Below are 69,107 nucleotides of genomic sequence, written 5' to 3'. Positions count from 1 at the left end.
CACCCTCATGTCATTCGACACCCGTAAGACCTCTGTTCATCTTCGGAACACAAATGAAGATGTTTTTGTTGAAAGCTGATGGCTGAGAAAGGCTTCAGATAGGCCTCCATTGGCATTCAGTACATTTACACTCACAAGACCCATAAAAGGCACTTAAAACAAAGTCCATCTCAACACAGTGGCTCTACAATAATTTTACGAAGCGACGACAATAGTTTTTGTGTGCAAAAAAAAATCTAAATAATGACTTTATTCAACCTCTTCTTGTCTTCCGTGTATGCCTCCACGACGTATGCGCGAGAATATGACGTAGCGCCGGCGTTCGAGAATCCATGAAATGCACACATGAGCCCCATTTTGAGCACTACGCCGAGACCTAAAGCACGATCAATGTAGAATTCAACAGCTTAGATACGGCGCGTCTTCCTCTGCTTGTAAACAAATCGCTTCTGGGTCATGTGTCCGAACGCCGGATCTGCGTAATGTTCTCGCGCATGCGTCGTGGAGGCCTACACGGAAGACAAGCACAAGTTGGATAAAGGCGTTATTTAGATTTTTTTTGCGCACAAAAACTATTGTTGTCGCATCGTAAAATTATTGTAGAGCCACTGTGGTGAGATGGACTTTGTAACGACGTTTTAAGTGCCTTTTATGAGTCTTGGGAGTGTAAATGTACTGAATGCCAATGGAGGCCTATCTGAAGCCTTTCTCAGCCATCAGCTTTCAACTAAAATATCTTAATTTGTGTTCCGAATATGAGTGGGTGTCGAACGACATGAGGGTGAGTAATTAATGACAGAATTTTCATTTTTGGGTTAACTAAAGGCCAATTTATACTTCTGCGTCGAGTGCACGCAGAAGGTACGGCGTACCATATGCATAGACGCGTTGGATACGCCGTACCCTGACGCGCACCTCTCCAAAAATGTAACAACGCGTCAATTCTATGCGGACCGCAAGCGCTGTGATTGGTCTGCCAGAACCCCTACCTAAGGTCAATAAATAAATAAAAAATCTGCGATAGGAGTGTGCGTGTGTCCACAAATGGGATGATAGTTCCTTACCTCTGCTATAACACAATATTTTGTAGTCCAGCGATTCTTTATGGTAGTAAATAAATACATAGATCCGCTGAGTATCGTTTATTTATTTTCTCATTAAAACCAAAGATGTTAATCAGTAATTGTATATCAAGAACAGGGACACATAAGGGTACATTTCGTGAATTAAGTCTCCGCAACAGCAATCGATTGCTCGAGCCACCGCTAGTGAAAACAGCGGCCACGAGCTCTGCATGATTTCACAAACACATTCCAGCGCCAGATCGCCTTATTTAACTTTACTAATCAACTAGAGATGCTTCATTTGTATTAGATAGTGATGTTACGTATGACACTGAAGCGTCGATGCGCGTATCGCGCATACGACACATTTTGTAGTGAAGCTCCGTATCGGGGTGTGTATTGGTTTCCTAGAGTCACGTGATCGATGACAAATGAAGCCTCACTTTCTGTCCAATCACGTGCGCGTTTCACTTTGCGTGTCAGAAGCTTCGAACCCCCAGATCTTACTTAACAAGTCCTTGTTGCCTCAGTCTGGTTGATGGTTTTGTGAGGAGAGTGCTGTACTTTGAAAGTTAAACAATATATTACATTTAGATAAAATTTATTCGTCACTATTTATAATTTTTTGTTTGTTGGAGTTGTGTCTTTGTATTTTGTTAAAATATTTGCCTTACTGTCATTACTGTTACACAAGCACTATCACTGCCAAGTGTCTTAAGCACATTTAATTACAGATGATCCTATCACACAATGTCCTTATTTTGTGTGTGTGTGTGTGTGTGTGTGTGTGTGTGTGTGTGTGTGTGTGTGTGTGTGTGTGTGTGTGTGTGTGGAGAGAGAGAGAGTAGGCTTACATTACATCTTATTGAATCATATAAGCTCATATTATATTTTATTGACACACTTTAATGGGTAAATTAATTTATTTACTGGACACATTAAACACAAACATATAAAGCTTTTATTTGTACACATAGCATTGAAACGATGGAGTGTGTTGTGGTTGCTTCATCTGACAGAGCTTCTTCCACAGACTTCTGCCTGCTTTATTTTAAATAAGCACCAGATGGCGCTGTTCTTGACACTCTCGAAGCTTTGAATCTTTTCCCGAAACAGTCAGGGTAAAGCCTCACTGCTTCATGAGGCTTCATTTCCACATCCCTAGTATTAGATACAACACCTCAAGCAGCAAGAAAAGCCGCTCTCTCACTGCTGCTGATACTCCGACATGAATGTACACATTCTACACAACAAGCTGCTTCTTCTTCGGCTGTTGTCTTGATTACACCAACATGCCCGAGGACACTGCCTTCTAGCGTCTGCATGTGTAATTGCACATTGACGCAGACAACAGCGCAGAAGTATAAATGCTAACGACGGCGTAGGCTACGGCGTACACTACGGCGTACACTCGACGCAGAAGTATAAATGCTAACGACGGCGTAGGCTACGGCGTACACTACGGCGTACACTCGACGCAGAAGTATAAATTGGCCTTAACCCTTTAAAGGTCACGGGTATACTTTGGCCGTCCGCACACCCCGTCCGCGCGCAGCCCAAATTTCGAGACGCGCGGACAATCCGCGTGCAACAGCGCATGCGCCAGCAGTACAGAAGAGTCCACTAGGTGGCAACACGCACAGTATTGAGCGCAGTGTTCAGCCGTCGAAGAAGAGTGTGCAAAGACCGGTTTAAAAACAACACGCTTGAAAAAAAGAGAGCATTTTTGCTGGAACGCGGGCGGCCGGAGTATGCCCGGGCCTTCATGCGAACGGTGCACGAACGCAGACGGCCGGGCCTAAACAAGGCTTTAAGCTGTTTAATTCTACATTGATCGTGCTTTAGGTTTTAGCATAGTGGTCAAAATGGGGCGGCTAAAGTGTGCATTTCCTGGATGCCCGAACCGTGAGAATCGACCAAGTAAACGTAAAAGTGCTTTATCAAATCCGCGAAATGAAAGGCTCACATTTCACTATTTCCCATGGAAAGATTCTGAACGACTGAATCTATGGCTGCTGGCTGTCCATCGGGATGTTGATTTACCGCTTCGATACGTAAAGCATTTGAAGTTGTGCGGTGCACATTTTTCACCAGATGACTTCAAATCAGGTCACACTCGAAAACGTCTGAAATCAACAGCTGTGCCCAGCCTGTTTTTACAAAACAAAGAGGTGAGTTGAATCGTCATGGGGAGATCGTTAAGGGATAACGTTAAAGCAACGATACAGCAATGTAGTATATGATTTCACTTTTTTTTTTTAATGTTATAATGCTTTGGATGATCATGTAAAGTACATACGAGTTAATATAGTAACATGAGACTACGAATGATTCATCACAGCCCAGTCAGGAGGACTCCCAGTCAGTAGTCCCTACACGGGACCCTCGTTCAGCAGGCCCATTACGGCCCAACCAGAACCCACAGTCAAGATGGCCACCTCTTACCAGTGTCCTACCAGACGTTAGTGATGGAAGTGAAAAAACAGTCACAGAAGAATTAATTTCGCCAGCATATTTAGCTGGTGTACCCCAGTCAACCCCAGTTAAACCACATAGCATCCAAAGTTCACGAGAACATGAGCGTGCAGTTTTACCAATACTTCTGTTGGTGCTATCAAGTCCACATACAGCTGAACAGCATTCATGTCCATCAACAAATGGAACATACTATGCCACCTCTGCCGCAAAGCCCTATCAAAGAGTAAGTGTACTTTATATAACTATCTGTAACTTTGTGTAACTATCCTTATTTTGTATTTGATATAAATCACATCAGATTCAATACAATGTCAAGTCAATACAATGTAAATTGGCAAGTTATATACTATTTTTTTTTTTCATAGTACTAATTCAAACCCTATCATTTTCAATTCATTACTTTCCATCATGTAGGTTGAACAAACACATGATGAAGACTCGTCAGAAGATCTCAATCTAGATGTCAACATGCTGTCCCTGGATCCTCCATCTGACAAGAAGGACCAAAGTTTTGTTCCCCTAAGTTCTACCTCAACATCAACCCCAACTACAGAGGAAGATGAAGACAATGGTAAATACAAAGAAAGGAAATGGATGGTCAATGAGTCCAGTTTGATGGAGCTGTTCAGCCGATGTAATCATTGTGGAGCATCAGTCATCGAGACAAAAAAAAATATTTGTGGTAGCCTTATACAAGTTAACTGGGAATGTTCAAACGGTCATCAAGGAAAATGGAACTCGTGTGATGAAATCAGAGGAATGCCAGTTAACAACCTTCTTGTGGCTGCGTGTACTCTGTTCACCGGGGCAACATACACAGACATTGATGATTGGGCTGCCTTGCTCAACCTCCAAATCCCAAAGAAAACTTCCTTCTACGCTATACAGTCCTCTTATTTAATCCCTGTAGTAGATATTGTGTACAAGGAAAAACAAGAGCAAATGCTGGAAGGCTTGCGGATGCAGAACATTCTGCAAAAAGGAGTGCATTTGTCAGGGGATGCGAGATCTGACAGGTAAGTGTAAATGTGAAATGCATGTATTATTAAAAGATACTGGAAACATTTTGAGCTGTGGTAAGATTATTTAATTTTCATCTGATCATTTTTGCAGCCTGGGATTTTCAGCAAAATACTGTACATACAGTTTAATGGATGATTCCACCAGTCAGGTAGTCGACTTCGAGTTGGTGCAGGTCAGTGTACATGTTGATTTTTTGCAACATTTTATGGACATGGTGGTTTAACTTCTTTTTTTTTTTTTTTACTTAATGCTTGAATTTATATTGTTGTTGTTGTTTTTTTAATATGACCATAAGATATTCAGTCATAAGCAGGAAACACAATTGAAGATGTAATTCTATATATATATATATATATATAATTTATTTATTTTGTACTTTTATAAAAATAAAGGTTACAGAAGCATCAAGTTCTGTTGCAATGGAGCCCATAGGCTTTAGGAGAGGTCTAAACTCTATTTTGGAAAAGGGAATTGACATAAAAGTCGTGACTACGGACCGATCGCCGTCTATACGAAAGTTGATGAGGGTTGATTATCCCCAAATTCACCATGAGTTCGATATCTGGCATGTAGTGAAGGGTATGTACATCTTGCATTACTAAAACTCTTTTACGTGTGTATGCATATATTTATTTAATTTCTATAGCAGCACAAAATTGTTGCTATGTGTAAAGATGTTGATATAAATGTATTATGACTTTCGTTTGCATGCATTATGGTGATTATTATGTCCCAACCTCATAATGTGTAATACATATATTTCATTTTTTTTAAGGGTTCTTCAAAAAATTACTGTCAGTTTCCAAAAAAAAAGAGAACAATGACCTCCAACCTTGGATTAAAAGTATATGCAACCATTTGTGGTATGCATGGGCATCCTGCAGCGGCGACCCCAATGTATGTTATGAAATATCTTAACGTACATCTGATATCGACAACACCTTTTCAAAATTTACATTGTAATTTGTTTTACACAGGTATTGACGGAGAAGTGGAAATCACTTCTCCATCACATTTGTGGAGTACACAGTTGGGAAGAAGATGGACAGCAACATCAGTGTGCCCATGATGACCTCACTCCTGACCAGCAGAGAAGAAAACGTTGGATACGAAAGGACTCTCCAGCGTTTCGGACACTGTCTTCTTTGGTTTTGCATGTAAATCTCCTGAAGGACCTGAGGCAAATGGCGTTATTCAAGCATACAGGCAAGTTACAAGAATGTACTACAAGAATGTATTTGAGTTCATGTGGAAAGCTTAACATTATAAAATGTATCCATTTGTTTTTTCAGGCAGTCTTGAGGGGTACCATTCTGTTCTTTCGAAATATTGTCGGAAGAACCTACACTTTCGTCACTCCTCGATGACAGCTCGTACTCAGCTTGCTGTCCTAGATCACAATGAAAATGTACACCGTCAACCGGCCACAACCACCTCTGGTAAGTAGTCAGCAACATAAGTGCTGATTCCACCACAGAATGCACAGTGCACGCACACATAAATAATTATTGCCCTCTGAATATTTATTATGCTTTTATAGGTGTTCCACGATACAACGTCGTCTATCCCAAGCAAACAAAAGAGTGGCTGGCAAGGAAAATCTATGAACCCACTACACAAAATTTCAGGGATGAACTAGTTCATAAAGTGCTGCAGCGGCGCAGTGACCCCACTGTAGTTTTCAAGGACCCAACCTCTCAAATTTCTTTTCCTGAAATACCTTGCAATATTGCAACAAAACCCAAACCAGACAAGGAAGCAGCTGTTGCAAAACATGTCGAGGTTTAAAAAATAAATGATTGACAATCATACAGTAATAGTTATTGTGAATTTTTTTTTTTGTATTATATTTTTCTTTTTTGTGAAATGCCATCTGCACATGCATGTTTATGTAAAAATTTGAGTAAAAACAATTTGATTTATTATAGTGATGGTAAAGCCATAATCTGACCAAAATTGTCCTAGCAGCTTCGACATAACCTGTTTGGTATACTGTAACAAATGTACAAAAGCCTTTTTCGGTTTATTTTTATTATAACAACTAAAACAAACACATTACTAATAATGATAAATAAAAGCTGTTGAAAAGGTATATCGTTGTGCAGTTCTTTTGTTTAAATTAGTCTGAATGTTGTAGAAATCTGCTGACATATTTACGAATGATGTTTGATGTAAAGCACGATCAATGTAGAATTCAACAGCTTAGATATGGCGCGTCTTCCTCTGTTTGTAAAAAAAAATCTCCTCCTCGCTTCTGAGTCATGTGTCTGAACGCTGGATCTGCGTCATATTCTTGCGCATGCGTCTTGGTGCTTCGTGAGTTCACGTCCGAGGCCTATCCGGAAGACAAGAACTTGTAGAATAAAGTCGTTATTATTATTATTATTTTATTTTTTATTTTTTTCGCACAAAAACTATTCTCGTCGCTTCGTAAAATTATTGTAGAGCCACTGTAGTGAGATGGACTTTGTAACAACGTTTTTAGCGCCTTTTATGGGTCTTGTGAGTGTGAATGTACTGAATGCCAATTGAGGCCTATCTGAGGCCTTTCTCAGCCATCAGCTTTCAACAAAAATATCTTCATAAGGTCTTTCGGGTGAGTAATTAATGACATAATTTTCATTTTTGGGTGAACTAACCCTTTAATAATATTCTAATTTTCTGAGATACTGAATAGTTGTCAGTTATATTCATCAAAATTAAAAGAAATAAACATTTGAAATGTATCAGTCTGTGTGTAATGAATGAATATAATTCTAATTCACTTTTTGAATGCAATTGGTGAAATAACTTTTTGATGATATTCTAATTATATGACCAGCACCTGTATATACCGATCAGGCATAACATGACCTAATATTGTGTTGGTCCCCCTTTTGCTGCCAAAACAGGCCATCAAGACATGGACTCCACTATATCCCTGAAGGTGTGCTGTGGTATCTGGCACCAAGATGTTAGCAGCAGATCCTTTAAGTCCTGTAAGTTGCGAGGTGGGCCTCCATGGATCTGACTTGTTTGTTCAGCACATCCCACAGATGCTCGATTGGATAGGTCTCTTTGGAATTTGGAGGCCAAGTCAACACCTCAAACTCATTGTGCTCCTCAAATCATTCCTGAACCATTTTTGCTTTGTGGCAGGGCACATTATCCTGCTGAAAGAGGCCACAGCCACCAGGGAATAGCGTTTCCATGAAAGGGTGTACATGGTCTGCAACAATTCTTAGGTAGGTGGTACGTGTCAAAGTAACATCCACATGGATGGCAGGACACAAGGTTTCCCAGCAGAACATTGCCCAAAGCATCACACTGCCTCCGCCGGCTTGCCTTCTTCCCATAGTGCGTCCTGGTGCCATGTGTTCTCTAGGTAACGCGATGCACACGCACCCGGCCATCCACGTAATTTAAAAGAAAACGCGATTCATCAGACCAGGCCATTGCTCCAAGGTCAAGTTCTGATACTAACTAGTTCTGTTGACGCTTTTGGGCGGTGGACAGGGGTTAGCATAGGCACCCTGACTAGTCTGTGGTTATGCAACCCCATACGCAACAAACTGAGATGCACTGTGTATTCTGACACCTTTCTATCAGAACCAGCATTAAGTTCTGGAGCAATTTGAGCTACAGTAGCTCGTCTGTTTGATCGGACCACACAGGCCAGCCTTTGCTCCCCATGTGCATCAATGAGCCTTGGCCGCCCATGACCCATGTCACCGGTTCACCACTGTTCCTTCCTTGGACCACTTTTGATAGATACTGACCACTGCAGACCGGGAACACCCCACAAGAGCTGCCGTTTTGGAGATGCTCTGAGCCAGTTGTCTAGCCATCACAATTTGGCCCTTGTCAAACTCAAATCCTTACACTTGCCCTTTTTTTTCCTGCTTCTAACACATTAACTTTGAGGACAAAATGTTCACTTGCTGCCTAATATATCCCATGATGAAGAGATAATCAGTGTTATTCACTTCACCGGTCATAATGTTATGCCTGATCGGTGTATATGAAATTAATGTCATGTAAATATAGAACATACATAAACAAAAAACAGACAGACATTCTGCCAGAAAGGAATGATTTTAATTATGCTGTAAACACGTTTTATTCCATTATTACAAAACCTGCAGTTGTGCTGTACCACAATCTTTAAAAACATTAAACGCAAACAATTTAACATTAAATATTACTACCTAAGCTTAGACCTTTGTATATATCACAATTTCGACATTAAAACCTGCAGAAATAGTGAAAGTGCTCTAAAAATAAAAAACTGAATGCCTCAAAGTTAGCATGCACAATCAAGTGTCTTTTACCATAAATGTACAAAAAAGACCAGAAACTATAGCAAAAAAACAGGTTCAACAAAGATTATATCAAACAATATCAAATCAATGGAGCAAAAAAATCTAGTTTTTTTTTCTGATTGCCCATGGTGATTAAAGAAGGCTATGAAAGATCAGAAGGCATATTATTGAACTTGTGGACAGACGTGCATACAGTGAGTGAGTGACAGTGTGTGTGTATTTGTGTAAAAGGACAAAGAGAGATGGCTAGTGCTAACAATAATTTTGCGTCTCAGAAGATTTGTGTGAGTGACAGAGAGAAAGTGAGAGAATTAATTTAAAGGAATAGGATTGCTACATCAATCCTGTAGCAGTCGAGGTCAGGGCTCTTTTAGCACAATGGAGAAGCTATGACATGTCTTCAAGAGTCTGCTTTGTGAGCCTGTCCATGACTGGCTGGAGGGAAGATTGTAGTGTGTGTGTGTGTGTGTGTGTGTGTGTGTGTGTGTGTGTGTGTGTGTGTAATATAAAAGAGAAATACTGTGCTTTTTGCTCCTACAGCCATCCACAGCTGCAATACAGACACGTTCAATAAAAAAACGACAAGTTTTATTACCCCCAAAAGCAGAGCCAAAGGTTTGTGCGAATCAATCAGAGAGCTCCAGATGCACTGTGCAGTGAGAAAGCAAACAGAATGCTAATTAGTGAAGATGAAGCTGTAAACACGTCATCACTATTAAATTCTCATTTTGTCCCTGTTTTATCACAGCCCCAGCCTTGACCATAAAGCCTAAAGGCCTGTTCACACCAAGTCCAATGTGAATAATGTCATGAAATTATAAAATAATCACAAAAGTACCTACTGACAATCTCTGATAATCCCACAACTACTGTCAACTTCTTTTTCTTAAACCACATACCAACATTTCACTGAATCTCTACCATATTGTTCAATGTCATGGTTTGTTTTGTTAAATGTTTTCATACATTTTTACTGGGGCTTTTTATAAATAAAATGTTCAGAAGCAAAATATTTTCACACTAAAACAAATCATAATCAGTCCAATGCCAAATTTTTGTTAGGGTGTGTTCACACTTGTAGTTCGGTTCGCTTGGTTTGTTTGGTCCTAGAAAAAAAAAAAGTAGTCCAGGTCCGCTTAGCATTCAGAATGGCATCACCAGACCTAAAGGCATAGGGATACATTCACAACCTGATTAGGCTGTTATGCTGTATTACCTGTTTTGAAACGGTTCTTACCGAACATCCAAAACAGTGCTGTGTGCTAGGACAAATGCACTCGTTGTATGCGTGTAGCCTACATATGATGGTATTTTGACCATCTGAGAACTTGTGAAGAGCTTGTAAAATGTGTAAAGGGGTCAAAACAGCTGCAGGAATCCCTCCGTCACACACACAAATGATCTGCTGCGAGGAGATGCGGTTCTGATGCTTGTACCGAGCTGTGATGGGCAAACTCTATGACAAAAAAAAAAAACGATATGTGTGAGTATTCTGTCCTTTATATGGTCTCATCTTCCTGTTTTTGGTTCGTTTAGATGTCTTTGGTCCATGTTGCGTTCATATCATTCGAACCACACCAGAGTTTGTTTGGAAGTGGACCGAGACCCATCTTTTTAGTGGTCCCGGTCCGCTTGTTTGGTGCGCACCAGGGTTTGGATGGCAGCATTCACACATGCTCAGAGGAACCGCACTAACACAGCAATCGCACCAGAGTTCATTTAAATCGAACCAAACATGCCAAGTGTGAACACACCCTTAGTCTCTAGCTTTGAAAATTTCAGATCATCATAGTATGGTATTTTTGTGATTGTGGATTTGATTTTGTCATGCAGAATGCGTAATTTGATTTTTCAGAATGCATTTCTAAATTCTTGTGAATAGACTTGTGAATAGACCGTGACACTTCACCAAAGGACTTTCTAAACCCAGACATTTTTCTAAACACAACTATAACCCCATCTCCGGTCTCAAACATGGCAACATATTTGTTTTGGCTATTCACTTATAACAGCCTCCCTAAAACTACGCCCTCTCTAGGCCGTGCTTCTCCACGGAGGATCTCCAGAAATCCCAACTTTGTCAGAAATTCCATCCGTAATCCATCTGTAGGCTGGACCTCGCAGAATACACCCTGTGAACCTGATGAAGAAATACTCTGTTATCAGGGCTAATATCTTGTATAAAAGGCTTTATATCACAATCAGTGTTAGCGCACCGTTAGCTTTGAGGGCCGTTAGCAAGGCTGTGAGGAGACTACGACTGACGCTACAGTCTACCAATTCAGGAAGAGCCTCAAGCCTGAGCTGAGATGGGAAATGATATAGCAGGGAGTCTGGGTAGTCCTGTTCTTCATGGAAAAACAGCAGTGCCTCCTAGGGTTTTGGAGGAGAGTGCAATTCAAACCATTTTAGGATTAGATGGTTACTACTGCACCATTTGAAAGTACTAGGATTTAATTGTGTCTAAAGTGTACTTTTGTGTTTAGCTGTAGCTCTGACCTTTGTTGCTGTATGTCCACTGGCTCCATGGGGGCGTGAAGGATATTTGTCCCTCATAGCAGGTAGCCAGGTGGCCTGACATCGTTTGGCAAAGGAGCGGACATCCAGAATGCCCACAGCACACCCACATACACCTAGTTCATCCTCCAGAACTAAGCTGTACTCTGGGCATAAGGCCAGAGACGCACCCAGACACCTGAAACACAAAACAGGCTGATATTTCTCATATACCTCAACTGATTTTTTTAGGACTGACAACAAATATAACCTCCTTTTTCAGCTATTTTCTCTGTCTTCCATCCATCCATCCATCCATCCATCTGTTCAAAAGCTTAAGGATAATGCGATTTTTTTTGTTGTTGTTGAAAGAAGTCGCCCACCAAGGCTGCATTTATTTTATCAAACATACAGTAAAAACAGTAATATTGTAAAACATGATTACAATTAAATTAACTGTTTTGCAGTTTAATATTTTTTTCAATGTAATTTATACCTGTGATGGCAAAGCTTCATTTTCAGCAGCCCTTACTCCAGTCTTCAGTGTCACTTGAAATAAGATGTACATTATAAATGTCTTTAATGTCACTTTTGATCAAGCCTTGATTGTTTCCTAGATTGTCTCCTTGGTTACTTATTACATTCAGCTGTCGATCATTAGTTCCCTTGTTAAGTCTGTGTATAAGTAAGTACTCCCTATTTTGTTCAGTTCTTTGTCTGTAATTGTCAGTATTTAATGTGGTAATCATTTGTGTTCTTGTGAGATTCTCCTGCGTAACTCTATTTTGGGGATTAAAGTATTATTGGACTGAATTTCTGTGTTCTCGTTTTGAATGGCATCACCACGCGTGACAGAATTACCGACCTTTAAAAGAAGCAAAAATATGGACTGTCTCATGCAAGATGGACAATTGCTGGAGGAATATGTGGAGAGCTATCTTCAACTTTACAATGAGGTGCGCTGGGACGATGAGACCCTGAAAGAGCTCTTCTAGAGCAGAATAGACGATATCCTCGGGCACATGTTGCTGTTAGGGGAGCATCACTGTCCTTTTGCCGAGTTTGTGGATTACACCTTGTGGATATGCGGTCCGAATCCTCCCTCACCATGGGAGTCGTCGAGAACGACGCCACCATCATCTCCGACTCCCAGGCATATATTCCATCGCCAGAAGTCTTCTCTCTACCCGCTCCATAAAGTAGAAGTCGTCTCAGCTCGGAGTGTCCCAGTAAAGCAGAAAGATCTCCCGCAACGGACCCATGCCCAGAGTTAGAGGCAGCCACAGAGTTTACCCCGGAGCCAGAGCAGGTCGCCGCACCGGTCCCGAGGCTAGAGCCGATCGCCAGATCCAGGGAGGAGTCAAGTCAGGTGAGACAGTTCTACTGATGAACCAGTTGAGCGCCACAGAGCTTGTCCCTCTCCAGCCCACTACACTCTACATCATAGATGACCAGATCCCACCCAATATCCTGCCCACCCCATTCTCACCGTCCTCTCCGCTGACTATGTCTAATTCCCCAGACTTACCTGCCCCGCTGGTGTCTTGTAGCTCCTCGGCTCCGCCCTCGCCGCTGATTACCGCCGGCCTCCTGGCCCATTTCTCCACCTCGACCTATCAGCCCTTCGGCTCCAACTGACACCCAAACTCCGCCCAGGAAGACCATCAGGGCTCCGCCTTGGCTCCTCCCTCTACCAGTTCCGCCGTGGTATTTGTGGGCTCCTCCTGTCTCCTGTCCTTCTCCACCCTCTCCTCGCACTCCTCCTATACTCCCTCCCTTCACCGATGACTTGTGCATACGGCGCAATGACGCACCTTGCAGGAGGGGGGAGTACTATCAGGATTATGTTTTGTTTAGTTGTCTTTTCATTCCTATGTGTTTGTTTCTTGTGCTTCATTTCAGTTTAGCTTAGATTTTTTCCTAGTTTGTCTCCAGCTGACGATCATTAATTCCCTTGTTACCTCTGTATATAAGTATTCCCTGTTTTGTTCAGTTCTTTGTCTGTGATTGTCAGTATTTAATGTGGTAAGCGTTTGTATTCTTGTGAGATTCTCCTGCGTAACTATTTTGTGGATTAAAGTATTATTGGACTGAATTCCTGTGTTCTTGTTTTGGATGGTATCACCACACGTGACATATATAAAGTAATTTTTATTTCCTAATTATATATTGTGTTTTAATCAATGTAGTAAGTCATAATTTTGATCAAATAAATATTAAATGGCTTATGTGTGAATTGTGATTTCTAATTCATTTAAAAATGGAAATTTGAAAAGCTTTTTTTTTAATCTCAGGAAACAATGACCGCAATTAGATGATATAGTTTCTTACTCAAATGGAGGTATCTATTGAACAAAAAAGAAAACAGAACATTTTATATGGGGGCTGTGATATGCTTGAGAGCAATTCTTGCCTGTCCCCAATGAAGTCTGGATGGGAGATGGCAGTGTCCTGGCTCCCTTTACCCCTCTGATGCAACTGATGCACCAATCTGTACAGCTCTACCTAAAGTTTTGTGAAGAAAACATCAACAATAAGCGTCATAAATGTATAATGAGGTGTGCATCAGTGGGTTAACAAGTATGCTTGAGTTACCTTGTCTTTTTGCTGGAATGGCCGTATGTTGTAAAGCCGAGAGGTGGGGAACAGAGGGGGAGGGTGACTGAATAGCTCACTGCTGGTCCCCACAGGCAGAAGCATCTGATTCACACCAACAACAGAGAAAGAAAGAAAAAAAACAAGAATGATACCGTAAAGATCAAGTAGACTGTAAAGAAACTATGCCAAATTAATCTGGCAATTTATCCTAATTTAATGACATTCAGAACTGGTTTTTAAACTGAATCATTAATTATATCATTCCCACCTGCACCTCTCCAGACAGCCCCCCTTTAAACACCCATGGCTCCGCCTCCACCCCATGTAGCTCCGCCCCTGAGGAAGCACCGCACCCTGTGAACAATCCCAAAGTGTCAATCCACTGCAAGAATCACTTTTATGCATCTTATTTAAATACCACTGTTCAGTAATTTGAGGTTAGTCAAATTTTGTTAATGTTTTTAAATGATGTCAGCTTCAGAAAACTAAGCAGAAATGAATATGCTACAGTATATATTAAGTGCATGTTTGACACTCACAGTGGAAGCAGTTCTTCCAAGAGCCTAGTGGATAACCTTCACTCAGTATACGACCCTCTGTGAAAGGAAATATGCTTGTGAAAAGATGGGAGATGAGGGTGGGAAATTGGAGGGAAGTGCGAGCTACAGGACACAATTCAATGGTGATTCACACTCAAAAGTCAAAGAGTTCATTTACTTTTTATTAATTCCATGGCAGAAAAATATCTACATGACAAGACAAGATCCTTTCTTATTAATCATCCATACTACAATCTCTCTCTCACCTAGCCAGCAGATGAAGGCCTTGGCCACCAGCATGGTGTTTCTCAGGTCCCAAATGTAAGGGTAAAGGTCGTAGAGAACAGCCCTATTGATGCTGTTCACAACAGCACTGTGCAGTAATGCCACATCATCACACGCGGACAGAAAACGGCCCGCACGGGCCCGCCAGTCCTCTACCTGAGAGAGCAAGAGAAACATTAACAACAGAAAACAGAATGCACAACTCATACCATATTGAAGGCAATTATTTAAATAAATAATTGGGGTTGTCAAGCACATTAAACACATATTATGAGCAACATCCATGTTGAATCATTACAAAAATTTCAGTAGCATCCAAAAACAGATCGAATGACATATGAATCAATATTTAATAAAAAAATATGTTTTCACCTTCTGTGGCGAGGCCTTCTTGCCATTGCCATTGACACTGACGCAGTGACAATTGACTTTGAGCCACGTGAGATCCTGCAGCAGATTCTGAGCGGGTGGTCCGTGTTCATGTGGCAGGTAGTACAGGCCAACCAGCAGCCGGACCTGGGCCTCGCTGAGAGGAGCCCTCCCAGAACAAAGTCCCCTTCTAGAGCTCTTTTCATGGCTGGAGCTCCTAGAGACCTGGTTTTCCCCAGCTTTCAGATCCTGGCTCATAACCGGGTCTGCTGGGATTTCATCGCTAGCAAGAGCCCCTGTGCTCTGGGAAGAGGTTATGGGACATTTGAGCTGGGCTTCACGTTGATTGTCTGAGCTATCGGAGGACTTTGATTTAACAGAGAGTATTGAGGGCTTGAGGTCTGTTGGCCTCACCTGGCGTCCTAAACGGAAGATTTCAGAAACTGGTGAGAAATCACTGGACTAAAGATCAGGTTCATGTCAGAGATTCTTTGTGACCAGTGGAGGACTAGACATGCCACTTGAAAATAAACTGAAGAAATCAATGATCAGTGTATTGATTCTAATATCAGTGTTGGTATCTAAAAGACAAACTATTAAAAATAGTTTTCGTTAATTGAAATAAAGCTGAAATAAAACAAAATAGAAATACTCTATGAAAAACTATGACAATTCGAAATATTAATTTGGAAACTATCTGAAATACGTTGAAATGTAAAAATTACTAAAACCTATATATAAATTAAAGCTAAATAGAAAAATATTTTTAAGAAATAACAAAAACACATAACAAAATGAAAAATATAAGAATGAAAGCTAATTTAAAATATTAAAAATACAATAATAGTATATAAAAAATACTAAAATAACACTGTCAAAAATCAATATGATATAATATTTTTTATTATTACATTTTCTTAAATAATAAAGAAAAACTAAAAAAATTAAATGTACATAAATGTACATTTTAAAGATGTTTAATTGTTTAAAATGTATTTAAATGTAACAATTAATATTACAGTGATTTATTATTATAAATATTTTATTATTATTACTGGTAACGTGATTTTTGTTTTATTTAGTATTTTATTGTTACAATAACTTCATCTTTAAAAATGAATTGAACAGCTAAACTACTAACAAAAAAAACATTTTATTCCTACTGAATACACATGTGCATTAAACTCAGATGTGATTAATAATTTTAATGGTAAAGTGTCTTTTTTTCAATGTCTATCCCAGTTGAATGTGCAGTGACAACTATCAACCATTTCTAGATCAATTTCCTCAAAGAGTGTAAAAACTGTGCCAAGGTGGATGTTGTACCAGGCTGTAGAGGAAGGCTGAGTTCCTTGATCCAGTCTTGCAGGGCGGCTGACAACGCTCTATCCACACTATAGGCCTCTTCATCACCTACAGAGGTCACACTGTGTCAGCAAGGGGCAGAATGTTCCTTTATACACTTCATTTTAATTTTTTACATTTATGCAATTGGCTGATGCTTTTATCCAAAACAACTTACATTGCATTCAAGATGTACATTTTATCATTTATACATTCTCTGGGAATCAATCTCAAAGCCTTGACATTGCTATACTCATACTATAATATCTGAGCTTCTCTCTGTTCTAACCCCCCTAACTAGCCCCATTCTGCTCTCACCTTTGCCCTCTTCCTTCACTTCTTTATACCAGCTTCCCAAGGTATGCAGCGGAATGAAGTTGGCTTCAAACTCGCAATTTGGATTTAGCAGCAAACCCCTCAGGTGGGCCCTTAGTCCGGGGGGCCGGCCCTTAAAAGGCCCCAGGAAGACACGTCGTGAGTCATAATCATTAGCATGGAGGTTGTCCCAAATGAGTGGTGGCCGTCGAAGCACCATCTGGACCTCTGCTAGTGATTCTGCACTCAGTTCCCTTGATATCACCTTATTTCCTACAGGAGAGTGAAGGCAAAATATGTAAATGTTAAAAATGTGGTTACGTTTACTATGGTTATAGTTACATTAGCTATGTTTCCATCCACCTATTTTTATACTAATTTTGGGACATTGAATAAAAAAATGGATGGAAATGCCAAGATACGCATCAATTAAAAAAAAAAGCATAAAAAAACCCATTTTAAAAATAGTGAAAAATTGTTTAATCCAATAAGAAGACATGCTTATGGGAACACGTTCACTGAATAAATCCCTCAACGCACAACAAAAAAACTCATATGACTTTGCCTCAACAGAGGATGTTATTGGATAACTGGACTAACCAGTGGACCAATGGATCTCATCGCACACCATTTCAAATGTTGGTTTCCAAAGTCAAAGTCTGTCATGAACATGTTTTGGTTTAATTCCCTCGTAGAAGGGTCTCAATTGTGTGACGAAAAAAAGTGACAATTTTGTTCTGTTGAACACATGGGATGGAACACAAATGTCTCTTACCGGTCCAAATGACAGAGATACCAGGGAGAAGATCCTCCCCAATTGTCAGCATGTAGGGAGACTTTGACACGCTAGGAGTGCACAGAGAACTACAGTACTCTAGAGAGAAAAGAAAAAACAGCACAGTACTGTTTTGGGGGAAATGTAAGGAAAGACAGATAATGTTGATGGGGTTTTAAGACAGGAAGAGCTGTATTTCTTTTCTTTTTAAGGTATCATTAAGTAAATTTGTCGCTCCATTAAAATGATTTTGATATATTTATGTATCAGCCTACCAGTGGGACAGAAAAGGAAGACAGGTGGTTCCCCCAGGAAACGGAAGACCTCATTGGCCACGGTGACCTGGGCGTGAGCGAATGAGGAAAAGGCCTCTGTATCTGACTGGCACATGGAGTGATCAATGTCATCAAATAGGAGGGCAAAAGCCTGACAGCCCAGGTCTGACACCTAGTTATGAAATCAAAGAGAACAATACATTCATGATCTTTAAATTGGTCAAACAGCAGTACAATTGTGAAGATGCTAAAGATGGAAAAATATTAACATGAAATAAACTGTAAAAAATAAATATGTCTTTAAAAAAACTGAAATGATACAGAGGCAGAAAACAAGTGCATTTGTTTACCTGTCTGAGTTTGCGTTTGAGCAGTGTGAGGTCACAAGAGCTCGAGAAGACGATGTCCTGACCCGGAGAAAGAGCGTATACAAATGTCAGACCCCTCGACTCTGCCTCACACACCAGAGCTTTCAATTGAGCTGGACAGTGAGAGAAAGATGGAGAGAGAATGAGAAAGTGAATGTGAAAGTTTCCAGGTGTGATACGGCCCTAAAAAACATTGACAGAAATGTACTGTCAGTGTCTTGGATAAAGGCTAGCATGCCAAATATGACATCTTTATGAAAAAGGAATCGCACTATATTATTGCAATACTAATTATTCATTACAATAAACACCAGAACAAATATATCATGTTTTATTATGGTTATTTTTTATACATTGTATTATTTATATATACTGTAAGCCCTGTAAGGTGGTGCCGATCGGTCTGGGCCGAGAGATGCCGTTCAGTCTGAACAGAGAAACCGTGATTTCCCGGAAACAAAGGACTTTCCCAAAGATTACCATTTGAACACTTCCCCAAATACACAACAGCCCCACCCGAGACACATGACACTGAGACACACACACACACCACACATTCACACCCTGCACAGCGCCCTCAGTATAACTCACTCTCACCCACACTGAAAACTCATTCAAAATCTATGCAACGTTAAATGTGTACAATGTGTAACTATGCATGTTTAGTATAATTTGAAACGTATCGGTGCGTCTGGTAAAATGGTCTCATTCTCCTAATCATTATACAAACCTCCAAGAAGTTATGTAAGTTGATAAAAAATTCTATGTCTCACCAGAAGGTGACCCCCCACAGATCATCTACTCAAGTGCTTCCTGTATGTAAATAAGTGCCCTCCTTTACAGATGTCTAGAACCCATTCAAACACAGATCCTGATTGCCCATTTGTGACCCCCTTGAATGAGGGACAAAAATCTAATTATAATCTCAAACACCACCATTTGTGGATTTATTGGATTATCTGGGTATTTAAGGGAAGGTGATACAAGAATCGGGGAGTCTGTATTGAGATTTCCCACACTGCTTGTGTGTAGTTTTTCATGACCAGGTAAAGATTTCTAGAATCCTTGATTCTTGAATTATTGTTTTTGTATATGATTGATTGATGCTTTTTTACTCTTTGAGTTGACTTTTGATTGATGTTTCTTACCTGGTTAATAAATCATTACGTTTAAACTTACTGCAACGCATTTTGTGTTATTAACTCAGTATTTCATGTTGTAGACCATAACAGTATATGCTCAGGTTAGTTTAACACGGACTAAGACACGGTTTTGGTGAAGCTTAAAGAGCACACCGGATTGATGTCCTAGAGCTCCGACATATAGGCTACGTATAGCTACTTGGACTGTACTTGGACTTGATAGGCTAAACAAGTCTTTCCGTTTAGAACAATAATAAATTGTTAGACCAATCTAAATAGGGCAACCTCAATTCCTGATTATTGTAATATTGTTCTAATTAACGTAGGCCTATACGTGGGAAACCACGGCATGATTATAGAAAGTTATCATTAGAATTAGCAAGTTGGTCGCTTGATTCTGTGATAATGGTCATGGCCACTGATTAGACGCAGTTTTGCATTAATTAAATGAATTCAGATCTAAGGGAACTGAATAAAAATATTCTGGAATTATCAACGTATTGCACGGGCGTCCAGAATATCAGTGTGTCGCCTCTGCCTCGATGACCAAGACTGACCAGTCCGTAACAGAGATCGTAAACCCGGCCGGTGCGAAACTCAAAACCGTTACTGGAATCTTGAATACTGAGTATAACATAAGATAAACGATTTAAATTGAAAGACAAAATATAAATCTAAAGTTAATGGTTTACAAAATCATTTAACCCCTTTTCATTTAATGGAGTCAGATGAAACAACAAGGTAAATACATATAAAGGAATGTGTTTAAATTAAAAGGAAAGAAACACCTTCTCCCTGCCATTGGACGCCGAGAATTGGACCAGTGGGCGGGGTTTTACAGCCCCATACTTCAACATACCCTCTTCCTCTGCTGAATAAACTTCCCTCCACAGTAACCTGTGCTTCAGATCATCTTTAGGACCATACAGATATGTGTTCAAACCCCACATCTGCATCCTGAAAGGGAGAAAATGCACAATAAGAAAAATAATTGTCTAAGGAGAGAGCAAGACACCGCAGGGAGATAGAGAGAGAGACAGGCAGAAAATAGAGACATCCATTGATCTTGCATCATTAATAATATAAGGCTCACATTTCCTGCAGTGAATGAGTTTAACAACAGCATAGGGTCGATTCCTTTGCAGAGGGGAAAAAAGTGAATGGTCTGTCCCTTTATGAATTTCATTCTTTATGTAAAGAAGAATAATTTATCTGCAGTGCAATATTTTATTGTTATTTTAATACAGTAATTTCAATACCATACCAATGTCATCTAAACAAATATTGTAGGAAGAGCATGATTACTGCACATGATATTACTTTGAAGGTCACATTAAAACTGGGGAACTTCTTACCATGCCTTCATTGTTTATTTTTGCTATTTTTTATTTAATTAGTTAAACCCAAATCTTAAAAATCTGCAAAAATAATAATACAATAAAATATTTAATTTGAAAAAAACTATGACAATCAATACAATGAATTGAACAATAAATAGTTATTAAAAATATCAAATGATTGTATACTTGGTAACAAGCATGTTAGTTATGAGCATGCTTAAGATGAAATATGACATACTAAATGTGAAGAAAATAAATACAAAATAAGGTTCATAATCTAAATTATCGATGAAAAAAAAAAGTTAAAATATCAATATTTTAATTATGCATCCTTTACAATCAAGCCCTACATTTGCCAAAATTATTATTTTGTTATTATTTAATTCCACTTAGCGAACATAAAATGCCACCTATTACATAAAATGAAACTGCTAACTATTAATGAATCATTACATATTCACCTACCATATAGAATGTGTGTCTGTTTGTTCTCTCATGAGAAAAGCAGACTCCCTAAATAGACTGAGGCTGAGCAAGTGATTGTCTAAAATATTAAAGAACCTCCCCAAATGTTAACCTCAAGCAAACGTGTGTGCACAATCTCACACACGCACACACAAAGCTAATTTTGGGTCTCTCGCTCTCCAACCTATTTAAAATGCTAATGCAGAGATAGAATCTATCATTCTCTCATTTCCCCCTTTTCCACCCCACTTCCTTTTCCTCCTCCTTCTATTCATTCATCTACTGCATCAGCACAATCGCTCTGCTCTCACTCAAGCGTGTTAAAGTTCTCACCCCCCTTCTTTGGCCTGCACTATTAATCTTTTCATCCAGGGCTGAGTTTGGACCAATGCCTCCGCTTGTCTGTGTGTGTGTGTGGATACCCTCTTGCTTCTCTCCTTTCTTCCTGTTCAGATCGACTCCCATGCATTAATTTCTGTCACTGATCAGAACCACAACACAGATATGAACATATATGTACATGAGCCAATTTTGGGACATTTGGTGGAACTGTCGCTTGCCCTTGTAAATCATTAATATTTTACGTAGTAAGCCATTGTTTTAAAAAACGTGTTTCTATGAAGATGTCATGGAATTAAACAGCTGTATTGCCATAAAATGTTCACATTCGGTTTAAGATATTAAGAAGCTCTACTAAGCTACTAAGTTTAGCAAATCAAACACGGATCTGCCAGTCCATGCCAGCTCACTGGATAAAGTGTGAGTTTGTTCATTATGTTGCAGCAGAGAGAGAAAAACTGCTTTATGACTGGAGGGGAGCAGGGACACAGGACAGCAGCATACAGTATGCCTGTTTTAGATGCTGGTGTGTTGGTGTCACCATCAGGCTTCTAGGAAGACTTCCTAGGTTAACTAGCTTGACCAACGGAGTTTTGCTGGCAAACATAATGGTTACCAGCTAGACTAGCACTTAACCAGATCAGAATAGAAAGGTATTTTCCGTAGGGATACCACCTCTCTGTTTACAATCTGTCACTTCTTTCTCTTTCCTTCAACCACTGTATGACATGTATTATCATATTAGCTCCAAGACTCACTGTATAACACATCAACAATAATTATGATACTAAATTATTATTATTATTATCATCATCATCATAAAATAATATATCACATAACAAAGGAGAAAGCATGAATCAAGCACAAGCAATTATTCATATTTTTAAGTTTAAGAATATAATATAATTTCAAATAAATGTAATCGTATTATTATCATTAGCATCTCATTTCTATTTTCTCGCTATAACGAAAAATGGACTTGTTCCTTGCCATTGGTTTCAGCATGGAGTATAAAGATGTGTGAAACTGTGGCTCAGTGGAGTCATACTGGCACCAGCCAATGTCCAGCCATTAGTCATAAAAAGCCATTTGTCTCTCTGCCCACACGCCTTTACACGTCTGCAACACACCAGCTGCTCTGTGCGGCCCCCTGGGCAGCATTACTGTACTGCTCTGATACCACCATGTTACCAACATGATCCGAATCAATATCGCGTATTACATTATATAACTCCAGTCCCGACCTATAAAGTGTAACATTTTATGTTCCTATAATACAAGTGCACCTAAAGAGCAATCATCATCCCATTTAACCACGTGTGTAGTCACTGATTCAGTACTCACCATTGAAATAGTCCCTTCCTTTGTTCCATTGACCAGGGTCTCCCATAGAAACCTAAGGAGTAGAGTATACAGATATATCACATAAAGACACACCTGATTTTTTTCTCTCCATTTACACAAGGCAGTATTCCATAACCTTAATAAAGCTTCAGTTTTTCTCTTCCACCTCCTCTTCACTGCAACCCACTCAAAACAGCCAGATTTTGGGCAGACTCTGTCTGAATTATGGGCTTGGCGCATCCATACCATACTGGAGCCATTATATAATACCGGCTAGTGTCATCACCAAGGGGTGAAGCAGTACAAGATTTTAAACACCAAGTTTTTTGTTTGATCACAAGTTGTCTGATCGCAAAGTCTATACATATACCCGGCTACTTTTACAGTGTTTTCTGTACAACATGTACCATGGCATGCCATGGCACTTCTTGAATTTGTTCTGAACACTGTGTGGCTGGTAGCAGGCACGTGCAGATGGGGGGGCTTTGGGTGCTCGAGCCCCTGCCCTTTTTCAAAATGAATCAAAAGTGCCCCTCTCAGACAAAAATCAATGATAATATCGTGGTCAATAAAACTAAATAAATGTGATTATTATAACATGATAATGTATACAATAGTAACGGACGGCTCAAAAATCGGACAATTTATTGAGGCGTTGCCATAACGCGTTGCTATGGGTTGCGTGCGTTTTGATTGACTGCTGATTTTCCACTGTTCGGAAACGGCTCTCGAGCCAAATATTGTCCTGACGTAAAGGAGAGTGTGTGGCCTCGCGGGAAAAAAAGTAAACCAATATATTTTTTTTCATCCATAATCAGAGCTAATGTGTTGATTTAATTACACATCTCTATATTATATATTTTAAAGTATTACACAATGCCCGTTTGTTAGTGTATATACACCAACCAATCGTGATCTGGCAAAGCAAGTTCAAATTCCATTGGGCGATGTGAAGCGGTAATTTTCTGTTCTTATTCATAAATCGGTTGAAAATTACATGGACAGACGAACTAACGTTTGTGGAACGATTTCCTGCGGTTTGTCTGATTTTATTAATTGCATCACTGACAAAATGGATTTTAACTGACAACAAACAAATCACTGTACAAAACCACATCAGCAAAAGTCGCATTAATGGTAAGTAGTGTTAAATTCACTTGTATTTATGTATATTGATACACCGTTTACTATTTCATGAAACTATCAAAGTTAACAAAACCCAAGTGCCACCGGCACCTACAGGTTACGTGAAAGGACTTTATTATATTAACGTTAACATTTTTTAATATTATGCAGCATTATGAAAGAAGTCTCTTATGTTCTTCAAGCCTGCATTTATTTGATAAAAAACAGCAATATTGTGAAATATATTAAAATAATGGTTTTCTATTTTAAAATGATTTAAAATATAATTTATTCCTGTGATCACAGCTGGATTTTCAGCATCAGCATCATTACTCCACTCTTCAGTGTCACATGATCATTCAGAAATCATTCTAATATGAGGATTTAATGTCAATGATGGAAACTGTGATACTCTTTTCAAGATTGTTGGATTAATAAAAAGTTAAAAAGAATATAATGTAATAATATTTCACAATATTAGGCTACTTTTTTTCTGTATTTTTGATTAAATAAATGCAGGCTTGATGTGCATATATTGCCCCTTTTTTACATTTGAGCCCCTGCCCCTGAAGAACTCTCTGCACGGCCCTGGCTGGTAGTTTCACATGTTGGTGAGGTGATCTCTTTCTGTCTAAGTGGGTAGTTCTTGGCCCGAATAAGCTGCTATGAGAAGCAGATTTTTGAAGGAAGCACAGACTGAAATCAAAGTATTTATAAAACTATGGTACATAGCATTAAAAAACGTTACATTCATATCCACATTTTCAATATGCATCCATCCTCAATACCTTTACTGAGAGCTGAATGCATTTTGAAACATTCCAAACTCTTTTGTAGCTGACAGTAGTTGTGTCCCAAATGACGCACTATGCACTTATGCACTATGTACGACATGGGCTTGTCATATTCCACACGTTGTTTTTTCCGTTAATTTCAGTGTGAACACACTACTTACACTATTTATACTTAAAAACGTTATAGAATAGTGCATAAGTATGCGAATTGGGACGCACCTAGTGTTTTGGACTACACATCATGTCGTTCTAGCATTCGATTTTGCTGCATTAGGAAAGACAGGCTGGTTATAATTTATTATTCATGTTGGCTGCCATGCTGATGGAAAAACATACCCAAAATATTTTCCTGCTTGATTTGCTTCAGTAATTATGAATATGATGTGACTGGCACTACTACATTGTGAACAATACGGTAACTTAACAGAAAATCATGATGTTATTGTTTATAATATATTATGCCTTGTAGTTGCATTTAACCGATTTGAGATGGGCGGTAATATAGTTTAAATTTTGGAACTGTAACTGAGGCCAGCTAGTGAGAGCTGTGCAGGTAAAACCTCACTCCCCTGATCTCAAGAGGCGTGCTAGCGACTGAACGAGAAGGTCGAGTAGGACCGGTTACATTTGGTGCCGTTGACCTGGGTGGCAGTGAGGTTTAGAGGGGTGAGTGTAATAGAGGCCAGCTAGTGAGAGCTGTACAGGTAAAACCTCACTTCCCAGTTCCCTGATCTCAAGAGGCATGCTGGAGGCTGTGGTCTTTAAAACCGTTGTTAGCGTGCCCGCCTCCCACGCCGGAGACTCCGGTTCGAATAAGATAAACAATCACATAGCCAAGATTTGCTATATAATATTCATCACTTTACGTAAGTGCACTGTATTTACTTATTTTAAACTGGATTTACTTATAGTAATTCATGTAAAGTATCACTAGCTTTGATGTTTTAGATCATAAATTCTGACTCCTCTCTTCCCTTCCACATGTTCTAGCAACAGTTCTGATACTGGATAATCATACCACTGTAGTCCTAAAGTTTGCAGCTATAAAACATAAGTGGGTCAGTAAGAAAAAACTACTGGAATCCCGCAGGGTGACATTTCCACTGGAGAGTCAATAATGTGACACTGAGCTACAAATAAAAGTATGGCCAATTAAAAGATGCACAACATGCATGTGTCTGTGTGTGTGCACTGTGGGTGGAGGTGGAGATGGAGAGATGCACAACAAGCGTGTGTGTGTGTGTGTGTGTGTGTGTGTGTGTGTGTGTGTGTGTGTGTGTGTGTGTGTGTGTGTGTGTGTGTGTGTGTGTGTGTGTGTGTGTGTGTGTGTGTGTGTGTGTGTGTGTGTGTGTGTGTGTGTGTGTGTGTGTGTGTGTGTGTGTGTGTGTGTGTGTGTGTGTTATGGTTTCTGGCCAGCTGCTTCCTATCTCACGTATAAATGTGGAAATAAATACCCAGGATGCGGCTTTGGAGGAATTGCATTGTACTAGCCCATTATAGCGTGGTGCTTATTTTTTCTTCCCGTAAACAATTGTAGTAAATAAGTATTTGAAGATATAGCCGCGCCAATTCACGTTAAACATACATTTTAAAGAGTACATCTTTATTTGGTAGTATTTGTGGCTCCCGGACAAGCATGTGTGCGTAAACTTACCCTCAACAACCCCGCATAAAAACTCGTGTCGTCCCTCCATCATCGCTATGATTGTCTATCAGGATGCTCAGGATGCGGATGCTTCAGTCTCTCCTCTCCTCCGTCATCCGGACTGAAGTCTTCAGCCGCGCATCCTCCCCTCCGACACACACAGAGCGCGTGAACTGAAACCGCAAGCCATGAAGAGAGAAAAGATTGCGTTTATGATTGCTGTTGCGTTCTTTTTTCAATATTCAAACATTTGCAAAACGTGGATGATTCTGAAGTAAGCTACATTAGATCGATTCTACCTCTGTCTATTCGCTGTGCATACGCGCATTGTTGCCAGATCTTTCAAGAGAAATAAGCGACCTTGTTTCAACAGTGGTTTGATTAAGAAAGAAAGAAAGAAAGAAAGAAAGAAAGAAAGAAAGAAAGAAAGAAAGAAAGAAAGAAAGAAAGAAAGAAAGAAAGAAAGAAAGAAAGAAAGAAAGAGCTATTAGTTGACCCAAAAATGACAATGTCATAATTTACCTACTTACCTTCAAATTGTTTCAAACCTGTATAACTTTCTTTGTTCTGCTGTAGGCTATACACAAAGCCAAATGAATATATTTGGAAGAATGTTGGCTAGATCTCGCCCCTATTGACCATATTAGGAAAAAAATACTATGGTAGGCCTAGTCATTATGGGGAGAGAGATCTGCTTGGTTACAAACAATCTTCCAAATATCTTCCTTTGCTACAACAGGACAGGTAGCTATTTTTACAGGTTTGGAACAACTAGCAGGTGAGTAAATGACGAAAGAATTGTCATTTTTGGGTGAATTATCCCTTTAAGTCGATTCTGATTGGCTGTGGGTGTTTTTAATTTATTTTTCATCTTCTGAAATCGTTTTGAAAGTGATTTCAACGACAATTATTGGGTGCGTCTCAATAAGGTCTTCAGTGGTCAGGGCACTCACTGATCAGGGACTCAGCCCATTGACTTATGTCCTGATCAGTGCCCTGAGTAGGCTACTAGGGAGCTGATTCAGACACCCATTGTTTCATCGTCCTTGGTGCCAACCAAACGGCCAAACACCGTTTGCAAAAACTAATTTCCGTCCGGGATATGGCACAATACCGCACCACTACCATATTGTAGTATATAATTTGCAGGATGTGAAACCATGTGAACCATTTTGCAGGATGTTGTAGGCTTATATAATTTGCGGGCGTCAGTCGCTATCAGTTTGGAGACTCCCGGGCCTTACGGGAGAGGTGGGACGTCTGTAATATCCCATATTAACGGGGGAAAACAAGTCCAAAGTTGTTTATAATATGCGGACATGGCAACACTGACTACCGGTAAAGCATTTTGCGCCACCAAGCGGTCAGCGTGTATAATACCGACACACAAAAATCAAACACGGCTCCCTGTTCTCAATATATCTCGTTCACAATCCGATTTTCCTAAATAAAATTTCAATGACTCTATAACTGGATATGTTAGTGGTAGAAATAGGGGCTAGGCTATATGTGTGGTGCTAAACCCTTGGATTTAAAGCGAATGTTATGTCTGGTCGTCTTGGTTACAGTGCAACCAACTCTGTGGGAGTGAAAAACGGCGCATGAACTTGATTAAATACGTTAGACTTCCTTTTGTCGTTGTAAGTGTGCTGTATTCGAGTTAACAACTTGTCTAGGATATTTCAGGATGTCGTCAAATAAGAAAAGCGAGTCAACGCACAAACAGGACGCAAATGTCTCGGCTGAGACCGCAGAATCAGAGATGCTGATACACAGGGAGTGAGTTGTCTGGAGATTCAAACAAAGAACAGTTTAAATCCCTTTTGAGGTAACGTTAGACAGTTCATTAATCTCGTATCGCTTTGCAACCCATAGATACGATACTCTTACTGAGAACCTATGGACACTGAAGAGGAGAGTCGAACAACTGTATCCTTTTGCACAAACAGAAACAAAATTCCTTGCTGAAACCATCAGACTAACGTCTAAGGTGGTTGTCTCTTAAACTGGTCAAGCAAGTATGTTTTGTTGGTTTTAGAGGAGTTTATAGTGTTTGTCATCTGGTCAAGCTTGGGGGACCGATGGCCGACCAATTAAACCAACACTTGACAGGGCTGGGAAACCACTTAGACCACTTTAAACCAGCTAAGACCAGAAAACAACTTTGCGCTGGCCTGGGTACATACAAAACACATTTTAACTAGTCTTTCAGACACCAGTATCCACGAATGATATTTCCTCATGCTGTTTAAGTGAAAGCGGTTTGCACACTGTATTTCTGTAAAACAATATAAATGTAAAACACATAGGCCTGGTTTTACAGACAGGGTTTAGATTAAACCAGGATTAGGCCTTAGTTTAATTAGCACATTTAAGTAGCTTTTATAAATGTGCCTTTGAAACAAACATTACTGGTGTGCATCTCGAGACAAAACAATGGCACTGACATATTTTAAGATCTGTCAGTGCAAGTTGCTTTCAGTTAAAACAGCTCAAACATGCATTTTAGTCTGTGACTAGCTTAAGCCTGTTTTTTTTTTTTTAAAGTGTGCATGTGCGTGGAAAAGACAAAGGTTAAGGAAGCCGTACAGTATATACAGCAATATTGTAAATGCCAACACATATTTTTTCCATCAACCATGTGTTTTCATTTATCAATTGGCCAATAATACAATGTCAAAGTCAGTAGCTCAAACTGACAGATATTATGGGTCTGCATTTGTGTTAATGTTTTACATTTTAACACACAATCAACTCCAGACGAAAAGAAAATGAGTTTCTTCAGAAAGAGATAGATCAGACCCGTAAAGAAAATGTAAGTTCTCACATAATTATAAATTATTATTTGAGACAAGTTATAATAATAAATAATAATATCTGTTCTATATATAAAATCATAATCATTCTCATTTTCTATCATGTGCAGGTAGAGTACATCTCATATCTTTCTAAGAAGGCAGAGAAGAGACAGACTACTATAGTCACTCTGAGTGATCAGAGCCATCAGGAAGTTGAGGAGCTGCTGAGACAGAGACAGAACATGCAGGAGAAACATGAGGAGAAGGCCAATGGTTAGAAGACAAGTGTGTATGTGTCTGTACAGGAAATTAAGGCTAATCGTGTATTTAGATTTTACTGTAAATGACTGAATATGTAGTTTGTAATGTCCATACATTATTACAAATAATTTTACCAACAATGGGTACAATGGGAATTGCTCATTACAGTTAGTTAGTCCTAGATAGTAGCTTGGTTAGATGATAACATTTGAAGCATCATCAAGTGTGTTGTATGTGTTTTCAGAGTTGCAGAGAGAGATCCTGCAGACAGAAAATCAGCTGGCCAAGCTAAATATTGAAATTGCAGACCTAAAAGAGGTTAAGGTAGCAGGATCTCCTTTTTTATTATTCCTTTGTGTGTGTGTTTGTACAGTTAAATTAACCAAATTAAATAAGAAAAAATACTAAAAGTCAATTGTACTTGATAGAAAAAAGTTAAGTGAACTCAATAACTGATAATATTAAAAGCAGGGTAGGGGATTTGTTCCAGATTTTTTTTTTGTTATGCTGCTTTTCACATACTGATAGCAATCACTAAGTTAAGTGGTCTAAATGTATTTATATGTATACAAATCGTCGTAGGACCATTAAATGTTCATCCAATCATTGCATACAGTCCCTATCTGCCTGTCAACGTATTTATTTCCATACCTTGCGCACCCTGCTCGCACAGACATCAGACGTCATAAGCGCATTTCAGAGTTAAACAGACGTTAGACACAGAAGACCGCAACCAAAACAGCAGCCACTTTTACAGTTCCTCCTGAACCAAAACATGCTTATACGCCATAACTACTGTCATTAGGAAGAGATGGAATCTCGTGACGTTATACTAATAGACTGTCAAAAAATATGGACGTAGTGTCCGTGACGTCACCCATAGGATTCTGAAGAGCAGTTTTGAAGCATAAAGTAGTGACGAGTTGGCCGTTGCCATCTTGGCAGCACATCATCGCGCGTCACTCCCGGATAGCAGAAAATGGGCAAAGAGGCGGAATGTGGGTGGAGCTGAGGTGACGCGATGACTAACAGACAGCAGACAAATGGCTATCCACCTGTCACTCAAAGTGGCCGCGCCCTTAATTATGCAGAACTTTAAGGCTTATATAATGTAAACTAATGAGTTATAAAAAGAATTCACCCCCCTTACAGTTGTCATGAAGGGCGAAATTAGCCGTATAGACCAAAACCACAATTTGTACCAGGCTGTAAACATGTTTTTTTCTGCTGTAAAGTTGGCCATTTTAACATGGGGGTCAATGAGATTCTGCTCCCTTCTGGAGCCTGTCCCTAGTGGCCAGTCGATGAACTGCAGTTTAAGTTACTTCCGTATTGGCTTCAAGAGAAACTGGAGGAGGTTGCCGCTTGGTTATACTCAGAGCGGTTTGTGACTAAAATGTATGCGTTTCAATGGCAACACTATCAACACCGAAATTAATCTGCAGCAGTCAGGTGGTACAGGTCAGTGCTCTTTGAGTTGTTTATGTTCAATATTTTTGTAATGTTATGTGCTTTGAGACATGAGGTAGTTCAAAGCCATTTCGAGTCTCGTGAGTGGCACTTTTGTTTGTTCCCTGTTGTACGCGTTGACGTGTTTTGAAGGAAGCGTGGCTTTGGAGACGTTCTGAAGGGAGGGTGGGATCTTATGCTTTTAAAGCTAGCTCGCTATTGCTAGCCTCTCCAAAAATTATCTACCCTACCTTTAAGCTGAATGTAAATGGAATGAGTATTAGAAAAACAGCAGACGAAAAGTCAACAGATGACCTACTACCAAATCCACAAATTTTCAAAGCTCAAAGGTTCTGAAATAAATGCAAACTAGTGTCAGCATTTTCATATAGTTGAGGAGTACACAATTGTTATCATAGTGCACTGAGATGGAATGGCTTTTTATATACATATTTATGTACCTGTATTTGTGTTTGACGTAGACTCTTCAACAGCAGCAGTCGTGTCGTATCGCTGAGCTGGAGAGGGAGTTGACTGCTTTGCAATGTCATCATTCAAAGACTCTGGTTGCTCTCAACACTGATTTCAATAAAAAGAAGGAGAGCCAGGAGAAAGAGGCAAAAAACCAAGGGAAAAAATCAGCCAACAAGGTGAGTGAATGCTGTTCAGTCAATCAGCATGGTTGTATGTCACAGCACTATGGGAGATACAGGTCAAGACGTATTCTCTCCCCTCTCCCTAGGAGCCATCTCACTATGTGATGTCCTATACAAATGAGGTGTTTCAGGAGAATCAAATCCAAAGTGAGGAGTTAAAAAACCTTCTCCAGAGAGTTCAGTCTCTTCTCAGTCAACAGGACTTTCTACAGACTCATCGACGACAACTGCTGCTGGAACGAGAGTTTGTGCAGAAGCTTCGCACCCAGCGTATTTCCTTATGCCCGAAATCCACAACACCAGCGGGTGCAAACAAAGAACACCCCCAGAGCACCCACCAATAACTGGAGCCAGTTCAATTACAACAAGGGTTAAAACATTGCACATAATTTTTCCCCAGTTGCTTTCAATAAACATGAATACCATTGTAAGACTTGACTTGAGTAGTATTTGCTGAAAGAAATGAGAAAAATAATGCTTTGTTTTAGTGGTCCAATAGTTTGAGAATTCGAAAACACATAAACAAATTAATATGCATCAGGTCAGGTGGCACTTTTTCCAAATCTGGTTACATTTCTCAAATTCTAATTTCTTGTATATACACAATACCAATTAAGCTTGTGCACAGTTTCTTCTTTTTCACTCATTACATGGTGTAAAGTTGCTGTGCTGCACTTATGTAAACTCTCTCATTTTTTGTCCATACAATGAAAGTCAGTGGGTTCCAATGTTGTTTGTATATGGTTAACAGTTGAAAAAGTTTTCAAAATGTATTTTAGTGTAATACATAAGAAAGTCTTACAGGTTTTGGAGCAACATTATGGTGAATAAATGATGATGACTGAATTTTTTGGGTGTATTATCCTTTTTAATAATTTGAATAAACCTGAACTTAAGATGAATACAAACACTCAGAAACTACCAAAGAAGTTTTGAGCGGCATACAGATTTATCTATCATGAGCAGTACATCAAACCAAAGCAATACTGATCTATTCACATTTACAAAGAGGTAATGCCCAGTTAGTTAAAAATAACAACACTGAAACCGACAATAGGCATCTAGAGTGTGTGTGTGTGTGTGTGTGTGTGCCTTTAAATGTGAGTGTTTGGAGTGTGTGATTTCTGGTTGTTCTGGTTTTTCTCTAAAGGAAGTGATAGCAAGTCTTTCAAAAGCTTGAAGACAGACAAATCAGGTGAGCTTTTTAGACTAAATCGTTATTTGTACTTATTTAATGCATATCATACTATTTGTAATAAATGCTGTGGCTTTTCTCTTAAACAGTGGAGCAATTGCTTCTTTGCAGGGATGAAGTTGGTTGGAGTGGCTCTGATTTGTTGTGCACTTACAAATTTAACATCAGGTAATCATTCTACCTTAAAGAAAAACAGACAGTGTTGGACATTTCAAGATGCAGTGCTACCAGGTCTATTTAATGTGGTTGATAAAACCACAGTTGAGCTGTTCTGTGATCAGCGAGATCATCTTCATAAAAGAAATATGTCTTAACATGCTGAGCCGTATAGTCACTAATCTTTTACGTCCAGTTCAGACATGTTTTTTTTTTGTTTTAGAGCTGCATAATGTTGTTGGACCTGAAGCACCTCTCTTTACTGTCGCTGGTGAAGATGTGATCCTGCCCTGTTATATCAAACCCAACACCAGCGCTGTGGACATGAAAGTGGAATGGTTTAGACTTGACAGAGACGAAACAGTACATCTCTATGTAAATCATGAAAACAAAATCACAGAGCAAAGTCAGTCCTACAGAGGGAGAACAGCACTGTTCCAAGATCAACTACAGAATGGAAATGCATCGCTCAAACTCTCAACAGTCCGGGTCTCCGATAAAGGAGTTTACAAGTGTTTAATTGAGTCCAACTCCTGGTATGATGATATCATTGTTAATATTAATGTCGGAGGTGAGCAGACTACTGAAATTATATTTTGATGGCGTTTTATTTTCATAAAAGTGATCTTTTTGGTGCTTGGATGTTCTGCAACAAATGCACACAAAAACCAACGGAAAAAAAATATCTCAAGCAGAAATATTCTCTCAGACTAACAACGCTTTTTAAATAAACTCAAAAGTACACACAATATACAAATACAATATATGAATGATTGGTTCCTTGATGTCTGCAGCTATAGGAACTCATCCACTGATCATCATAGAGGAGTTTGATCATTCAGGAGGGCTTCGTCTGCTGTGTGCATCAGAAGGCTGGAACCCTGAACCTGAGCTTCTGTGGCTGGACAGTGAAGGAGATGTTGTGATTTCTGATACTAGAGAGTCCCATGAAAATGCAAATGGCTTCAGTGTGAAACACAGGATCACTGTGCGTAACAGTGAGACCAAGTATCACTGCAGAGTCAAACTGAGACATCATATGTTTCAAACGGATATCAGTGTCTCAAGTAAGTATGATTTTGGTAGTAGAAAAAGGCTTCCCCTCTTTGCAAGAAATCTCCCAAGTCAAGGAGTTCCCGATGCCAAAGATTAGACTTTATTGGGCCAGACAACAAAGACGAAGCACCAGCTGATAATTTAACAATCTCACTCTGAACTTTCATTCTTTTACATTTTCTTCCAACCTGTTTAACCAATGAGCATACATTGGGTTATCAATTTCGCCTGCCACAGTTTTAACAAACCTTCTAGCTTATCGCGCCAGGTGGTCTATTTTTAAAAAGATCATCAAGGTGCCATGTTAAGATCATTGACGTAACAGGTAAATCTCTGAGATCAACTTGTACCATTCAGTGACTGGGGGAGGCTTCCCTACTTACAACAGTAACCACAGAAACTTAAAGCTTACTGAGGCCTGCTTTTGTTAATACAGTATCCAGACTATTGTACAAACATGTCTTATAAAAAATATACTACAATCATTCTCATATTTTCAAGGTATTTTGATGCAGTCGTGATGATTCATAATGAATTATATATTTAATCATAGATTTGTAATGTTTTAGTACAGAAAATGTACCGTTCGCCTTTGTTTGTTTGTCTATTTTTAACATAAAATGTCTACTATCTATTGCTCAGTCATATGTCATGCTGCATGGTGGTTTTTGTTACAGGTCAAATGTTTCAAATTTGGAGAACATCAGTCATTTGGATTTCAATTGCAGTTGTGTTCGGCGTCATTACTACAGTTGCAGTTGCTACTTTTGTTTACATAAGAAGAGGTGATGTCTGTTTATCATTGATTTATTTTTAAAGTCTTAATTTTGTATTTACATCTGAACGGAAATAAATTGTTGTGCAATTTTAATGATATAATTGTGATATAATCATTTCTCTTATTTATCATTTTAAATTTCTCCAGTTCGCTATTTGAGGAGGATTAAAAAAGGTGAGATTGATTTTATCATAAAATCAATATGATATAATGTCTTAATGTGTGGTATATTCTTGGAATTTACTGGTGGCTGTTACATTAATTGTGGCAGAAATAGCTAAAATCATTAATTTCTTTATGAATGGAATGCATTGTAATCTTATGTGGTTTGTGGAATTTCTGTGCTGGACTAAATTCCTTTTTAATACATTTAAAATAATTTCTGTTTTTAGAGTTTGCAAAGAGAAGAAAATATGCTGGTGAGTAAGAAACAAATATAATTTATATCCTTTTAATCCATTTTACTTTTATTATTGTGGTGAAATGGCATCAGTATATTAGTGATGCATCAGCTCTCAGTAATGTATGCGACGTTTATATAAATATAATCATTTTATACTTTTCATTAGTGGATGTGACGCTGGATCCAAATACAGCTCATGAATCTCTCATCTTGTCTGATGATGGGAAACAAGTGCGACGTGGAGCAAAAAAACAGAATGTCCCAGACAACCCTGAGAGGTTTGATAAATGTGGTAATGTCCTGGGAAAGCAGGGATTCTCTTCTGGAAGGTTTTATTTTGACGTGCAGGTGAAGGGAAAAACTGATTGGGATATAGGAGTAGCCAAAGAATTCATTAACAGAAAGGGGAAGATCACACTGAGTCCTCAGAATGGATACTGGACAGTGCGGTTGAGAAATGGGAACCAGTATAGTGCCTGTGCTAGAACCCCTGTCACTCTCTCACTGAAAGGGATTCCACAGAAGGTGGGTGTGTTTGTGGATTATGAGGAGGGTCTGGTCTCCTTTTATGATGTGGAATCCAGGTCTCATATCTACTCTTTCACTGATCAGGGGTTCACTGAGGAACTCTATCCATTCTTAAACCCATGTACAAATATCAAAAGCAAATACTCAGCCCCAATGATCATCTCACCTGTCAATTTCAGTGAATGAATGAACACTCTAATAAGTAAATATAAATTAAAAACAGTTGTATTAATTAGATTGTAGATATGCTTCCTAATTAACATATTTTATTATTATTTGCCAACTTTTGTTACATTTACATTTGGCAAACATTTTTATCCATAGCGACTTACATTGCATTCAAGGCATACATGGGAATCAAACCCATGGCCTCGATTTTACAAAGTAGCATTCATAATCTTGTATAATGTCGTGTGTAGATAGGAATATTTGAAATAAATTTGTATTCAATTTTATTTGCAGCAATCGCTAATTGCGAACCCAACATTGAGAGGTCAAATGACATACATACAATTCACTGCACTGTTTAGTCTCTTTAAATGAGCCCTCTTTATAACTTAATGAGCCATGATGATAACTGTGAATATTTCTGTCCAGGTCAGAGTAAAATGTAATTTTGTTCATTTCCAACTAGACTGTACGTTTTTGATTTGTGAAAGACACACAGTGAGTTAGATCAAGGTTAAGTTCCCCGCATTTAACCTGCTAACATCATGCAGTTTGAGAATGACTTTGCTTTACTCTTAAAAATAAAGGTTCTAAATGGGGTTTTCGCAGTGATGCCTTTAAACAACCATTTTTGGCTCCCCATATAACCTCCCATAAAACAGTTCTTAAAAGCATTTTTTTAAGAACTGCAGCTAACAACTTGGTGCCAGATACCACAGCACCTTCAGGGGTCTAGTGGAGTCCATGCCTCGACGGGTCAGGGCTGTTTTGCAAGCGAAAGGGGGACCAACACAATATTAGGTCATAATGTTATGCCTGATCTGTGTATAACCCAAGCCTCTGTTGCTAATTCCAAAACATAATTTTAGAGCTAGTTACGGAGGCTTGGGCCACTGATAGCAGGCAGTTATTAATGCAGTGAGTTATTAGAGAGAGAGAGAGAAAGAGAGAGAGAGAGAGAGAGAGAGAGAGAGAGAGAGAGAGAGAGAGAGAGAGAGAGAGAGAGAGAGAGAGAGAGAGAGAGAGAGAGAGAAAGAAATGTGTACCTCAGTCTGTGCGTCTCTTTCAACAGTGTTCTGCAGCAGCGTCTACTAATACGAAACTGTAAGAACAGCGCTGTTATTATTCCCTCGCTAGTGAGAAATGTCATGTAGTTTTTGAGTTGCTAAACTATTTTATTAATAAAATCGCGAATCGTAAAATTGCTGCGCCGACAACACGTTTCTGTGCGGGTGTGTGTCCTGTGTGTCCGTTTGAGTGGGAGAGCAGAGAGAGCAGGGAAAAGAGAGTATACATGCTTTCCGTGCCTAATAAAACATAATTTTGTGGCAAAAAACATGGAAATAATTTGTTGTTTTTATCCTGTTTAATACATTTATTTGCTTGGTCAGTGTCGTATAGTGGGTTTTGGTTATTTTGCTGTTGCAGGCTGTAAGGACCTTTGAAATAACTGAAATCATTTGGCAAAGTGATATGGAACTGTAATGTGGTCAAGACCTGCCTGGAACTACTTTAGCCGCATTTCCCTGAAAATAATTGCACACCTTAGAACATTCGCCAACTAATCAGATTCAAGCATTCAACAGCCCTGTATTATAAATGCCAATAAAGAACCTTTATTGATGGTGAATTTCGGTTGCTGAGGTACCGTGAACTGCCCTTAGCTTTTCAAGAAATAATGAATTTATTTTAAACATGATAATTGAGTTTAACATTGCTCACACCACTGGCAAGAGTGGATATCTTCATATATTCAGAACGTTTTTTGTTTTTGTTTTGTACAAATGTAATAAGATCTCTCTCTGTCTTCAGTATGAGTCTGTAATGTGAAACCCTCTAAGACTCTCTTTATATACACAGAGACTGACCTTTGATTTCTGTTAACAGTATTTTTTATGATGCATGTTAATATATTACTAATGTAATGATATTAGCTAAGAGATGCTTATGATGGTTCATGTGTGACCTTTATCCTTTTACTACTTTATGGCAACATTACTGATTACTGATATAGCCAACATTTTATTTCATCCTCCCATTTATTTGATCAATGGTGAATCATGACTTATGTTTGACTTTATTATTATAAAAATTGTAATATTTTATCTTCATTCAAATAATTGACTTGACTATAACAGTCTTTATTATCAACTTCAGTTCTTACTTCAAGTTCTCAGTGATAATCATTATTGTTCTATTTTGATGTGCAACAAATACATCAAAAGAAGCAAAAGTGACATGCTGGTGTAAAGCTTGACAAGTAAATCACACACAATTGTTACAATTCTCTTCCACTATGCCTATAAAGAATCGTCAGTTGACTTTACACACCATCCTAGGCTAACACATCTTGTCTAATGCAAGACAGAAATAACTCATAGAATATTTCTGAATATATCATCTTAAAAAAAGAGATTCTTCATTCAGAAGGTGGATGATGAAGAGTCCAGGATGGTATAAAAAAAAGCCTTTATTTCAGTTGGAATATATTTCCTCCCTAATCACTTGGCACTTTATTACTTTATTACCTGGTACTTTATTTTCACATAAAATAGAGAGTAGGATTTAGTATGCATTTACATAAAATTCTACATGATAACTTACTTTACAGATTAAATAAGTGCTTCCTTAGCTTTAAAAAAATTATTATTTTAACAAAAAACAAAACAGGTTACTGCATGAAAACATAACAAATATAAAATGAAGTATTAAAAACTCATAATAACAAACCTATTAACAGAAATAGGAAACAAAAACAATACATTACAATGATGCTTTTGCCATTTTTATCTCATTGTTTGAGTACACAGAGTATTTCTGTATATGAATTGCCAGTTGGAACGTATAGCTCATTTTGTCTTGTCTTTCTTCTGGTTTGTAGAGTAGATGTTATGTTTTCTAAAGTAAAAAAGGGACAACATCTGTGGCTGTTCATATTTGTGTTGAGTTTACACAGTAAAAACCCTTTGGTTGGTTTGTTTCTGCTGTAAAAGTTTAGCAGCTATGAAGTATAGTCCCAGGTCACTTCTATCTTGCATGGACTGCTGGCTTGGAATTCATGTGGCACTTTCTTTATAGAACGGTGCTTTGATTTCAAATGCGAGCTATGGCCGGGAGTTGCGCAATGACTTTTGGAAAACACACTCATGGTCTGCCTGCTGCTGTGATGCTGTAATTCAGATCTAATTATCTTTTCTTCATATGTGTTTTCAAAAATAAAGAGATTATTGTTCAGTTTCTTCAATCCGCATACCTCTGAATAATTCCTCTTGGAGGCTGAGTTATCACAAAGACCAATGGACCAGTCAAAATGTTCAGAGAATTGGAGGAACCAGCGCAGACTGCCTGTGTGAACATTTTGCAGGCAGCGAACAATGTGTTTCTCGGACAGTTCTGTGGCAGAGGAGTTGAAGCACAGTGTTTTAAGATCTTTAGACAGAGTCATCCCAGGCCCTAGAGTCCGAGGGTCAAAGGTCAGCTCAGAGACTACATTTGCTTCGGTCTGTGCAAATGAGTGATATTCAGGGTCCGCAAAAGCAAGAAACTTTTCCTGGAGTTTATCCTCCTGCACCTTAATAATTCGTCCATTCTTATTGATATTTTCAATTAATTTAGTGCGATCAGGTTCTGACTCCAAGCCCTGTTTCAGATCCACAATGCGAGCGTCCATTATAGCTTTCTGTACACTTGCAAATCTCAGCAAGAAGCTGAAATTATCATTTTTTTTAGAGCTGAACTGATAGCTTGCTGGGCTGACTGAAGAGTCCCCAGTCTGGCTGATACGGAGGTCGGTAAACTTGTAAAGACCAGATCCTTCAGGGCTAATCCAGTCTCCATCAGCTGACTAACACACACCTCCAGAGTCTGCATTTGGTCTTTATGCCACATTTGCAGCTCCTTTGCCTGGTTCTGCCTCTGAACAAGTGCCTTTAACTCTTGTTTCAGTTGATTCACCAGCTCAAGATAGGCAGTCTGTAGCGTCTTCATGTTATGCATCCGATGTCCTCCCTCGATGGCACAAGACATGCACACCAATACGTGATCATCCAGGCAGTAGTATTCCATTAGCTTGCCGTGAGCTGAGCATTTGCTGGCCATTTGACTAGAGGAACCTGATTCTACAGGGTTAGTCAGTGGATGGGTTTGCAGCAGCACTGTAGTGGTCAGGTGGGTCTGTAGGTGCTGAGCACACATAGAGATTTCACACTTCAAGCAGGTCTTCAGCGCCGGAGTTTTCACCTCCACACAAATATCACAGCTCACAAATAAGGGTTTCTCTGGAACTTCAAGCGTAGCCGACATACTTGCTGCTGATCTTCTCGTTTTCACGTCAAATATTCAGAACGTTTTGTTACAAATGTAGGCCTACTAAGATCTCTCTCTGTCTTCACTGTGAGTCTGTAAGGTTAAACCCTCTCAGACTTTTTTTATATACACAGAGACTGACCCTTGGTTTCTGTTTACAGTATTTTTTTTTATGGTGCATGTTAATATATTATATGATGATTCATGTGTGACCTTTATTCTTTTACTTCTTTATGGACAACACATATACGGATATAGCCAAATTTGTATTTCAAATTCATCCAATGTTAATATTTATATTAATTAAAACAATTCACTTATAACAGTCTTTATTATCAACTTCAGTTCTTACTTCAAGTTCTCAGCGATAATCATTGTTGTTATTTGATTTAATTGCTAAAACAGTACAAATTAAACAACAAAAGATTTGTTTGAAATCTAGATGTTTTTTCAAGATCAAATTGAGACAATTTACCAATTAAAAGCCTCTCACCTCTTGATTAGAAGCAAACAATAAGACTGAATCAGTATCCTATCATTACTAAATGAGCCTATAATTTCCATTTAACATTAATTGATTATATACAGCTAGGTTCAGACAAACCAGTAAAATTAAATAAAAATAATAATTTCCCCATTAAAATGGAAATGCATGTCAATTCCGTGAGCATGTTAATTTCTGAATAGAAAAGAGAAACAATTGTTCACATTTTTTATCATAATTCATTGACATATCATTTCTACTTCCCAAAAGTATGTAAAATATGTAGGGCCTATATGGTCACATTGACACACACACACACACACACACACACACACACACACACACACACACACACACACACACACACACACACACACACACACACACACCTTTTTGTGTTTGTTTTCATATCAAGCAAATTATAAATGCTAGTCTGACATCTAATCCTAAAGAAACCATTGTTAAAATGTATTTGATTGTAAATGAGGAAATCCCTGAAAGTTTTTTTTGTTTATACTATGATTAGACATAACCTGTTCTTTTTTTATTTTTACTTTTATTATTATTATTTTTTTATTGTGTGTATGTTTGAAAATGTACAGTTACTGATGTTTTGGGAGTGTAAAGCTATTTTACCACCTCAATAAAGTTTCAATTTGAATCAATAAAGAGAACGCGGTTGTCAATGAACTTTTATTTTGAAGCCGCTCTGGCTTCACACTCGGAGGATGCGACAAACCAAACCTGTGACAGCTTTCTGGACAACTGTGCGACCCATAGGCGAGTGCGATTAGCTCGGAATGGCACTTACAGTTGCCTTATTTTTAAGTAACTACATCTAATGAAAAAAAGAAAAACAATAAATAAACCAGTTTGCATCCGAGCGGGCTATTTTTTACTTTTTTCTGCATCTGTGTGTGAAGCTAACACGACAAGCGCTTGTGTTAGCTCGCTGGCTAGCCAGCCTTTGTTCCATACTCAGACCAGTGTGGCCATAAATTCGGATTCAGCATTGAACTCTTGCATGTTGACCCCGTGTACAATTATTTTATTCAAATGAAACTCGTTTCATCCTTTAGGGTATTACGCACCGACTTTGTTGAAGGAGAAATTTAGTTGTCTGGTCGGTGTGTTCGCTTGTATGAATTGCGTCTTGGCTAGGTCGAGCATAGGTTGCCATGGAGCAGTGCGCAGCTCCTCAGCTCGAGAGCGCTAGCACGCGCTCTTCACCACCAGACCCAGCGGCAAAGCCTGGAGGAGATGCAGGGGAGACAGTTAAGGATGCTTACGAGTGTCGAATTTGTGGTTATAAAGCGCAAGATGTTAAATGTCTCAGTCAGCACCTGCACGCCGCTCATCCTGTCACCAGCCTTTCTGACTCGTTGACGGGCGAGCGACGTGAAGCGCGACCGGAGCGGGTGGGTGATGTGGAGACACACTGCTCCGATGGTGACCTGGGAAAGAGATCTGTCAAGGATAAAGTAAGTAAAGTTTTGTGTTGTCAGTATTTATTGATGTCCACTAGAGATGCTGTGAAATAATAAAGTTTTTAAAATTTGTTTTAATGTTAATAATTGATCCTATTACGGCTTAATATGCAGAGAGCTCTTAAGCTATTCCTAGTGTAAAGTGTAAAAAATGTGTGTCAGGCGCCATTGGTGTGCTTTTGGGGCGGGACTATCTCTTTAACCAACCAATGGCAGATGGAGAGTATTCGTGGGGTGGGATGGGGGGGGGGGGGTCATTTTTCTTCTCAATTTGAAAACAAAAAACAAAAACGTAACTTACTTGCTGTGTCAACAAACATAATTGCTATCATTTCTGGAGGTCTGCATGCATCACTGAGGCTACATTCAGACTGCAGGGAAATAAGGCCCAATTCTTTTGCTCACGTGTGACTCAGATCTGGTTTTCTCATGACAGTATGAACAGCACAAACCACATTGAACCTGATTTTTTTAAATTCCGATTTGTGCCACTTCTATATGTGGTCCTGATCTGATACAGGCCAGGGGCTGTATTCAAAAAACATCTTAAAGGTCCCATGATGTGGATTTTTTTATTATTTTATTTTGTTTCCTGAGGTGTACTTATATTTTTAGTATGATTTTATATCATAGAATGTTCTAATTTAGAAATAAAAGGCATTATTCTGTCCTGATTTTAGCCCTCTGACTTAAATGCTCTGTTTGAAGGGGCGTGTCTGCTGTGAGACTTCAGTGTAAACGCCCACTGACTGTTGTGATTGGCTGACATCTTTGCATTTGAAATGCATATTACATGTGGAGCCCCTCTTGAATACTTGTACTACGTTTTTTTACTATTACAGCTGTCGAGATTAACGAACCGTGAAAGTGTTGATTATAGCATTATTTTTAGATCTTTTCCCATCACATGAAAGGCTGCAGTGAAGAGCATTGAGTACAGTCTGTTTATCGCGTGATCTCGTCATTGCGAAGCTATTTCTCTCACAAAATGCTTTCATCACCACAACTAACAGTAAACACAATATCGATAGGAATACAGTAAGAGCTTTGTTGTGCAGCATAAGGCAAGGCAAGTTTATTTGTTTAGCACATTTCATACACAGTGGCAATTCAAAGTGCTTTACACAGAAATTAAATTATTGAATTAAAACAGTTATAATAGGAATGAAAATAAATAAAAAATAAAGATGAAATCCCCTATTGAGTCAGGTTTACTTTAAAACTTTGGGACTTCCCCATATTGGCTGTCTGCTTCTGTGGTTTTTCCCCTCTAGCGTGCGCACGCTAATAATCTGTCGGACGTCTCCGTTCAGATCTGACCAACTTACCCAAGGCCAGCCGGGCGGACGCTCGTAATAGCGCCCTGTAATTACCCTTGATATCCAACCAAAGGCGGACACCTCAAGTGCCCTATTTTTGGACTCCCGGTCCTTAGACTACCAGGTCTAATTAATTCGCTAATGAATCTGTCGGATGTCTCCGTACAGATCTGATCTCTTCACCCAAGACCAGACGGGCGGACACTCCCAATAGTGTCCTCTCTTATTGGCTCTCAATAGCCCAAAACCGGCTCACAGCACGGCCTCCTCGCCCACGTGATATCTCAAAATTCTAAATTTTAATCACGTTGCATTTACCACAGAATCAGTCATCCACTTATGGTTTATCCACCCCACTTATTAATCGCTCCCCGTCTCTCAACCTCTTCCACCCAGACAGCCTTAACAAAATAAAAAATATGAAAGATAAAAATAAAGAGTATAATTAAAAATAAAAACAGGGTTAAATCGAAACATATAAATTAAAATGCAAGCAGTTCGGACAAAGCACGTACAGAAGCACAGTGCTCATTCAGTAAATACATAGCTGAACAGATGTGTTTTGAGTCTGAATTTGAAAGTGGCTACTGTTGGAGCACATCTGATCTGTTCAGGAAGCTGGTTCCAGCTACGTCTGGCATAATAGTTAAAAGCAGACTCTCCTTGCTTTGAGAGAACCCTTGGTATTTCTAACTGACTTGATCCTGATGATCTGAGTGATCTGTTGGGTTTGTATTTAATCAGCATATCTGCAATGTATTTAGGTCCTAGGTCATTGAGTGATTTATATACAAGTAATAGCACTTTAAAATCTATTCTAAATGTAACTGGAAGCCAGTGTAAAGACCTGAGGACTGGTGTGATATGGTCATATTTTCTGGTTCTGGTGCAGAAAACTGTCAAGGTAACTAGATGAATCGGTTGTGTATACTGTATGTCTCCTCTCAAGATTAGATGGTGCTCCTCCCGAACTTTGTTTATAAAACATGATTTATCGCTTCTTCTACAATCTGATAATTAGCTGAAAATATACTTGTTTAATTAGTGACACTAAGCCTATTTTTTTTATCTTCATTTGAATATGCAACATCATTTTTCTATCTTTATTTGAATATGGCAACAATTTTATTTTAAAATAGTTTTTGAATATGGCAACATACGTTCTACAATATTTCTATCACTGACAGAGACTCCTCCCCCATCAGCCAATCACTGTGGACATGCGTGATGACATCATCCATAGCAACGAGGTCAACCCCGCCCTTACTGTTAGCTTAAGACTTCTCTCTATTCCTTAGTAAAGGTTGGTCTCAGCAGCTTTGTGAATATATTTTAAGAGAAAACTCTTAAGCTAAGAACTTTTACTGCTATTTAGGAGATCTCTTAGTGCCAAGATAAAATGTTTTGTGAATACAGCCCCGGATGTTTTGCAATGCGACCTTCAGTCTGAACTGTCATGTTGGAATTTATGCAACTTTTGCGTCACTCTAGAGCAACATTCGTCACAATTCTGCGCTCTTTGGAGACACTTCAAAGATTTTTCATATCTGAAGTTATCAAGTTGCGAAAGGTAGTCAGTGGAAGGATGGTGATGTGTCAACTTATAAGTATTACATTTACAGCTCTACATACTAGCAAAACACAAGGGCTCATATCATAAATCTTTGTTTTTTGTTTTAATATCCTTTGCACATAAGTTTGCTGGCTTCTGCAGCAGATCACACAATAAATGACTGCGCAATCACTTACTTTAATGTTCTACATGTTTACATCCGAATGACAGGGTGCTGCAGGACATCTATTTATTATTATTTTGCGCATGCAGGTCAGTTCAGGACCGTGATCTGTTCACACTGGAATCTGATATTGGACACATTTAAAATAACAATGTGAACAGCTAGACAAAAAAAATGTGGATCTGAGCAATAAATCGGAATTGAGTACAAGGCTCGTAATGTGAATGCCTGAGGATGTCTCAGAAAAGTAACCACTATAAATTGACTCTTATTCCTAGTGAGGTGTACATAACAGCAAAAGTAACCCCTACATTCCAAAGTAAGAAAGAATTTACTTAGACAGCCTCAATGATGTGTATGCAGCCAATAAATCTGACCTTCAGATGACACCGCCTTTGAAATGAGACAGAGACCAAGTCACCATGAAGTCATAATTGCCCATTTTTATTGTTTATGCAATATCACAGTGCCCTATTAATCTTAAATCAAAAACATTCACTTCCCCTCCCCCTCGCCAGTGGTGTCTCTAGGTTTCAGGGGCCCTAGTATAATTTAATTTGACCCTCTCGATCACAATCTCTTGGCAGGGGGTTCCACTCAGTAGAAATCACAATAGAAATATCTGTTGTAGGGGTTTGTTTTGGTAGAAATCACAGGAGCCCTCCCTTCCAGCAACCTGTCGCTCAACATGAAATTGCAGCAAGTAGCAAATGACAATGAACCCACGATCCAATAAAATCCTGATCGATAAAATCAAGTCCTGTCTTACTTTTTTTTTGCTCATTAAAGTTACTGTTTCACTCATATGTGACACAATTGGAAATGCCATATTTAATCATTACGTTTTTTACAAGTTGTAATGAGGATTCCAATGGTTCCTTGTTAATCCTTGTCGTTGATTCTTGTTAGCAACTTTTTTAAAACTGCAACTGCTTCAAAATTCACGCTGGTGATTTTTTAAATTTTATTTGCTGCAGTCATGTCGGAAAGATGGGACACTGCTTAGTGTGAGGTATATCAGACTTATGGCAAACTATTGATAATCATAAGTTACAGTTGAGTTTGTTGGCATTTTGTGTACTGTTGATGAAGCACAGCTGGAAAGATTCAAAGAAACACTAATTAGCTGCTATATGAAGAGAAAGACTTGTGTGACCTAACTACATTTCCATATGACTGTGTATTTGGTTTTGTAGAACAACATGTAAAAGTCTTTTCGAGTAATGTTAGCCACAGATCTCATTTTACTCACAGATTGTAACAACAATTTTAAAAACACTTAGTAAATTGCTTGAAAATGCTATGGTTCTCTTCTGGGTTTTAGGATTACATATTTTATTTAATTGCTGTAAACCGGGCCTAACAGACCTTATTTTACTCAAATTTAAAAGCCCATTGGAATTTCCTTATGGGAATTGCAAATTAACCTTCTGGGCCTACCAAATCTCTTTATATGGGTCAATATTCACAATATAGCACACTCTCACACACCTTTGTCTAGTTTTAAAGTTGAAATGAAATGGAAATTGTCATTATCTTTTATTACCTATTGTGACGCATATGTGAGTGAAATGGCCATTGAAATGTAGGCCATTGAATTTTGTCGATCAGGAATTGATTGGATTGTTGGATCATTGTTTTTTGCTAATTGCTGTGATGTCATGTGAGTGACAGGTGGATGAAGGGGAAGTAATGTTATTACTCCAGCCCTCGCATTAGTGTACATTTCATCAGAGGAGAGATATCGTTGCGAGGGGGAGGAAAAGTTAATATTACTGCACTGTAAAAAAAAAATCAGGTCTCCATTCTCCAATTGAACATTTTCTAGTGACTGATCACATTTAAATTTTTTAGTTGGCCAAATTGAATTTCTGTGAATTAAATTGCATCAATTCACAGAAATTCAATTTGGCCAACTGAAAAATTTAGATGTGATGATCGGTCACTAGAAAATTTTCAATTGGAGACCTGAATTTTTTTTACAGTGAGATTACGAGGGCACATTAATTAAAAATAAATAATGATGTGCATGGATAAATCATTTATAATAAACACTGCAGTATTTCATTAAAACAATAGTGATTGTCCATTTTTATTCCATTGTGACTTTAAAGGGTCTGTTCACCCAAAAATGAAAATTCTGTCATTAATTACTTACCCTCATGCCGTTCGACACCCGTAAGACCTCCGTTCATCTTCAGAACACAAATGAAGATATTTTAGTTGAAATCTGATGGCTCTGAAAGGCCTCCATTGGCACAATGCACGGTTCACTCTCAAGACCCTTAAAAGGTACTAAAGACGTCGTTACAAAGTCCATCTCACTACAGTGGTTCTACAATAACTTTATGAATCGGCGAGAATAGTTTTTGTGCGCAAAAAAACCCTAAATAACGACTTGTATAGTGATGACGATTTCAAAACACGGCATCATGAAGCTTCGAAGCTTTATGAATCAGTGAGTCGATTCAGCAGTTTGTCGGTTCGACACGCGATCCGAATCATGATTCGACTCACTGATTCATAAAGCTTCTAAGCTTCATGATGCCGTGTTTTGAAATCGTCATCACTATACAAGTCGTTATTTAGGGTTTTTTTGCGCACAAAAACTATTCTCGCCGATTCATAAAGTTATTGTAGAACCACTGTAGTGAGATGGACTTTGTAACGACGTCTTTAGTACCTTTTAAGGGTCTTGAGAGTGAACCGTGCATTGTGCCAATGGAGGCCTTTCAGAGCCATCAGATTTCAACTAAAATATCTTCATTTGTGTTCTGAAGATGAACGGAGGTCTTACGGGTGTCGAACGCCATGAGGGTAAGTAATTAATGACAAAATTTTCATTTTTGGGTGAACTAACCCTTTAATTGCAGTGGCATTTAACTTTAAGTCAGTAAGAGAGAATTTCTAATTTTGTATACATATTTCTTGATCTCACTCTTTTCAGCCAGTCACCACTGAGGGATCTGAATCTACTTCACTTCAAACTCCTGAAGTCTCAAATGAAACCTCATCGTCCGTGGCGGCAAAAGAACAGGTAGAGAAGATGGACGTCTCACCTGCTCCTGAAGAAACGCTGAGCTCATCCTCCGAATTACCTCAGGAGAAGTCACCCTGCTCTTCAGGGACTAAGGAGTCCAGCCAAAAGAGGCAGACAGCCTCCTCTGGCACATCAACACACAACCAGGCTAACCTAGTCTGTCTTCCATTGGTATCCGAGGGGTTAAAGCTTATCTGGGTGCGCTCGGAGCAGGTCCACGAGCTGGATGCCGTGTCAGAACTCGTGGAAGCGTTTAATGAGTTCCCATACCCCACATCACAGGAGGCAAGCGCTCTTGCTCGAAAGTGTGCATTACCCCCAGAGAGAGTTAAAGCATGGTTCATGATGCAACGGGTACGTTATGGAATTAGCTGGGCTGATGATGACATCCAAGAAACACGACGCAAGCTGTGGCGAATTCAGAAAAGAGCGGTCGCCGAGGAGTGTGTGGAAATCAACGACGAGGAGGATAGTTTGGGACGTGATGAAACGCAACAGGATTTTGTACCGCCACCTGTGGCAGATGCCCATGTAGACCAGAGAGACCACACGCCTAAACCCAGCCGTACTGTTCCTCAACACATCATCACTGACCAAAACCGCTTGCATTTAAGCCAGAATAATGCTTCCCAATCCACTAACGGTGTACCGCAGTTGCTCAGTTCTAACGTTGTGTACAGAAATGGTCTTGGACCTGCATCCCAAGTTCCTCAAGTTAACCCTCACCTCCAAAGTGAAAGGAGAAACTTACCGCCTCACAATACTGGAGTCCAGCTGCTCGATCCCTACGGACGTTCATCATACGTGATTATGAATGAGCAACAGACAGCAATGCCATACCCCGAGCTTCCCGAGCTTTCACAGTCTCTACACTGCTTGCCAGGGAAAAAATCGAAAGCACAGCTGATGGCCCTGCGCCGCAGTTTTGTACAGAAGTCTTGGCCCTCTGATGGCGAGGTTCAGCGCCTCCAGAAAATGACTGGACTTAATCGGCGTGAAATCCGCAAATGGTTCGCTGACAGCCGCTACCAGCTTCGCAAGAACGGCCGGGCTTGGCTAGCCAAGCTTGCAGGGCGCAATCGGTCGTTGCAGCTGGCGCAACCCAACTCTCAGAACGAGGTGGAGAACGATGTTCTACCTAGTGCTGATTTTTATGACAACGACGAGGCTGAAGACACAGAGGCAGGGTTTGAGGTTGATGTGGATGTGGCTGACGATGAGGAACCACTCAACCAATCAAATGAGACCAAGGAGGAAGTAAGTGATGAAGGTGAGTTGGATGACAGCAACGCTTCCGTTCAACAATACTCTGTGGATATCTCCCCTTCTCCTTCTCCATCTCCGTCATTCATCCGCGGCCGGGTAGAACCAAATGTGCGACTTCGTAAGAAGACGAGGGAACAGTTGGAAATTTTGCGGCAGAACTTCCTTCGCTGCCAGTGGCCCACAAGTGACGACTACTTGATTCTCCAGCAGAAGACCGGCCTGACAAGGACCGAGATCATCCAGTGGTACGGAGACACGCGTTACCATGTCAAACACAATCAGATGCGCTGGATGACCTCACAGGAGAGGGAACGCATCATCGCCGTCATAATGCAACAACAGAAAAGGGGCGGGAAGTATTCACGGGGAAGAGTCTCGTTTGAGAACATGGGCTCTGGCTTGAGTTTGGGTGATTCTACGGTTGCTAACGGAGGTGGAGGGGGCGAAGCACCAACATGGAACAAACTTTTTCAGGGAGGTACCCCGGTTTTACCTGAGGGTGCACTCTGACCTTGGCAGCGAAGTCAGTTTGCAATGGCATTTGTAGCTGTGCAGATAGGTGGAAACTGAATTCCACATCACTGCCAAAGATGTTACACAAATACTTTTTTTCCTTTTAACCTATCTGGATATTTCCATCCCAATTTAATGCTATGACCAGGGCCTTGTAGAACCTCTCTCACAACATTGTTATGCAATATGTATCTCCAAACCTAAGCATCTTACTTGAATCAAACATATTTAGTATTAGAATATGTACTTTAAAGTAATCAACAAAATTGTGTATGGCAAGGCACTGACTTACAGTACAATGTATTTTGTTTTGTAGCTTGTTTTATCAGAGGTCTAATGATTGTGGTTCTCAGTGTGACTCAACAGAGCGGATGCATGCGTGTTGCCATTTTCATGTTTAAGTTGCACTTCGAGCTTAGATATGTAGATGTTTGCTTTTACAAAGGTCAATTGTATTTAAGGTTATTAGCAGCAGAACTGCAATCTTTTAACTCCACACTGTGCTACACAGATATGTTTCTTTGACGGAAACATCGTGCTAACATAATACTACATAATTTATGTGCTTGGTTCTTTTTTTTTTGTTTTTTGTTCGATCATAATGTTTGTGATCCTTTTTTTTATTTTAAAACTAATTAAAATCTTGTAGTACCCTTATAAAGTTGATTAGTCTATGCATCAAGTGAACTGATTAGAGAGACTGTCTTTTTTTGTGCTGAAGCTTTTTGTACCAATTTGGTTTTACTTAATAAATCAATCTTAAAAACATGTTTATTTTTTTTAAACATTCATTATTACAACAATTTTGTATTTACATTACATTTACATTTTTACATGTATTCATTTAGCTGATGCTTCTATCCAAAGCGGCTATCAAACGAGGAAGGTAAAATTATGACACATCTATCGTGTAAACATATTGAATGGTAAAAGTGAAATGAACATTTATAAAGAGGGTCAAACACACATAATAAGTAACACTGGGTAGTCCTAAAAATAAAAAAAAATTACTCTTAAAAGGCAGTTTTCATAGAAATCTAAGCATTTTCCTGGAGCAACTTTTTCCATGAATTGTCCATAAAACCAGCAAAGTAACTAATGAAAAACAATTTTTACAGCATTTATTAATCTAGGTGAATGTTAATTTATAAATATAATTTGTATATACTATAGTACTATTGTATAGCATATTTTACTATTCAATTTAAAATTGCTATTTCAAATAAATGCTGTTAGTTTGAGATTTCTATTCATCACAGAATCCTGAAAAAAATGAATCATGATTTCCACAAAAATATTAACCAGTACAACGTTTTCCATGAAGTGTTACTTGAGCAGAAGAATCTTGTGACACTGAAGACTGGAGTAATGATGCTGAAAATGTTTAAATTCTAATATTGCATAATATTGCAGTTATAGTGTATTTTGATCAAATAAATACACTTCTATCAATAACATTTAAAACAAATCTTACAGATCCCAAACTTTTGAACCATAGTGTAGAGATTAACATTTGACCTAATAAATGTTGTAAAAATGTTGTTCATTCATGTTACCTAATGCATTAATGTTAAATCAAACCTTAAAGTTATCATATAAATCTATCTAGGAAACATCCCAAAGTCTCTATTGGATTTATGTCTTATAAATTATTCCCAATACTCGATAGGTTGTTTATGCTGGGCTTGAAGAAGATCCGCTCCCTGGATAATACGGCGAATTACAGCAGCAGATGAGATCAGCAAGTGTCCAGCAGCCTGGAGGAGAGTGGACATGACTCTGAGGGCCTCCCTGAGAGACGACAAATGGGTTGAATACAATTCACTTGGCTTAATTGATAAAGGTTATGTGCAAATAACTAGTCAAACAAACCCTTAAAATGCTTAGAGAGTTTCCATTTGTAATCTGTATTGCAGTATTAAGAGGGGAACCGTTCTTACCTCAGGACTTTTTTTGGCCCCAAGCATTGAAAATCTGCACTGACAGAGTAGAGCCCTTGGTATGTGGCTTTCACATTCAGTGAGCCGAAAACATCTTTGGGGTGCGTACGGTAAAGATCAAAGGTGATCTGAGCGATGTCTTTTCCTGTCCGTGGCTTATTATCACCTGGTTTGTTGCCACCCCTTTTGAGTAACTAGGAGGGGGAAAGTTATTAAAAAGATAAGGTACTGAACAATACAAATGATCTCATAAGTGAATGAGTCATTAATAATAATGTAGTTATTACAAAATTGTATTTAACTGGGTTTTCACACCTTAAAGCAACTACTAATTCCAGATAAAATAAAAATGGTTTCTGCTTGACATAAACACATACATACAGGATGAGGTCTCCAGATTTCTTCAGGTTTCAGGGCCATGAAAACGGTGTTGTCCGGCAGGGCTATGAGGAACTCATCGGAGTCGACCTCTGTCCCATCTTCCTCACACACCAAAGTCAGCACAGTAGATATCAAGAGAGCCTGAGCTGCCTGAGGTAAGTATCACAGTATAAAAATGTACCACGCATGATCAAATATGGCAAAACGTTCAGTTGAACTAAAACTGGGTTTTCCTTTCTGTACCTTCTCTTTGAGCTCCTCTAGGGTTCCTGCAGTGATTCCTTTTTTGACCTCTCTGTTCCAGGAACACACTCTGAACGGACGCTGAGGGGGCGACCAAACCCGTCGAGACACTGACCTGACAGAAAGAGGGTTTGGAAACGAGGAAGAGGCAAAACGTCAAGACAGAATAGAATATGAGGTCAAGAAAGTTTAGAAAAAGTACTATTTGCCCAGAAACTTAAATTCCCATTATTTACGTTCATACATCCTACTATGACTGACTTTCTTCTGTGGAAGGCTTGGATCATATAACTTTGTTCATATGTTTGATCATATGTTTCGTCTTCTGAAGCCATATGAGCTTTGTGTGATGAACCGACTGAAATTTGATTGGATCATGTGAAACTGAAGACTGGAGTAATGGATACTGGAAATTCACATGAATAAATTACATTTTAAAATATATTCAAATAGAAAACAGTTATTTTAAATTGTAATAATATTTCAAAATATTACTGTATTTTTGGTCTAATAAATGTAGCCTTGGTGAGTAGTAAGAGACTTCTTTCAAAAACATTAAAACAAAAATAATAGTTCATATGACTGTTGTACTGTGAGACTTCTTGCCATACGATAGCTTTGTGTGAGGAATGAAATTTGATATTCACTGACAATCAAATCCTCAAAGCTGTTCTTGGCATTTTCTTGAGAGAATTGGTGATGCCTGATTTGTGAACAAATTGTTCTTTTTATTTGATCATTGAATCATCTCTTGTCTAATAAATCATTAATTGACAAATCAGACTGATCTGTTTCTCAAGATCAACTAACTTATCTGATTACAGCTCACTTGAAACAGAAGATTATAACTAAAATATAATTTAAGATTTCGGTCTGTTTATAACACAAAGCTATCCGATGTCTTTTGTAAAAAATATATTTTTTTTTTAAACCAACAGCCCCCCATTCTTTAGAACTAGAGGTTAGGACAACATGAGGATCTGTACAAATAAATAAATAAATAAATAAGACAGAATATTTCCTTTAATAATCAGTGTCTCCTTTAAAAGTGGGACATGGTTGTAATCAGACTCTCTCTTATCTTAAGAGCTGTTAATGGAGTAAAACAAATGTACTGTAAAACCCAACAGTTAAAGTCCAATGTTTCAAGACTTAAGGATAAACAATGATATAACCCTTTAAACTAAAAATATAAATATGTTATATATACTGTATATATATATATATTTCTCAACTTTGGTCAAATGTAGGCCTATATATGTAAATTTGGCTTATTTAAAAGCATACTTCGGAAGGTATATTGTAAATAACAGTATTGATTTTCAACAAATGAATGTTACTACACTTACCTGAACAGGGAGGATGTTGTTTCCATAATGGTATGCTCTGTGGTCGAGGTCCTCTGTTAGCTCACTTTCAGTTGTTTACAGTCCTTTCTGTCTCACTGTTTGAAGTAAACTGGTTAAACTGTCACTGCTGGGGAAGAATATCTTTTTGTGAATAATGTGATTCTAGCCAAGTGGACTTTGACTTTGCAGGATGATTTAGTCTGATAGCTTGTCATTGGGCAAGGTCTCTTGATTTGTACTGTTTAGGAGCCAAGGTGTGTATGGTGTAAGTAGGAGAGACTGGGGAGTGTTGTAACACTTATAACTGTCTGTGTGCGCTATACATCTGAAACCTAAAAATAATTTCCCCACATTTATCTGTGACTGTGACAAAGTTATTTTGAAACCTATTATAGCTACCTATACTGTATAAATGAATGCTGTTGTTACAATCTACCTTAAACACTAATAGAAAACATAAACATCATTTTACATTTTGCATATGATTTTTCTAGGTATTGTATTTATCTCATTAGGATTTATTTCAGAATGTCAAACTCTGCTCTTTTGAAACCTGTTTTTACATGAGCAGAATGGGTTTAAAGCGAATATCTATTTGTAGTCATTCTGTGGGTGTTAATGAATTTAATTAAAGGCAGTGAACAAACCTAGTGCTCATAACATTGTGGTGGCAACCCCCATTTTAATATGCACGCAGTACTTGAACTGGGAAGACTTTTATTTTGAAAGCCTAAACAACAGACGCCATAAACGTCATAATGAAAAAAAACCCCAAAGAAACATAAAACATGACCATAAAAAGAATATAAAGTATTGCTATTGGTCAATAATTGTAATATCATTCAACTAAAACAAGACGGCCTATAAAACATTTGCTATGTTTTTGTTTAAAAGGCATACTTCACACCGGAAACAGTATTTCGTCATTTTGGCGCGTGAAGCATATGCTTACTGCGGCCGCGGCCAGCATTATTTCCTTATGAACCATCAATAGTTTTTTTTTTTTTTAAACGTAGTGTATTGTCTGTAAATATAGATCACCGTGTTATCCAATTGTCCTTTACCCTTTGATTATTGTTGATGACTGTTTGGACTATATAACGGGTTTTTTTTCCATTTTAGAAATCAAGTTAACTATTTGCAAAACATCAGAGTTTGTTTTCAGGACGAACAGGACAATGAAAACGCCGATTAACGGGATGGATGAAGGTGAGTCTGTGCAATGCAGCTCGTAATAAATATACTAATAAAAGAAGAGTAATCTGATTTTATGTTTAATTTAGGTGCCTTTGCTGTCATTAGATGCAAGATATATCCTATTCACACATTTAGTTCCAGCTGATGTGCCAGTACATCCTATTATATATAGATGATCATATCAGAGCTGTAAATATCTAGAATAAATCATCAAAATGTCTGTGTAGTTGACATTTTAAGCATTGACATGATGTACCTTTTTAGTATCTATCTATCTATCTATCTATCTATCTATCTATCTATCTATCTATCTATCTATCTATCTATCTATCTATCTATCTATCTATCTATCTATCTATCATAATTTTAGGGATAAGTTCAATACATATACACATATTGTATAGACAGGTGTGAAGGTAATGAATAATAATACTTTTCAGAGATTCAGTACGGTTTACTTGTTATAATTGTTTCAGATCTTTTTTCAACAGATGCACCTCTACCCCTGTCAGCTCTGCAGCTTTTAGCTCCACCACTGCGGCTACTGTCCGCAGCCATGTGGAAGGTGATGCTGAAGAGGGATGTAGTATATTTTGGTAAAATGGAGGAGATTGTAACATCACTCTGTGAGACTGTACCTGGGTTGCTCCATTACAGACATCAGGCAAGGCTGACAATGGGTTTGCGGGCACTGGTAAGATTAGATTACTGTCACATTTGAAACAAAAACATTTTGAAATTCCTAAGAACCAAACTGAAACCAACAGCTCATGCTTTTTTTTTTTAACTTTCATCTTTTATGTCATTCTCAGTCATGTACACATGCATTGCACATTGTCCTTTACATTTTAAGCTAAATGTGGTTCATTAAAGTAGCATTTGGTCCAATTTTAAAGCTTCTTTTTAGTATGCAAATGGTAAAGACATTTCTTTGCTTCTTACCCCTTTAATCTGCAGATGATCTTAGAGGAGCTTCGTCAGTCCGAACCTCCTGATGCTCAGCATGTTCTCGAGGAGCTGTGCAAGCTGCAAGCTTCCTCCTTTCCCAAAGGAAGGGTGAGTTTGGCCCAGACATTGGTGCTGTCCTTTTCCTTGCTTGTTTGACGCATTTATTTTTTCTAGTTTTATTCCGTCTCATCTAGCTTCTTTAGAAGTTGAAATGGTTGTTCTTGCATGTTGTTTCACAAGAGTTAGATGCATCAGCAAGTGCTGTACATTCTTTTGTCCTCAGAAGGATAAGAAGGTGGAGGAAGCTAAAGAAAACTTCAAAACCCTGGTGCACTCTCTCCTGGAGAATGCAGCAGCCAGAAAACAGTTCTTCAAGGTAAAACAAAAAAACTTGGACATCTTGGAGAATTGCTCCACAAATCTAGCCTGACAAGCCAGACCCACATCAAGATGTTTGGTCTGGGAACTCACCGTTGGCAGGGTTCAATCCGAGGGGCGGGATAAACGGTTGTCTTTCAAATTCCCTCTGTACGCGATAGCATAGCGCTACAACCAACCAGAGCAACGAAGAAGGTGAAGCGGAGCTAGTTGATAGATTAAACTTTCGCCGTATCCGGTCAGCAAAACTACGAACACATCTTCCTTTCTTAAGAATGACTTCAGTGCCGTTCTTTGTTCTTTTCTCAAAGAAAAGCTTAACTCCAAGTCTTCCAGAGTCGCGGCCAAAGCCGATTCGAAAGACCGCTCTTCGCCAGCTTCTTTGTTTACAAGTAGCACACGGAACCGCCACAACCCTGCGGTTATTATGTTAAGCCCGCCCACCAACTCTATACACGATGTGATTGGCCTGACCAGAGCTTGGTTTTTCCAGCTCGCAAGCCAACGGAGAGTTGCAAGACTATCCTGGCTGCAAATTAGATTTGCTGCCGCTAGGGTGCGTCTAGATTTCTAGGCTACCACTAATCTTCACTCACCGGATATATTTTGATGAGGGTGCTTTAAAGTGCCCCTATTATGCTATTTTTAAAGGCTCCGGATTTTGTTTTGTTGGTCTCCTACAACAGGTTTACATGCATCCAAGGTCAAAAAACACTTTCATTTTCTCATAATGTACATTGCAGCATCACCTCTTTTCTCACAATTTCTGAGATAATTCGATAAAGGATTTAATATCTCTAAACCCCTCGTTTCCGAGAGCTACTCTTCTCTGATTGGTCAGATGCCCCCCATATCTGAATTTCAGCTCTGGAGGCTTCCTCAGCACTTAATACACAGTGATACAAACAGCCATGGCATTGGTTTTACCGTATCAATTCGAGCCAGAGTCCTCATCCTTTGGAAGTGCATGCAAAGTGGATTTGCTTTCAACGGGTAAAAAACAGCTTCTCCACGTCAACAACACGAACCAAACTCTTCCAGTCTCAGCTTCAACTACGGGTCAAAGTAGACGTTTGAGGGCGGGTTACAGTAGACATCGTTCACACGCAGCAAATGAAAACCATAGGCTGGCATTATGCAAATTTGTTACCAACCCATGTAACTTTGTGCAGGAAATAAGACTGGAATTTACTCCATTTATCATGCATTTTGCAGACCTTTTACATTCACAAACAACTATATTACACACTACGTAAAAGCTAATATCCAAAAAGCATAATAGCATAAAATGCTTGAAAATCTTTAGTTAATGCACCCTCTGATTTATGTACGCTGACATTTTGTCTCTGACTCCAGGAGGAATTCCATCTTCACTATGGAGGAAACTATGTGGCCAGTCTAGAGAAGCTAATGTGGGAGTTTATAAACCGAGTGGATAAGCTGTTACCTGTTCCAGATCTTGCTCAGGTATAATTCATAATATAGTTCCAAGACAATAACCTTATTTTTCATTTTGAGGAAATCAGAGATTTTTATTTTTTTCTCTTACAGTGCTGTAAGAGTTTATTATTTTTGTATTTTACACTACTCTGTTGTGGTTCATGCCATGAATGTAACATTTAGTGCTGTCATCATGGCATATAATAAAGAAAAATAAAATCAGATGTGAGTTTTGATTGGATTTTTTTTTCTTTAAAATTGTATATTCTAAGCCTTTATTGTTGTTTCAGAGAGGAATTGTAAAATTGTCTAAAATATTTGAAAAGGAGGAAATAATTTCTTGCACATTTCCTAACTAATACGATGTTATATGTGAGAATTTTGTGTTCAATTTTGTAATGCGTCATGTATCACTTAATTAATGTTTAATAAAAAAAGACATTCAAGTGTGAGTTGTAAGCAGTGGTGTAGTCGGGGCCATACGCACGTATACTTACTTTTTGCCCAGGGCAGTTTGCGTATTACGACTTAAGGATCAATATTTGCGTCAACCCACTCATGTTAGCTGGTTAGCTTCATGGTAAGCGATCCACTTTAACAGCGTGTACAATGCCGTCGCGTAAATTCGCTATTCTTTGTTGTAATTGGTGTATTAGCACCGATTAGCACTGGTGTATCATTCTAACCTTCCCCGCCCATCATCAACTGACGGTGTGTGTTCGCGCTTCACAGAAAATACCGCGCAATCCTCTCACTGCAGCGGACGCAGCTTAAGAGACACGGTGGTGAGTACATTAGGTATTCATTCATTATGTGCATCATGCATTCGGAGCACTTTAAAACGCTATGGAGAAAGTCAAACATGATGTAGAACAAGAACAGACAAATGAACTAAAAAGGCAGATGAAAAGAGGATAACATCTTGCACCAACATTTATTAGGAAGCTTTTTTAACTATTCGTGACCCCCTTACTAGAATGTATCACGTCCTATTGTGGTCAATTTTGAATAACTTGTAGAATTTATAATCTCTGATATAAATGTTTCACTATAGATTTATATTACAACTGTGACATGTTGTAGCTATTGTTTCTATATGTGTAGGTTGCTATTTTTCATACTGTAACGTTACCATGCTACAGTAAAAAGAAAAATGTTAAATATATTTTCATTCTGCATGTCTTCGGTTTGTTTGCACATTTTTATTGGCTGTTGTAAATGTTTGCCAGCTGATGCTAATAAGCTAATGTTCAAACCAAAACTACACCCTTGAATAATTGGCCTTTATATTGCTACTAATGCCAAAGCAAATTTAAGAGAATATTATCTGGATTTTATTTTTATTTTTTTGCCACCCACTTTAATGAATTATTCATTTAAGATTTATCACGTTTCACAATGAATATAATTCCAAAGCGACATGTTTCAATTATATTTAGAACTGTAATGCGGTCAAAAATAATCTGAACAATAATGTCAACCAATTTTAGAATGCACTGTATTTATTTGTTTTTAATGAAACAAATGTTACTAGTGAACAACATTAAAAAACAAACGATTTACTGTCATGAATTTTTTATTTTATGGGGGTGAGGGGTGCTACTGGGTAATGGTACACCACTTCTCTTTTTAGGATTACACCACTGGTTGTAAGTGTGGTCCTTTAAACAGTATTTGCTTATTATAATTTGCAAGTAAGTAAAGAAGTGAATTGGCTGATTGAAGTATTGAAGCTCGCACTTGCTGACTAGGTCCCCTAAGCTTGGTCAAATGCTGACCGCAAAAGCTGATGGTGCCATTCGGGTCAGGGCCAGTATTTTGTTTCTGCTCACTCCTCTGTATTGTGCTGTCGGTTTCAGACAGTCTCGTGGCTCAGTGGTGCCCCTGCTGTTCTGGAGGAGTGTGCACGCTCTGCCTCGCAGCCCCAGCTCCTCAGGACTCTGCTGCAGCACGAAAAGTGCGTCGGACACCTCGGGTCAAGTATGTCTGGGAGCTAAACTCAAGTAATTGCATATCAAGAAGTACAAGATTGAATATATGGCTCATTTCCACCGAGTGGTACGGTTCAGCACAGTTCAGTACGATTTGGGACACTAAACCCTGATCCGGCTTGCGTTTCCACTTCCAATAGCACCCTTACTTGATAGGCGTGGAGTACGTCATCCTCGCACAAAGAAGAAAGCGGCACAGTAAACAACAGTGGACGACATACAGCAGATCTTGTTCTTGCTTCTCGGCATGTGGCTGTTTGTCACAAGAAGACACGCTTTGTTTGAGCCAAGGCTGCAAGTGACGATTCTCTGTCAACCTATCAACGTTCTTCAGTGAGTCTAGCTCCACCCTTTAGTACCGGACTACTGTGCTAGGTACCTAAACGGATGGGTGCCAACGGTATGGTTCAGAAATAAGGGTACCATTTAACAACTTCTAACAATGGAAACGGCAAAAATTGCGTACTGTGCACAACTTTACTGAACCGTACCGCTCAGTGGAAACGAGCCATAAGATGTACTTTGTCTTCCCTTTATTTGTCCCCCAATATCTCTATATGTTGCCATCCTTTTTTCCTCTCTCTCTCTCTGTTTCAGCATCTCTTCTGTCATCCACTGGTGACGTGATCCTGACTTCTCTTTCCCTCCCTCTTTCGGGTAGAGTGCTGCAGACTATTCAATCAGAATCCACTCCCACGTCCAACAGAGTCTCAAATCCGGTCCCGTCAAAATCCAGAGCCACTCGCAGAACAGCAAATGAAGCCCAGTTACTGGTCACACCTGTGATCGGGTCCATTGCCAATGACGATCTCCCAAAACACAATGAGAAAGTAGCATCCAGTTTAGGTCAAGAAATCGAATCAACTTCAGAGATACCCAGAAATACCAGGAGCAAACTAAGATCATGTTCTAAACAACAGATTTTAGAAAAGGATCCAGAAGAGGACTGTTTTGTTGGAAATATGTTGGTCACAGTGATCAGTCAGTCATCTGGCAGTGAAGTAGAAGAGGAGGGGGAAGCGGGCAGCAAAGAAGATATGGAGCGGAGTAATGAGAGGGCAAACAAGCTACCCAAAAGGACTGAAGCCAAGAACGGAAATGAAGTAAGTGATGTTACAAGGAAATATTCCGCTAAGAGAAACTCTGAGGCCAACGAGTCACAGGAAGAAGCACTCCGCATTTCCTGCATGAAACGTCAAGTGAGAGTTGTCCTTCCCAGATTAAACGTCAGCAATGCCGATCTTCCCGTCCACCTGAATCATCCGTCTGATGAGAAGGGAAATACAAGGTCTACAAGCCTGGTGACTTCAAAAGACAGAGTGGGAAAGAGTGTCTCTGAGCTGCGGAAAAGGAAATTTATTGATTCGAGTTCAACGCCTGAGAAACACCTGATTTTATCAGCCAATAAGTTGTAAGATAATATTAAATAAAGAAATGTATTTATTGTAGTTAATTATTTAATGTTATGTTGTGTTGTCTAATTCATTCTTGTCTAAATGTTCTTTAAGGTCTTCTGCTTACTCTCCGTGTATTCCACTTGTGCGTCTTCCAATTGGTATACTAGGTAACTACAAATTTAGTTAATGTCATGTTTCATTTAGATATATTTTTTTATAGTTTTTTATTTGCCAGAGGTCTGACTTTTGATATTTTGTCTGTTGTAGAAACGCCATCTCCCTCAGTTAAGTCATCAGATGACATCATAGGTGATTCTGATGATGACACAACCGGCAATGTGAAGAGAAAGGTTTGTAACTCCACCTACATGACTCACACCAGTGTAGAACCAGTGACTAGAGTAAAGGTTTAGTCATTTAATTCAGTGTCCAGAGCTTCTCAAGAGTGTTGTACAGTATATACGGTTCCTGTGGCTACGTACACACTGCAGCTAAATACAGTTGTCGCTCTTCTGAGTGCTTTATTTGTGTTCTGTACACAAGAGTTTGGTTATCGCAATTCAATCCATGTAGTGTTATACAAGACCTAAGAAAGTAGTTGTTAATGCTGTGACGTCGCTCTCTTTTGGACTCTGAAAGCGAGTCTGCAATTTGTCTCTCTCTTCTCCAGGAATGGTGTTAGCAAATCACAGGTATGTGTCTCTCTTAAATCTGTCTCTACTCTACACCGTAGTTGCTCCCACCAGCCCTGCGATACAATACAGTGAGATGTATTATAAGTTGCAACTTTGTGCGTACAACTAGATCCCGACCGATATGGGTTTTTGGGGGCCGATACTGATATTAGGGAGTAAAAAAAGTCTGATATCAATATATTGGCCAATATTCTTTGTGTGTATTACAGAACAGTATCAGTCAAAAGTTTGGACACACTTTCCCATTGGTGTGTTCAAACTTTTGACTGGTACTGTATATATAATACAGTATATACATAATACAGTATATAATATAAAATATCACTTCATTGTCTTCAAAACTTAGTTATTCAGTCAAAAGCAGTGAGTGATTTTTGTTGTCGTCTTTTATGAAAAATGCTTCCCTGCCATTGACAATGCGATTTTTCTCAGCTTTTTGCTCAATGTTGCTTTTTTCATGAAACTTACCCACATTCAAGGGTTGATAAAAAAAAAAATGCTTGAAGCTAGAATAAAACCGAGGGTCTGTTTCTTTTGAGATATTGCATGTTCAGATATTCACACAAGATATTCTGTGGGCCATGAAACTTGGAAAATGACCAAAAAAATGCTGGTGGTGACTGGCAAATTTCATGTTGACGTTCACTTAAAGGGATAGTTCACCCAAAAATGAAAATTCTGTCATTTACTCACCCTCAAGTTGTTCCAAACCTGTATGAGTTTCTTTCTTGTGTTGAACACAAAGAAGATATTTTGAATAATGTTTGTAACCAAGCAGATAAAGAAACCATTGACTACCATAGTAGGGTACTACTAAAAAAAAACTCATTTTTTTTACAAACATTCTTCAAAATATCTTCTTTTGTGTTCAGCAGAACAAACTCATACAGGTTTGGAACAACTTAAGGGTGAGTAAATGAGAGAATTTTCATTTTTGGATGAACTATCCCTTTAAGACAAAACCGACTATGTTTATGATGGTACTCGACAACACAGGCATGTTTAGACATACATTTGTGTGAATATACACATGCTGTGAGACCCGTGGGCGTGCGTTCATATCGGTGGCAATGGCATATCTGCCGATTATATCTGCGGCAGGCTCATATCGGCTGATAAAATCAGTCGGGCTCGACATACAACACATGACAATTGTTTTTGAACAATTTCCAGACAATATTACATCTTCAGTTACTAATATAACATTGGCAACTATAGCAAGTTCACAGACACCACAAAATTTAGGGGATTTACTCTCGCATGTTAAAGCGGTTTTTATCCTCAAACTTTGCAGTGTGTATGTGGCCCTATATAGTGTTAAAAATAATGTTTGTTCTGTTTGAGTGACATAGTAGTCCATATTTGCTCTAGGATATTGCACTAATTATTTCCTGAACATTATGCAAGTTATCTTCAACCAAATAGGCCTTTTAAGAAGACTTAATTCTGAAACTCTTGGGTCTAGGGCTAGGTTTAATTTGTGAAACAACTATGGTTGTTTCAACCCAAATTGTGTTTTTTTTGTGACTTTTTCTATACATTTCCTGTCAGGTATTCAATCAGCAGTATTGCAAAACAAAGACTGGTACATATGTGCCTACTCTCCGGGAGTTCTGGAATCCTGTGTTTTGCCCCCCATTGTCTCCTGGAACAAGACATTGATGCAGTTGCATGGGAACATCAGACTTCGATGCTGCAGTTTTTGTTGTTATAGATGGTACAAATCTTATTTTAATCAAGAGACAGAAGGTCCTTACTGTGTTTGTTTATCAAGGAAGCCTACCTGCTTTTTTTTAGGAAGTGTGCACATTTATAATTATAATCATCGTATTTTATTTTTTATGTATGTATCTGTAGTAGGTATCATGTAAGATGATGTTATGTAATGAAATATATTCAAATAAAGAATTTTGTCTAATGCTACATCTTTTTATACTCTTTGAAAGAAATGAATAATTCTGAACAGGACGCTCACTGTCATAGAAAACATGGAAATATCAGACAAAATCCTAAGTCATTCTATGCCAAGCTCAAACTGGTTATTAAAAAGGTAATTGCGACTTTATCGCAATTCTGACTTTGTCTCACAGTTCTGATGTAAACTCACAATTGTCGCAATTTGCTTTGTAAATGTTTTATTCTGTGGAGAAAACAAGCTTACATAGGTTATTAGTCTAATCTTTAGTGTAAATTTTTTTATTTATTTTTTTATCTTTAAAATAAAAACATTAAATTCTAGTAATCCCAAATGTAAAGTCACTGGTTGAAAGATGCAGGAATGCCAAGTTATACATCAAACAACTAAATGAATGCAAAATATCTGTAAAAATCATTTTATTACAATTAAACTTTTTTTTATGTATAATTTCTACATCAACCATTGAATTTGAAGGTTTCCCTCTTATGTGCAAGTACATGATAACGGTTTTACTGCCTCTATGCTAGTCCTCTTACAGTCTGCAGTTCATGCCTCCGGTTACAGTGATGGTCTCTCCGGTGATGTACGAGGCTTCGTCTGAGCACAGGAACGCAATCACACCGCCTATATCCTCTGGCTGCCCGAGTCTAAAAGATCAAGACATAACATAAGAATCAGGATACCAACACCAGAACGCAAAAGGCGTACAAAAGCTTATGAAAGGGAAGCAATTTTTTTTATGTGTAATGTGATTTTTAAACATTATTAATCATGCAATCATAAACTTTAGCTATGAAAGAGACGAGAATGGTGCATAATATTAAATATGTAATATTTTTGTGATGCATAATTCTTAAGTCACCTTTCAGTTAATTGCCCTACTCATGTGGTAACGGAAACCTTAACATTGAAGTCTGAGTAAACCGAAGTGACCCTTAGGAATTATTATTCAAGCTCCACTTCAACTGTTAGTTTTATTAATTGTCTTAACAGCAAATGCACTGACCTTTTTATGCTCGTCTGTTTCAAGAACTCGTTCAGCACATCCTCATTTTCCCACAGCTACAGAAGAACAGAAGCAAAGGGTTGCATGTTGTAAATACAATAATTGTTGCCTCCTTGGTCAAAATATATTTAGACTAAAAGATGAGTCTCCCAGAAGTAAATCAAAAAATGAAGTGTAGAATATACTTACAGCAGAGCTAAAACGTGTCTTGATGATGCCTGGGGCGACACAGTTAACCCGGATGTTACTCTGGGCGAGATCAGGAGCAAGCGCTCGGGTTAAACCAAGCAGAGCGGTCTTACTCACACTATAGGGGCCCAGACCCTAAGAGTCAAAGAGTGACACACTCAACTAGTGCTAAACAAGTAACAAACTACAAACCAGTGTTATCAGTGAAAATTGACAAGGCTGAAGTCTGTTGCAGGATTAAGCTTTACAACTTATAGGTCTTCATACTTGCATTGGCTGGTATCCTGCGACTGAAGACACAATCACAACTGACCCACCTCTGAAAATGAAAGCATATACTCAAATACAGAGTTTATTTTGAAATACTTCTGTTTCTTCCACTCCCCCCATTTTTACTCGTCTCTCACCCTCTTTTCTCCATGTGAGGCACGACTTGTTTGGTGAGAAGGAAAGAAGCCGTCACATTCACTCTAAGTACCTGAAGACATAAAGCAAATGTCAGTGAAATTTAGATGGTATAATACCTATATGAACACTACTGACTTATTTATGCATAACTTTTTATTAAGACTTAATAACTTTGTCATACTTTGTCCCAGACTTCTTCTGTGGATTCTAATATGTTTCCAAAAAATGGGTTCACTGCTGCATTAGACACCAGTATGTCCACACCACCGCACTGCTCGATTGTCTGAAATAAACAAAGTAAAGGGCAACATTTAAAGAAAGTCTGCATAAAATGGAAGTTGCAATAGTCTTCTCTATAGTGACTTATATGCAAGTGAAACTGTTTCTCGAACAAGAAAAAAAAAGTAGGGTGCGACTTGATTTTGTGCATTGGGAATTGATTGGATTGTTAGATCATTGTGGTTTGCTATTGCTGTGATCTAATGCGAGTGTCACGCCGAAAAACATGTCAAAAGAGAAGCGAAGAGATGTCACTGCAAGAGGGAGGGGAAGTTACTTTGATTAAAGATCAGGAGGGTGCATGAATTTAAAAAAAAATTAATAAATTGTTCCATTAAAAAAAATAAGAAATGTCTATTTTGATTTCATGGTGACTTTAAATCAAACATTTGTTTTTCAAAGCATCTTATACATTGGCAAATCTCCAACTTCATAACATTTGCAAATACTCCTTTCAGTATAATTCCCCCCAAAAATTGACAAAAAAAGCAACAAAGAAAAACTCCTCACCATGTTAATGAGCTTCTCTCTGTCTTCTGCCTTCCCAACATTGCATGTGGTTCCTATTACTTTTATATTTTTACTGCGCAGGAGTGAAACCGCCTTGTCAACGTTGGTTTGACGTCGACTGCTCACAACCACATGCGCTCCCCTCTGACCCAAGGCTTCTGCGGCTGCGAGCCCAATCCTGAGAAGATTGGTCAGTGCAAGGGTCTGTCAGTATGTGAGTAAGTATTGAGAATACATTTATTTATATTTACATAAGTTTTACTAGTTGTAGCAGTTATTACAGAATTTTCTGTTCTTTTTTTTTTTGCTGTGACAGCTCTTTTATTTTAAGGGTCTAAAACTAAGAAAGAACAGTGGGCTAAGACTAAAAAAATCAAGGATCATACCCATCTGTGGATGCAGTTACTATAGCAACTTTTCCTGACAAATTTGGAGATATGTGATGGGACAGCATTCTTCTGCCAGCAACAGGATTTGACCAAAGGCACCTGGTTACAGCCTTCAACATTGCCTTGAGACAGACAGAACAAAAGAGAGTCTGCATAATAATTGGTAACTTACAGCTCTAATGTAGGACAGTGGGTTAAAGGTCATCTAGGGTAAAAGTCACAGGTACACAAAATAGTTTTCCGTTAAGATTAATAAAACGATTACACCCTTGCCAAGAAGGTGAGATGACTCTGTGACTTATTTCAGAAACCAGCAAGTTATCCTGCTTACATTTAACGTTAGTTAAACAGAGGTAACTGCACAACAACACCGCGTGTTTGAGTAAAACCAAGAGCGAATCAAAGGAAGTAATTTTTAATCTTTAGAATGTGTTGAATAAAAGTATAGCTTAATAACCAGAAATAAAGCGTTACCTACGCGCCGAGGAGGTCTGTTGTTCTGTAGGCACTTGCAAGTAGTAATGATCAACGCCTCTCTCCTACGTCATTGCCGTACAAATATCATAAACTGGAAGATTGCGTCCAACAAAGGGCGTTGATAAACGTTCCGGAAGTTGTCTCTAATTGGTCTGGTAAGACGCTTCTGAATAATAATTATATATTTAGATATTAATAATCATTTTCCTGATTATGCGCAATTCGACGGCTACACCGTTTCTCTGGTGTCATTAATCAGATGTAAACTATCTAGCTTGTAGATTAGATTGTTGTGTGGTAACTGTAACTTTTTACAGCGCTGGTCAGGGCGGACCAATCACAGATCATTATGATAACTGTATTATTTACTGGATATTTTTAAATATAATTTTATAAAGATTGATTGGTCAGATTAAAATTTGTATTGCCAGGTATTAGTATTAGTTAGAATTACCGGATTAAATGGTTATACATTTAGTGTACAAATGTAACAAAAAAAGTCTAGACTTTTAAGTGTTTAATAGAGGATTCAACTTTCTGAGCCCTCGAGCGCCCTCTGGAGGAAGATGCGATAGTCGCAGGAAACATAATGAAGCTTGCGGTCGCGGATATACAGTAAAGTAGTGCATTGCATTATTCAAATGTATGATTACTTATTCTCTTATACGTAACATTCTTACACTTAATATTCAACACTGTTATTGATTTCACTGCACTGACACCAGTATGAGAACTGATTTGAACGATGACATCACTGTTTTCTGCAGAACTGCTTATTAAATTAAATAATTTAATAATTGACGATCTTTACATAAGCTGCATGAAGAATGTTGGTTACGGGATATATATTAATATATTATTCTAAACATGTTCAGTCAAAATAATCTAATTACCACTACCACTCTTTTAATAAATTTATATAGGTTATTATTTATTTTTTTAATAAACACACAAACTAAAAGTACTTTCATTACGTTAATTTCCCATTAAGTCTTTTTTTTTTTTGTTAATGTATTTGAACAGGCGCCCAGCATATTGCTGAATCAAAGCTTGTATGCCGATGCACAGCCAACAAAGGTAAACTCATACATGCATAATTTACATATAATTGCTGGGTTAAAAACAACCCAAGTTGGGTTGAAAATGCAAACCCAGCGGTTGGGTTAAATTTTTGCCCAACCTGCTGGGTAGTTTTTTGTATTTAAACCAACTATTGTTTATAAATTACTATATGGCTGGCTTAAAATGAACCCAAAATAGGTTGCAAATAAAAAATCAGACACATTTCTTTTTCTTTTTTTTCTCTTTTTTATGCCACAAATGAAAATGTAACAAATACATAATTATAGTGGCAACAATAATAATCAAATGGTGAACATTTATTAATAAACAATTTAATAAACTTTTATTGTTTAATTATGTTTAACTTATTAATAATGTTATTTTATTAAACATAATACATGTTAATTTCCAACATAGGCCTACTTTGTGTTCATTTTAAGCAAACAATACAGTATTTTATTTATTTTTTTTTAAGTTGAGTTAGCTAAATAAAACTACCCAGCAGGTTGGGCATACATTTAACCAACCTCTGTGTTAAAGCAATACAATTGCTGAGTTTGTCCATTTTCAACCCAACCTGGGTTATTTTTAAACCAGGTTTTTTTTTAGAGTGTGACTTAAAAACTAGTGCAATCTATACTCTTCACAGTGGCTTATCTTTTTCATGGATATTAGGCTATATTTAGCTATAGGCTATGAATTGCATTTCATTTTACTATTTTTATTTTATGTGAAGGCAATAGAATACCAACTTATGCAAGCACTTTTTTGACAAATGTCCTGAGGAATGTATAAGAGGAAATTCTTAAGATGTCTAAGGCATTTATAAGACATTTATACTTGTTTAATATGAATTTGGTCACATAACATAATATTACATTTGATAGA

At 38.5% G+C, this 69,107-nt stretch overlaps 8 protein-coding genes across 15 annotated transcripts; 5 read left to right on the top strand and 3 right to left on the bottom strand.

The window, feature by feature from the left end:
- The first annotated feature begins 2,385 nt into the window (after positions 1 to 2,385).
- On the top strand, positions 2,386 to 7,290 carry LOC307122698 (uncharacterized protein). 2 transcript variants are annotated; one of them, XM_079810868.1, is made up of 9 exons: positions 2,386 to 3,235; positions 3,406 to 3,765; positions 3,957 to 4,558; positions 4,656 to 4,737; positions 4,958 to 5,144; positions 5,341 to 5,462; positions 5,543 to 5,771; positions 5,858 to 6,004; positions 6,106 to 7,290. In XM_079810868.1, the coding sequence occupies exons 1-9, from the start codon at positions 2,930 to 2,932 to the stop codon at positions 6,351 to 6,353; spliced, it is 2,283 nt and encodes a 760-aa protein (XP_079666994.1). In that variant the 5' UTR covers positions 2,386 to 2,929; the 3' UTR covers positions 6,354 to 7,290. The 2 variants fall into 2 exon arrangements, with proteins under 2 accessions (XP_079666994.1, XP_079666995.1); XM_079810869.1 differs by having other exon boundaries at positions 2,398 to 3,235; positions 5,543 to 5,775; positions 5,862 to 6,004; positions 6,106 to 6,656.
- A 1,334-nt stretch (positions 7,291 to 8,624) lies between these two features.
- Positions 8,625 to 26,759, bottom strand: LOC307143410 (protein O-GlcNAcase). 2 transcript variants are annotated; one of them, XM_079844949.1, is made up of 18 exons: positions 26,724 to 26,759; positions 26,434 to 26,597; positions 22,861 to 22,912; positions 20,232 to 20,329; positions 18,213 to 18,343; positions 17,863 to 18,034; positions 17,588 to 17,686; positions 16,816 to 17,085; positions 16,480 to 16,566; positions 15,157 to 15,575; positions 14,766 to 14,940; positions 14,500 to 14,556; positions 14,229 to 14,314; positions 13,958 to 14,062; positions 13,776 to 13,867; positions 11,366 to 11,561; positions 11,083 to 11,239; positions 8,625 to 11,006 (listed from the first exon to the last, which is right to left on the bottom strand). In XM_079844949.1, exons 2-18 carry the CDS (start codon positions 26,474 to 26,476, stop codon positions 10,870 to 10,872), a joined length of 2,376 nt encoding a protein of 791 aa, XP_079701075.1. In that variant the 5' UTR covers positions 26,477 to 26,597; positions 26,724 to 26,759; the 3' UTR covers positions 8,625 to 10,869. The 2 variants fall into 2 exon arrangements, with proteins under 2 accessions (XP_079701075.1, XP_079701076.1); XM_079844950.1 differs by having other exon boundaries at positions 26,434 to 26,740.
- Positions 26,760 to 27,790: 1,031 nt separating this feature from the next.
- ccdc166 (coiled-coil domain containing 166) lies at positions 27,791 to 32,431 on the top strand. The gene is made up of 7 exons (XM_079843879.1): positions 27,791 to 28,203; positions 28,300 to 28,353; positions 29,185 to 29,239; positions 29,351 to 29,495; positions 29,728 to 29,807; positions 31,415 to 31,582; positions 31,675 to 32,431. The coding sequence occupies exons 1-7, from the start codon at positions 28,112 to 28,114 to the stop codon at positions 31,930 to 31,932; spliced, it is 852 nt and encodes a 283-aa protein (XP_079700005.1). The 5' UTR covers positions 27,791 to 28,111; the 3' UTR covers positions 31,933 to 32,431.
- A 289-nt stretch (positions 32,432 to 32,720) lies between these two features.
- Positions 32,721 to 38,508, top strand: LOC307143232 (butyrophilin subfamily 1 member A1-like). The gene is made up of 8 exons (XM_079844597.1): positions 32,721 to 32,783; positions 32,895 to 32,951; positions 33,163 to 33,510; positions 33,734 to 34,006; positions 34,673 to 34,780; positions 34,921 to 34,947; positions 35,166 to 35,192; positions 35,343 to 38,508. The coding sequence occupies exons 2-8, from the start codon at positions 32,897 to 32,899 to the stop codon at positions 35,888 to 35,890; spliced, it is 1,386 nt and encodes a 461-aa protein (XP_079700723.1). The 5' UTR covers positions 32,721 to 32,783; positions 32,895 to 32,896; the 3' UTR covers positions 35,891 to 38,508.
- A 2,888-nt stretch (positions 38,509 to 41,396) lies between these two features.
- Positions 41,397 to 51,282, top strand: homezb (homeobox and leucine zipper encoding b). Its single transcript, XM_079805439.1, has 2 exons — positions 41,397 to 42,142; positions 48,151 to 51,282. Exons 1-2 carry the CDS (start codon positions 41,840 to 41,842, stop codon positions 50,017 to 50,019), a joined length of 2,172 nt encoding a protein of 723 aa, XP_079661565.1. The 5' UTR covers positions 41,397 to 41,839; the 3' UTR covers positions 50,020 to 51,282.
- On the bottom strand, positions 50,735 to 54,088 carry cideb (cell death inducing DFFA like effector b). Its single transcript, XM_079805451.1, has 5 exons — positions 53,936 to 54,088; positions 52,587 to 52,701; positions 52,344 to 52,493; positions 51,963 to 52,156; positions 50,735 to 51,813 (listed from the first exon to the last, which is right to left on the bottom strand). Exons 1-5 carry the CDS (start codon positions 53,959 to 53,961, stop codon positions 51,672 to 51,674), a joined length of 627 nt encoding a protein of 208 aa, XP_079661577.1. The 5' UTR covers positions 53,962 to 54,088; the 3' UTR covers positions 50,735 to 51,671.
- Positions 54,089 to 54,747: 659 nt separating this feature from the next.
- On the top strand, positions 54,748 to 63,904 carry tinf2 (TERF1 (TRF1)-interacting nuclear factor 2). Of its 5 annotated transcripts, none has more exons than XM_079811143.1 (11): positions 54,861 to 55,144; positions 55,624 to 55,826; positions 56,090 to 56,188; positions 56,364 to 56,456; positions 57,815 to 57,925; positions 59,758 to 59,878; positions 60,487 to 61,300; positions 61,398 to 61,453; positions 61,554 to 61,636; positions 61,957 to 61,978; positions 63,533 to 63,904. In XM_079811143.1, exons 1-10 carry the CDS (start codon positions 55,114 to 55,116, stop codon positions 61,966 to 61,968), a joined length of 1,623 nt encoding a protein of 540 aa, XP_079667269.1. In that variant the 5' UTR covers positions 54,861 to 55,113; the 3' UTR covers positions 61,969 to 61,978; positions 63,533 to 63,904. The 5 variants fall into 5 exon arrangements, with proteins under 5 accessions (XP_079667266.1, XP_079667265.1, XP_079667269.1 ...); XM_079811141.1 differs by having other exon boundaries at positions 54,965 to 55,144; positions 56,367 to 56,456; XM_079811140.1 differs by lacking the exon at positions 61,957 to 61,978 and having other exon boundaries at positions 54,748 to 55,144; positions 56,367 to 56,456.
- A 394-nt stretch (positions 63,905 to 64,298) lies between these two features.
- Positions 64,299 to 67,462, bottom strand: dhrs4 (dehydrogenase/reductase (SDR family) member 4). 2 transcript variants are annotated; one of them, XM_079811137.1, is made up of 9 exons: positions 67,155 to 67,462; positions 66,678 to 66,802; positions 66,292 to 66,469; positions 65,684 to 65,785; positions 65,502 to 65,572; positions 65,362 to 65,413; positions 65,095 to 65,229; positions 64,906 to 64,961; positions 64,299 to 64,546 (listed from the first exon to the last, which is right to left on the bottom strand). In XM_079811137.1, the coding sequence occupies exons 2-9, from the start codon at positions 66,797 to 66,799 to the stop codon at positions 64,432 to 64,434; spliced, it is 831 nt and encodes a 276-aa protein (XP_079667263.1). In that variant the 5' UTR covers positions 66,800 to 66,802; positions 67,155 to 67,462; the 3' UTR covers positions 64,299 to 64,431. The 2 variants fall into 2 exon arrangements, with proteins under 2 accessions (XP_079667263.1, XP_079667264.1); XM_079811138.1 differs by having other exon boundaries at positions 67,159 to 67,414.
- Positions 67,463 to 69,107: the final 1,645 nt, after the last annotated feature.

Source organism: Gobio gobio (genome assembly GCF_949357685.1).
Source record: "Gobio gobio genome assembly, chromosome: 2".
NCBI lineage: Eukaryota > Metazoa > Chordata > Actinopteri > Cypriniformes > Gobionidae > Gobio > Gobio gobio.
This window is presented reverse-complemented; position numbering and strand designations above follow the sequence as displayed.

Coding starts and splice junctions, on each gene's coding strand:
- LOC307122698 (XM_079810868.1), top strand. CDS start 2,930: ATGGGGCGGCTAAAGTGTGCATTTCCTGGATGCCCGAACCGTGAGAAT. Junction 3,236..3,405: donor TGTTTTTACAAAACAAAGAG/GTGAGTTGAATC, acceptor GATTCATCACAG/CCCAGTCAGGAGGACTCCCA. Junction 5,463..5,542: donor CCTGCAGCGGCGACCCCAAT/GTATGTTATGAA, acceptor TGTTTTACACAG/GTATTGACGGAGAAGTGGAA.
- LOC307143410 (XM_079844949.1), bottom strand. CDS start 26,476: ATGATGGAGGGACGACACGAGTTTTTATGCGGGGTTGTTGAGG. Junction 16,567..16,815: donor AGTGAAGGAAGAGGGCAAAG/GTGAGAGCAGAA, acceptor TGACCTCTGTAG/GTGATGAAGAGGCCTATAGT. Junction 14,315..14,499: donor TTGGAAGAACTGCTTCCACT/GTGAGTGTCAAA, acceptor GATTGTTCACAG/GGTGCGGTGCTTCCTCAGGG.
- ccdc166 (XM_079843879.1), top strand. CDS start 28,112: ATGTCGTCAAATAAGAAAAGCGAGTCAACGCACAAACAGGACGCAAAT. Junction 29,240..29,350: donor ATCAGACCCGTAAAGAAAAT/GTAAGTTCTCAC, acceptor TATCATGTGCAG/GTAGAGTACATCTCATATCT. Junction 29,496..29,727: donor ACATGAGGAGAAGGCCAATG/GTTAGAAGACAA, acceptor ATGTGTTTTCAG/AGTTGCAGAGAGAGATCCTG.
- LOC307143232 (XM_079844597.1), top strand. CDS start 32,897: ATGAAGTTGGTTGGAGTGGCTCTGATTTGTTGTGCACTTACAAATTTA. Junction 32,952..33,162: donor ACTTACAAATTTAACATCAG/GTAATCATTCTA, acceptor TTTTTGTTTTAG/AGCTGCATAATGTTGTTGGA. Junction 34,007..34,672: donor AACGGATATCAGTGTCTCAA/GTAAGTATGATT, acceptor TTTTTGTTACAG/GTCAAATGTTTCAAATTTGG.
- homezb (XM_079805439.1), top strand. CDS start 41,840: ATGGAGCAGTGCGCAGCTCCTCAGCTCGAGAGCGCTAGCACGCGCTCT. Junction 42,143..48,150: donor AGAGATCTGTCAAGGATAAA/GTAAGTAAAGTT, acceptor CACTCTTTTCAG/CCAGTCACCACTGAGGGATC.
- cideb (XM_079805451.1), bottom strand. CDS start 53,961: ATGGAAACAACATCCTCCCTGTTCAG. Junction 52,157..52,343: donor AAATCTGGAGACCTCATCCT/GTATGTATGTGT, acceptor TCCCCCTCCTAG/TTACTCAAAAGGGGTGGCAA. Junction 51,814..51,962: donor GGGCCAAAAAAAGTCCTGAG/GTAAGAACGGTT, acceptor GTCGTCTCTCAG/GGAGGCCCTCAGAGTCATGT.
- tinf2 (XM_079811139.1), top strand. CDS start 55,114: ATGAAAACGCCGATTAACGGGATGGATGAAG. Junction 61,301..61,397: donor ATTTTATCAGCCAATAAGTT/GTAAGATAATAT, acceptor ATGTTCTTTAAG/GTCTTCTGCTTACTCTCCGT. Junction 61,637..63,532: donor CCGGCAATGTGAAGAGAAAG/GTTTGTAACTCC, acceptor ATTTCCTGTCAG/GTATTCAATCAGCAGTATTG.
- dhrs4 (XM_079811137.1), bottom strand. CDS start 66,799: ATGTTGAAGGCTGTAACCAGGTGCCTTTGGTCAAATCCTGTTGCTGGC. Junction 66,470..66,677: donor GTAACTGCATCCACAGATGG/GTATGATCCTTG, acceptor CAATCTTCTCAG/GATTGGGCTCGCAGCCGCAG. Junction 64,962..65,094: donor AGACACGTTTTAGCTCTGCT/GTAAGTATATTC, acceptor GTTCTTCTGTAG/CTGTGGGAAAATGAGGATGT.